The sequence below is a fragment of the Vigna angularis genome, chromosome 1 (genome assembly GCF_016808095.1).
Source record: "Vigna angularis cultivar LongXiaoDou No.4 chromosome 1, ASM1680809v1, whole genome shotgun sequence".
In the NCBI taxonomy this organism is placed as follows: domain Eukaryota; kingdom Viridiplantae; phylum Streptophyta; class Magnoliopsida; order Fabales; family Fabaceae; genus Vigna; species Vigna angularis.
In genome coordinates, this window is record NC_068970.1 from 39,392,471 (window position 1) to 39,464,505 (window position 72,035).

The 72,035-nt window shown below is 35.1% G+C and overlaps 1 protein-coding gene and 3 long non-coding RNA genes across 9 annotated transcripts; all 4 read right to left on the reverse strand.

Annotated features, from left to right (window-relative positions):
- Window positions 1-6,393: 6,393 nt before the first annotated feature.
- On the reverse strand, window positions 6,394-33,323 carry LOC108347529 (uncharacterized). 4 transcript variants are annotated; one of them, XM_052880866.1, is made up of 9 exons: window positions 32,898-33,312; window positions 32,714-32,806; window positions 31,934-32,038; window positions 28,190-28,339; window positions 26,718-26,787; window positions 26,466-26,548; window positions 25,680-25,859; window positions 16,254-16,370; window positions 6,394-6,756 (listed from the first exon to the last, which is right to left on the reverse strand). In XM_052880866.1, the coding sequence occupies exons 1-9, from the start codon at window positions 33,162-33,164 to the stop codon at window positions 6,595-6,597; spliced, it is 1,227 nt and encodes a 408-aa protein (XP_052736826.1). In that variant the 5' UTR covers window positions 33,165-33,312; the 3' UTR covers window positions 6,394-6,594. The 4 variants fall into 4 exon arrangements, with proteins under 4 accessions (XP_052736826.1, XP_017442326.1, XP_017442316.1 ...); XM_017586837.2 differs by having other exon boundaries at window positions 26,466-26,558; window positions 26,689-26,787; XM_017586827.2 differs by having other exon boundaries at window positions 26,466-26,594; window positions 26,689-26,787; window positions 32,898-33,306.
- Window positions 33,324-35,495: 2,172 nt separating this feature from the next.
- Window positions 35,496-38,855, reverse strand: LOC108342029 (uncharacterized). Its single transcript, XR_001833336.2, has 4 exons — window positions 38,002-38,855; window positions 36,062-36,141; window positions 35,900-35,976; window positions 35,496-35,821 (listed from the first exon to the last, which is right to left on the reverse strand). It is a non-coding gene; the product is annotated as an uncharacterized LOC108342029 (long non-coding RNA).
- A 1,219-nt stretch (window positions 38,856-40,074) lies between these two features.
- Window positions 40,075-42,575, reverse strand: LOC108335658 (uncharacterized). Of its 2 annotated transcripts, XR_008246575.1 has the most exons (4): window positions 42,291-42,575; window positions 41,973-42,073; window positions 40,624-40,939; window positions 40,075-40,550 (listed from the first exon to the last, which is right to left on the reverse strand). It is a non-coding gene; the product is annotated as an uncharacterized LOC108335658 (long non-coding RNA). The 2 variants fall into 2 exon arrangements; XR_001832771.2 differs by having other exon boundaries at window positions 40,075-40,939.
- Window positions 42,576-64,790: 22,215 nt separating this feature from the next.
- Window positions 64,791-67,183, reverse strand: LOC128193762 (uncharacterized). Of its 2 annotated transcripts, XR_008245107.1 has the most exons (4): window positions 66,713-67,183; window positions 66,488-66,619; window positions 66,305-66,386; window positions 64,794-65,477 (listed from the first exon to the last, which is right to left on the reverse strand). It is a non-coding gene; the product is annotated as an uncharacterized LOC128193762 (long non-coding RNA). The 2 variants fall into 2 exon arrangements; XR_008245106.1 differs by having other exon boundaries at window positions 64,791-65,477; window positions 66,305-66,619.
- Between the last annotated feature and the right edge of the window lie 4,852 nt (window positions 67,184-72,035).

Below are 72,035 nucleotides of genomic sequence, written 5' to 3' on the forward strand. Positions count from 1 at the left end.
CACTTTGAACAATCCTCAAAGTTCAGAACGCCGCATGTTCTCTTCCTGTAATCACAACAGGGCAAACTCCAATCTTCACAAGATTGATAGAAACTGATCACGAAATAGACACTTCAAGTGTAGATTGATCAGACAATAAGAGCACACAGATTCTTGCTCGTCCAGCAATCACCAAAGATGAACACCACAGTCTTCTTTAATCGACTTACTTCATAATGAAGTCGACGTAAAACTTCTGTTTTGCCACATATTACAAGTTCAACAAAAGTGCATGTAGTTTTCCTTTTCTCAAATATATGTAATGCATTCGCAGATAAGATCTCATGTAAAACACATTGAATTGCAGCAATGACAGAATCATCACAAACATGTTCTCAAATAATCATAAACATGACAGTTATGAACATGTAACACATAAACACATGTGTTATTAATAATGTGTTGTCATCATCAAAAACTGGAAGCTCTGAGATTGTAAGGTTTAGCTAAACCAGTGCTCTTCCTATCAACAATCTTAACAATTTCTAATTACATTGAAAGGAATGGCACTAATGTAAAAGAGTTCAGCCACTTGACCAACAACTTTTTCTTTTTATCATTTTTTCATCATTTGATTTATAGTTGCTTAGAATCCCCCTTACTAGTAGTGACATTTTTTTTTATTTTTAAAACTAAACACCTTATGTCCTCCTTCAACACTTTCACTTTCTTCATGGTCTTCATTAATGATATTTAACTTTTTTCTTTTTAAGAAGCATCCTTTGCTTTACAATTATTTTTATCATCAAATTTTTAATTCATTCCAATATAAAAGCACAAGATTGGAATCCTCCTTTGTTCCAAGAAAATGATGTTTAAATCTTTTATTTCAAACCCATGTTTCTATCAAATATCAAACTGATTTCTCATAATATTTTTACTTCTACTTTTAACAAATGAAGATGCACTTAGATTAGTATCCATTGAACTTGATGCATTTTCTAAACATAAATGCTCTAAGTTTTTTCACTACAAAACATAAAAAAGAAAATGCAACAATCACATACTAAAAATAGTAGTAAGAGGCTTTACTTTATTGTTAAAAAAATCACTTTCTATAAAAAAAAATCACTTACACCACAGTGAAAAAATGCAAGTGGAGAGGTGAGACCAGTGCACAGGAGGCAACACCAAGATACGCAATGGCAAATACAAAGGAGATGCAATGAAAAACACAAAAGAGACATGATCATGAGTAAAATGATCACATAAAGTGATAGGGAATAACATGCCTAGAGAGAACAATTTTAATGACAATTAAGGAATGGAAACTATTAAAATTGGACAAGAGAAAGGATAGGGAAAACTTATGAGATGTAGACACGCTACTTGAAAAGGATTCCAAGATAAGTGCCCATGAGTGGATCGTCACTTGATTTGCTCAAGATAAGATCCTAAAAAAGACTATGAGATAGGTTGTTATCTCAAAGAAGAAATGCAAGAATGCAATTCACTCTTAAAATTCATTCAATTCCAAGGTGTGTACAAAAGGAAGACCCCTAGGCTTCTTATATAACCTTTAGGATGAACTAAGTAGAGAGTTTTAAGGGATGTGGGACTTGGAATGCTTCCCAAGCTGTCCAACAATGTCCCTAGTGTATATTAGTCTCATCTCTTAAATCTTCCATTCCTAAAGGGTTTATAAGCTTCCTAGCAAGTCTAAAATTCAAAAGCTACAAACTATGCATGATTACTTGCACTACAAGCAACAAAAGGAGAAAGCCTATTTATTCTTCTTTTATTTTAAGTCCAAGTTATGTGAAGTCCCACATTACTTGTACTATAAAGAAAAGAAGAGTTTATAAGCTTCTCTACAACTAGAATTAACAGAAAAACAAAAGAGGCAAATGCAAGCCAAGAAAACCTATTCTATTCTTTTTTATGCTTGTTGTCACTTTGAAAACTCTTCATTGTTGCCCCATCTATGATCATATCATCCCCCAGGTTGGAGAGAATTCGACCTCAAATCTTGAAAAACCTGTAACAAAGAGAGATTAATGACTTATTTGTTTCTATAATCCAAAGAAACTCCTCTTGGATCAAATGTTAACTTCCAAAAAGCATAAAGCATTAGGTGAATGAATTGATGTTTTCCACAACATTTATATAGATAAGGAATATATAAAAGAAAAACATTTATTTTTGTCTTGAGTTATGTATAAAAACGAAAAAATTAACTCAAGATGTGGTTTGGAAATGGTGAGTGACGAAGTGGAAATAATGGATGAGAAAGGTGGGATATTTTCACAAAAGAGTTTGGGAAAGGAAGAAAGCTTAATAATTGGAGAAAAATGGAAGGATTGAAAAACTCCCCTGAATTTGTGTGAATCCATTAGATTGATGAGAATAGAAGGTGCCTTTAGTAACACTTGATTTGTGACTAGCACGTTTTTTCCCTCACAATTTCTTCTTTTTCTTGCTTTGCTTTCTCCTCTTTCTCATTTTCTGCTTTTGCTCTCTCCTCTTTTTTATCTTGGAGGACCTCTTTATGAGAGATGAGACAATTAAGCTTGACCTTCTCATTTTCTTCACCTCTTGCTCTTCATGATGAGGTGGACCTCATGTATTTCCTTTGGAGTGAGAGGTTTTAATATGACCTTGCGCCCTTGAAAATTAAAAGACATCCTATTAGTAAGACCATCATGTTGAACATTTCTATCAAATTGTCAAGGTCTTCCTAATAGGATGTGAGTTGCTTCCATGGGTACAACATCACAAAGAACCTTATCTTGGTACTTGCCAATAGAAAAGGAAATATGGACTTGTTTATTGACCAAAATTTCACCCTCCTCACTTAGCCATTGAAGCTTATAGGGCCTGGCATGTGCAATAGTAGGCAACTTGAGTTTGTCCACTACACGAGTGCTAGCCACATTAGTGCAACTTCCCCCATCTATTATCATGGAACAAACCTTGCTAGCTATAAGACATCTAATGTGAAAAATATTTTCTCTTTGAGTGATATCAAAGTCCTTGTGGACTTGTCCCAAAAGACGTCTTATAACTAGTATATCTCATCAAAAGGAACCTTGTACTCATCTTCACTAGAGGAAGAAGAAGAGTGAGAAGTGTGTGAAGGTGAAGAAGGATGAGAGTCATCGGTGACAACCTCTTCTCCTTTAATGCACATTGCCCTCTTGTTTAGGCATGTAGATGCAATGTAACCATGACCTAAGCACTTGAAACACTTGATTTGACTAGATCGCGAAGGTGACTTAGGCTTAGACGAAGGCGTGGGGTTAGTAGAAGGGCGAGATTTATGAATGGTCTCCCTAGAAACATCCTTTTCTTTTTCCCTAGATGATGAGCTCTTGTAAAAAATTTCTTTTGAAGAGCTTGAAAACTTGTTGCGGTAGGACTCTTTTCTTAAAATGTGTTTTTCTACTTTCATAACCTTATGTACCACAACATCTAAGATTTCAATATCTAAGATTTGAACAAGAAAATAGCAAAAAAATTGACACAAACCAGAAGCAAGTCACACCAAAATTCTATGCATACATGAAGAGTAAGATCTAGCAATGAGTAGAATTAATTTGGCAAACTTCAAACCTATATATTCTATAATTTTATGATAAGAGAGGCTTCAAAAAAAGTAATCAAACACACCAAGACAATGGCAAAGTCTCGGCCCAGACCAACACAAAATATCAAATAAATTTGGTTTTGGTCTCAAAATATTTTTTTGAATCATGCAGAATTGGTATTCTAGTCTCGGCCAAGCATTGATTAATGGAGTATATGTGTTTGATTAAAGCTAAAATTTGAGTTGGTTAATGCCTCTACTAATACAGAACATACAAGCAAAGTCTACACACTTAGATCTTAGGGTGATCAAACTCAATTCAGCATACAAGAATCAAGATGCCACAAGACTCTTAGCAAGTGCAATTTCAAGAATTTTTTTCTAGAAAACTCCTAAGGAGGAAACACATATGACTCAATACAAAGCTAAGCAAGCAAGAAAAGACTCAAACAATCCAATTAAGACAAGAATTAGAAGCTAGAAAAGGCAATCAAAAGGAAAGAAGAAGCCTACTTGTTGAAGACTTCCAAGAAGATATTACTTGCGATAGAAGATGTCGGTGGAAGTCTCTGGACAGAAACGTTTAACCCATCTATGCACTGAATTGAAGCCTTTTGATCATCCTTAAGAGTTGTTTGAGGTTGTACGACGTCCGGGAGGGAAGAAACAACCACCAAAACACCAAAACAACAAGCACAAACACAAACAGATTAGAAGTCACTTCAAACAACAAGCACTAGAATGAGCACTGGATAAAAAACACTTAATTGCTCAATGAATTGAAACAAAGTAAGATTGGAAATTTTTGTAGACATATAGACAAAACTTTAAAAAAAAATCACACAATTCGAATAAGAAATGAGCACGAATTGGATCAAACAAGTTGCACTTGTAATCAGCGTTTTTCTAGGCACAGGAAAATGAGTACTAAACAATTATCAACAAATGCGCATATAAAATGATTGAATTAAAGCAAAAGAATGAATGGATATTTTTCCTAACATGTAGGCAAAATTAGGAAAAAAATTGCACTCAATTTGGATGAGAAATGAGCCAGGAGCAAATAAGCTAGCTATGCAATTCACGTTTTTGGCTGGGCACAGGAAAAATGGGTCAGCGCTGGAGAAAATGAAAAAGGATTTTTTTCATCTAACATGCAATTCCTAACAAAGATCAAACCAATGGCTCTAGATACCACTTGAAAAGGATAGGGAAAACTTATGAGATGTAGACACACTTTAAAAGGATTCCAAGATAAGTGTCCATGAGTGATCGCCACTTGATTTGCTCAAGATAAGATCCTCAAAAAGACTGAGTCAGGTTGTTATCTCAAAGAAAAAAAATACAAGAATGCAATTCACTTTTAAAATTCATTCAATTCCAAGGTGTGTGCAGAAAGACTATGAGTCAGGTTGTTATCTCAAAGAAAAAAATACAAGAATGCAATTCACTTTTAAAATTCATTCAATTCCACTTGATTTGCTCAAGATAAGATCCTCAAAAAGACTATGAGTCAAGTTGTTATCTCAAAGAAAAAAATACAAGAATGCAATTCACTTTTAAAATTCATTCAATTCCAAGGTATGTGCAAAAGGGGGACCCCTAGGCTTCTTATATAACCTTTAGGATGAACTAAGTGGAGAGTTTTAAGGGATGTGGGACTTGGAATGTTTCCCAAGCTGTCCAACAATGTCCCTAGTGTATATTAGTCCCACATCTCTTAAATTTTCCATTCCTAAAGGGTTTATAAGCTTCCTAGCAAGTCTAGAATTCAAAAGCTACAAACTATACATGTTTATTTGCACTACAAAAAGAATAAAGACTATTTATTCATCTTTTCTTTTAAGTCCAAACTTATACTATAAAAAAAAAAAGAGTTTATAAGTTTCTCTACAACTAGAATTAACAAAAAACAAAAAAGGCAAATTCAAGCCAAAAAAACATATTCTATTTTTTTTATGCTTGTTATTACTTTGAAAACTCTTCATTGTCACCCATTTATGATCATATCATAAAGAGACACAAGGACGGTGGTAAAGAAAATAACTTCATTTTTCTTTATTTTTTTTTCAATTCCGTAGCCGATTCTATCAATTTTACTTAGGAAAAAAGTTTACTTATAAGCTAACTTGAAAGTTAGGTCTAGGAACATAAACTCATCCCAGTTAAGTAATTAACTCTCAAGTTTGATCATCATAGTCCAACGTACTTCCTCGAATCATGCTTTATTTTTAATATTATTTGTTCCTATTGAATTGAAGTTGTAACAAAACTCTTATAACTAAAACAATGAGTTTGGTTATGATCTATAAATAAATAAAGAAATACTTTAGTTAGAAAGTACCAATAATATAATAAAAGTAAGGAAATATAATTTAATAAAACATATATCAATTTGCACATCAATCACTATACTTATGCTTGAAATTTTCATTAATATGAATTGAATTTTCAAAATACAAATTTTAAATTATGGCTTCGAATTAATAAATTTCACCGTTTGCTTTCAAAAGGAGTCAAAATGACTTCATGACCTGACTTAGAACTAAGCCAGACCTGACTTCCACTTTACATACAGATAAGCCATACTGACAAGTTTATGATCTGACCGAACTCTAGTATTTTCGACCATATAGTCATTAACATTTTTAACATACTGCTTATTTTTGTGTATTCAAATTTAAAAACTGTATAATGCAATGATAACTTCAACATCCAAGGTTTTTTAGCCTAATGTCTTAGGAATGTGTTCATTACAAGAGTAGGCAGAAGTAAATGTCACCAAGCTCGCATGCCGAAGGAAACCGTTAAAAAATTAAAGCGAAATAAAAAACAAAAAACAGTTCATGGTAATATAAGCGTATTTAACCGAACTCAAATTTGACTATCCACAAAAATTACGTACAAATTAGAACTAAAAATAAATAAACAGCACTGCACTGAGGCTCACACTTAAAAGCCATTTATAATCATTCAATTTGAAAGAGAAAGTACAAAAGCAAAATGCAAAGGATAATGGGAGAGAAACATTAGACTGACTGTACACCAAACTTGTTGGCAACATAAAGCAAATGACTAATGTTTGTGGTAGGATAATTTTGCAGTAACTTAAGATTTGAAGTGAAATCACCCGCAAGGAGGCGCTTGCGAACGAGAACAAGCATTGCACAACATACCCGAAGAAGAGTCTCCTGCATAGATGTGTTAATTTTCATAAGTTTAAACTTCATAAAAGAACTATGATAACGTAATTTTTTTTCTTTTTACTGAAACTATAAACTACTTGGAGCCAGATAAAACAGTTTCTAATTTAAAGTAGCCAGCAGCAACCACCGAAAGGAAACCACTTATCACTTATCACTTGAACACGATGAAGCGCAATGCAAAACGGAGGAATTTTATATACTCGAATATTTCATTGTTACAAGTTGTGCAACAACCATATGCCAGGATGAATCTTCATGTATTGCCTTTACCATATGACAAGGCATTTGGACTGATAAAGAACGACACCATTATTAAAAAAAAAAAAAAAAACTCAACTTTGAAGTAAAAGCAGACTAATATCAGTCCATAATAAAATTGTCCCGATTTCCTCATCTGTGGTGGCTCACTTAGAACACGAGAATATTTCAGAATAAACGAGAAAGACTGAATCTTTCGGGATTTGTGATGGCACTTGTGTGCATGATCATAAGAAAAATGGGTATGAGATTTGAACAAAAGGAAAAGACGGCTCCACATTACAGAATTTCTTAGCAAGAATGAGCACAAAGCAAAATACAAATGCACCGTGCAAGATATTTTCGAATATTAAAGCTGTGGAAAATAAGACTGATTTATTATTCTCGATCATAAAAAATACATTCTCATATTTTATATTTGTAATAATCTAATTCTCCTAAAAAGGGAAATAGGAAAACTAGAAAATCTAGGAAAATAAAATAAAATAAAAGATTATGTATCTATTTCCTCTAATTAGGAATATTCTAAAGATATTATCTCAAATTACAACATTCCCCTTCAAGCTGGATCATACAAGATTGTATGAACCAAGATTGGAATAGTCAAACTCAATTGTAGAGAATATCAATAAACCAAATTGGACAGCAATGGACAAAAGCGAACTAGCACCATGAAACTTCAACTTAGACAGCAATGAACGAGGGCGAACTAGCACCATGAAACTTCAACTTGGACAGCAATGGACGAGAAAGATTTCCCTCAAAAAATGGATGATGACTTGCAGCAACAAACAACAACAAACTACAACAACAGATGAAGGGCCTCCAGTGGCGAACAACAACAAACTGCAGGGACTGGATTGCCATCAATAGTGGCGAATAGCAACAAAACTTCAAGAACATGATTTCCATGAGTAACATATGGGAGGCTTTCAAAGGGTAACAGCCACAAACCTGTAGGGACTTAACCACCTTGAACAACAATGAACCTTTAGGGACTTAATTGCCCTAACAATAACGAACCTTTAGGGACTTAACTGCCCTAACAACAACGAACCTTCAAGGAGTTAACTGTCCTAACCTTTAGGGACTTAACTGGCCTAACAACAACGAGCCTTCAAGGACTTTATTGTCCTGAACAGTAACAAACCTTCAGGGACTTAACGGCCTTGAACAGCAACAAACCTGCAGGAACTGAACTACCCTGCAGCGGCTAACAGCAACAAACCTATAGGGACTTAACCACTCTACAGTGACTGACTGTAGAAACGAATGGAGCGGTAGAGAACCCTTTGTAATGGAGAGGAAAGAACTGACGCGATGGCGTCGAAAGAGGACTCCCTATCGAGAGAGCGGGTCATGAAGTATATCCAGCAATTTAGTACAATGGCGAGATGATGGCGTTAAAGTGACATATCAGAAGCAGCAGATTACAGAGATGGAGATCTGGCGACACGACCGGCAACGGCGCGGTGGGATTCCGACACCGGGAGGATGGCGCGTGACGAACACGCACCCGAGACCAGCTGAAGAAAGGCGGTGCGTGTAGAGGCTTCTTGGAGGTCGATTACCAAGGTTGAGTCGCGCTCCTTGAGGCGCACCCAACCCTTATCTTCGCCGGAGAAAATGACGACGGCGGCAGCGACGACTATCGGACTGATTTGGCGCTCGTGGCAGCGCATGAATGAGAAGTAGTCATCGGAACCGGCGCGGTTGGCCGTCGCTCGAAGAGACGATCCAGATCCGCTGGTCACCGGTCAAAACTGCAACGGTGGCCAGCGGCGAACAATGGCCAACGGCGGAGAGCGGCAGTGCACAACAGAATACAGTGAACGAGGATTCTGATTGGAAGTCAGTGAAGATGCCAACTATGGGCATTACTTAAACTACAGGTGCAGCTACTAGTCTAAAAGGGAATCCCATTCTGAGAAAAATTCTGGAAGTATAGCTTATAGCTAGGTCAGATTCAACTCTCTGGAAGTACAGCTTATAGCTAGGTCAGATTGAACTCTGGAAGTATACCTTATAGCTAGGTCAGATTCAACTCTCTGGAAGTATAGCTTATAGCTAGGTCAGATTGAACTCTGGAAGTATAGCTTATAGCTAGGCCAGATTCTGGAAGCACAGTTTTGTGTAGCTGTTATCAGAAGGACAGACGTGTTGGTAATGCTGGAGAAAAAGCTAAAATTCTAAGGTAGAACTTGACTAGGGCAATTGGAGCCCATTAAAAACATATGTTAAAGAAGAGACTTTTAGGAGCAGTGGCCATGGCGGTTGGCCGCCAGCAGACAGCGGAAGCGGATCAGACAAGCTTTGATACCATGTGGAAAATAAGACTAATTTATAATTCTCAATCATAAAAAATACATTCTCATATTCTCTATTTGTAATAATCTAATTCTCCTAAAAAGGGAAATAGGAAAACTAGAAAATCTAGAAAAATAAAATAAAATAAAAGATTATGTATCTATTTCCTCTAATTAGGATGATTCTAAAGATATTATCTCAAATTACAACAAAAGCTTTTTGTGGTTCTGTGGGCGTTGATGGTAATGTTAACCGATTATCCCATATACATATTTTGAGTATCCTTTCTAGCATCCATAATTAGATTATGCTTTGACATTATCTAAGATTAAACGGTTATGCTCATGCATAATCTATTATGATTATGGCTTAATTGGTCAAACAGTATAATTGATTTTTTTATTTTAAAATATATATATATATATATATATATATATATATATATATATTAACAATTTTACTCTTATTAAAAGCAATATATTTCTTATTTAAAATAATTACATAAATAGTACCCAATCGAAAATGATAATTTTAAATAGACATTTATTTTTCTTTTTCCAACCAAACAACCTATCAATTATATTTCGCTTAAATATACTATTATTCCTCCAACATGGAAAGAGCCTCTTTAAATATTTAAATATATAAATAAATTACAGTCTCGTATTATTTCTTTTGGTCCTCTAATTAAATCTTTTTCTATTTTTAGTATTTCAGTCTAGCGAAATACTATTTTTAGTACCTGACAGTAGTAACATTTACGATGTAACAAACATTGGTTTCAATATTTGTCACGTTAATTTAAATTGTGACAATTTTTTCTTTTTTGAAAGTTTATCAAATGTTTAAATAAGTTTAGTTCTCCAAATTGAGACATTGATTCTTTTGCTCATCCAAATAAAGTTTTTCATTTCTTAGTCTTTTGATTTTGCAAAATACATTTAGTCTTAGGTCAAATGACATTAGTAATGTTCTCTTTATGAGAACACTATTAGAATTTTCGGTTAAAATATGCAAACATTTCGCAACACCAACCTTTTTCACTTCACCCTTGCATTCTAAAATCTCAGGTAAAGGTGCAATAACCTCAACCCCGATAAAACCCCATTGTGCTAGCTCACGACACTCTATTATACCCTTCATTGTCAAGATGTCATCAGAAGTTGAAGTGGTGCCGCTGATGACAAGTGTAAAATGGAGGTCCTTTAGAGGGTACTTTGAATGAGTTGTCACTTCTTGACGAAGACCTCCATGGCGAAGTCAAGAGACCAGCAACCAAGGCTATGGCCAAAAGGATTCAAGAAGACTGGGCTTCTTCAGACCTTAGTAAGCCCAGGCTACTCTCATTATGGGTGATCCCAAGTGTATAATAAAATGTATAGAATAGGTATAAGAAAACTTGTAACCTGGCCAAGTAGACTAGGGTTTTTGGGGCTTGTAGTATTGGAATGTAGAGTAAGGTTTGTAAATAGTTACAAGAGACTTGATATCGTCTAAATTGGGCTCGTCCAAGTCCAATACATGGAGCTTGCCTCGCATTTGACATATGGTATGTGCTAAAACATGCAAAGCATGACCCCGTGAGCTAGATCCATGGGAGACGCCAAATCTAAAGGGAGCACATGGGAAATTCAATTTGAATTTTTGAATCCCCCTCTCGTTTTGAAATTTCAGCCAAGACTCCTATAATATAGGAGCACACACCTCCTGTAAAGTCACCACTTGCGAATGAGTAGAGTTATTATGCTAAAACTGCATCTCCCTAGTTCTTGATTCACTTTAGGAATTCCTTCCTAATTTTGGCTACTCAGAAGGCATCATCTTCCTTTTGAGTTCCTTTTGAGTTTGATATGATTCTTCTCCCTCCCGATACAAGATCGCTGAAACACTCACTTTTACTTTCGTATCAAGCTTGTATAGTGCGAATTGTTCTCGGAATCGCATGAACCACGATTCTAGTTTGAGTCATACATTTCACCCTGTATCACTACGTTTCAGCCCAAAATTTTGAACAATTGATCTAAATTTTCCAAACCAAGTATGTGGAGATTGCTTTAAGTCATAAAGAGAGTGACACATCTTACAAACCAAGTCAAACTTCCCCCTGAGCAATAAATTCCTCCATGTAGACCTCTTCAAGATCTCCATGGAGAAAAGCATTTTTAATATCCAGTTGATGAAGTGGCTCATGATAGTTTCCATGCAAAGAAAAGACCACAATAGTCATTTTGGCCATGGGAGAAAATGTATCACTATAGTCAAGGCCATAGATTTGTGTTTCCTTTGGCAACTAAGAATCGATCAACTTCATCATCAGGGGCAACTTTAATAGCATAAACTAATCAACATCCAACTATCTTTTTCACCGATGGAAGGGGAACCAACTCCCATGTGTTATTCTAGTCAAGAGCTTGGATTTCTGCAATCATGACTTGTCCCCATCCAGGATAATCAACAATAGGAAGAAGACAATTTGTGATAGCTAAGAAAATTATAAATTGGATCCAGATTACGAGTAGAATGAATACCTTTTCAGATAGCAATGGGTCAAGCCAAATCTTCGTTATTAGGAGCCATGGTATTGAGTGATGATTCAGAAGAATATGAAGAAGAGGATTCACCTTGGAGCATGGGACTACTCACTCGTCTTGGCAATGGAACCAAAGATGGTTCAAGAGGAGTTTGAATAAGGCTAGTGTTAGAATTATGAGTTGTGTATGAGTTGTATGTGAGTTGTGTATGAGTTGTATGTGAGTTGTGTATGAGTTGTGTGTGAGTGGGTATGAGTTGTATATGAGTGTGTTCCAACTAATCTTAGCTGGTTAGAAGTGTAGTCAGCATCTTTTTCTCCTATAAATGTAATTCCAATTGAAGAGGTGCATCAAGCCCTCTAGAAATATATTCTCTGTTTTTAGTTTCAAGTGCTAGGATTGTCAAGAGAATAAGGAATACCATACTAAGGTATTGGGAGGACATGTTTGAAAGAAACATCTTGGACAGACGAAGAGAAGAAAGGAGTATGTTCAAAGAAGGTGACATTAGCAGACATGTAATACTTCTTGGTTTCAAGAGAATAACAACAAGACCCCTTTTTAGTAGAGAATATCCTAAGAAGACAGATTTAATAGCAAAAGCAGAGAGTTTATCCAATCCTGGAGATAAATCATGAACAAAACATACACAACTAAACACATGGAGGAACATGAAAGAGATTATCATTTTGATAAATAATGGAATAAGGAACCTTATTGTTGAGAGAAGAGGATAACATTCTATTAATAAGAAAACAAGTTGTTACGATAGCATCTTCCCGAGTGATGGACTAGTAATTGGCACCAAGCAATAAAGTACGAACCGTCTCAACCAAGTGCCTATTTTTTCTCAATACAATACCATTTTGTTGAGGAGTGTGAGGAAAAGTACATTGATGTAAACCGCCAAGTGAACTTAAAATTCTAGAAAAATTAGAGAATTACTCTTTGGCATTGTCACCAAGGTTATCAAATTTGAGATTTCACGTAAACTCGTGAAAGTCGAATAAACTCGACTCGTAAACTCATCTCGTAAACTTATAAGAGTTTACTTCAGATGAAAAAAAATTATATAAATAATATCTTAATTCAAATAAGTCTACAAAATTATATAACTTTAAATAAATAAAATCTATAGTTATATTGTTCATAAAATAAATATTATATAACATAAATACTTGAATTATTATCATTAATTTTGATGCATTTCATTAAATATATAACTTTCAAGCTCGCAGAATCGCTCCAAACTTGCGATTCTACACGGTCCTACCGATTTCATAGTCGATTCTACCGAGTTTATGCAGAAAACGAATTTACTTCCGAGTTAACTCGGAAGCCATGTTTGGGAACATAAACTCGTATGAGTTAACTCGAGAGTTTGATAAGCATGATTGTCACTACGTAAATTTTTAATTATTGGTCTAAATTGATTTTTTATTTCATTCAAAAAAGAAGTAAAGATAGGCAACCGTCCAAAGCGATCCATGTGCACCTAGAATATTCATCAATGAAAGTAACAAAATACCTAAAGCCAAAAGATGAGACACGACTTGGTCGCTAAATTTCAGAATGAATAATAGAAAAAACCGAATTACACCTTGATTCAATCTTTTTGGAAAAGAAGATCTAACATGTTTACCTAACTAGCATGACTACCATTTTAATGTCAGAAGACTATTAAGTTCATTGACGATTTTTTTTTTTAAATTTTGACAACTGTGGATGTCCCATACGATCATGTGAAACATTAACAGATGGAGAAGCAAAACAAGACACATGTGGACTAGTTCCATAATAGTACAGACCTCTAGATTCCAATCCTCAGTCGCCTTGTATGACGTTCATGTATAACAACGGAATTGGAATTGTTAGAATGATTAGATGTGTTGTAAAGTTAACGTGTGTGAGTTGTGTATTAGCTGTGTGTGAGTTGTGTATTAGGTGGATGAGTGGTGTGTGAGGTGTGTCCCATTGTTATAATCCTATAAATATAGGATGAAGGAGAAGGGTGTATCAAGCCAATTCATTCAATCTAATATCAGATCTATTTCTCTTCTCTTCTTAATTCTCAACCAGAATCAAAGGAGCAAAAAGGACTGATTTTTTATTTAAGGAAGGAAAAAGTGAAACTTGACCAATTCCTTGGGAGGAGATTTTAGAGCCATTGCCTAAGGTTATGAAATCTGGATATTTTGGAAATGAAAGGGATGAGAACAAGGAGGTATTATTACTAGCAATGTGGTCAAAAGCACATGACTCAAGTATCCATACACTTTGACCTTCCATGGATTATGAGATGGAAGTTGTTGAGAAACCGTGATTTATATAATTGTGCCAAACTATTAGATTTCAATCTCAAATATTCTTGGTACTCTTCATTAGAGAAATTTGGTTTAACCATTTCAACATTAGAGACAATGATAGTCTTGTCAAGAAAACCATGCAAAGGGAAAGAGATAACATGATGGCAAACGCCCTAGCCATGGCCAGTATATACAAGAAGAGTGGACCTAGTCTCTGTTGAGTGGGCCCAAGCTCTTATCTTTTGGGCCAACTTTATTTATAAATATTAGAATAGATATTTTGGGCCTTGTTTAATGGGTCAAGTAGTATATGATTTTATTTGGGCCTTGTATAGTTTGGGCCTAAAAGGAGATGGGCCTTGATTTGGGTCTTGAAAAGAGGCGCCTAAATTAAGGCTTTTCTACCGTAGGATGTGCTAGCATGGAGAGCAGGCTAGGATTAAAGCTCTCCATTTTCATCCCCATGTGTGGAAAGTTGGACTTGCTTGGCCAATCACAAAAGAAGCATGCTCTCTTTTGGCTCCATTTTTCTAGAGTTTGAATTCAACTTTGGCTCTCCTTTTGGAGACCACTCTAGGGTTAGCTTGGCCTATCAAAAAAGGCCTCTACCATTGTAACTTTCAGCTTGAATATGAGTATTGAATTGCTTCCAAAATTGTCGCACATACACTAGTTTGAGCTCACTTTAGAGTAGTCTTTCCCTAGTCTACTCTAGCTTCCTTCCCTAGGAGTTGGTCTCACCTCTCTTTAGGAAACCTCACCATAGCCGAACCAAACTCTTCATATCTTCATCCTTCTCAATATTTCCGCTTCCACCACACCATGCCTCGACCATCTCTCATCGTGGATGCAAGCTTGCTTGGAGGAAGGCCATCACAGCATGTCCAAACATTTCTATTGGCAAAAAAGAACAAAACAACTAAGGTAGATGAGAAACCTAGGGTGACCTTGAACTAAGATAACTTTTGCCCCACCTAAATGAAGTTCCAACGGCCTAAACCGAGACAGGGAGTTCTAGCGAGACCTGTGATGGCACCACGATGGACTTAATACCTCTCTTTGATATCAAAGAATTTATCCATAAGGAAGGGATGTCAAGGATTGAGTTTATAAAGAAACTACATGAGAAGATTAAAAATCAAATTCAACGCAAAACTAAGAAATACATAAAAATACAACTATAAGGGGAAAAAAACAATTATCTTTGAGGAAGGGGATTATGTTGGCTTCACCTTCAAAAAGAGATTTCCTAACCACAAGAAATCCAAACTCAACCCTGAGGAGATGGTCCTGTCCAATCCCTCAAAAGAATCAATGATAATGCTTATAGTTTAGATCTGTCTTATGACTATGGAGTTAATCTAACTTTTAATGTTTGTGATCTTGTGTCTTCAGCAAAATGGGACAAATGATGAGACAAAACCTCAAAATTTGAAGACAAATCTTTTTCATGAAGGAGGAGACGAATGAAACAGTATACCCGATTTGGAAGACTAAACATATTTAAATCTTTAATAAATATTCAACAAACCATGCTACTAAATTAAATCCACATGACACGCTACAAAATTAAAACCACGTGACAAATGCTTACTAGATCATCATTTGTCACATTATTAATGTCATTTAATCTAAAAGACTAAAATAACATTTTTTTGCAAAATCTAAGGACTTCACGAAAAATTTTAATCGGATAACCAAAAGAATGGATGACCACAATTTGAAGAACTAAAAACATATTTAAACCATTTTATATTTGTTATTTCTATTCACCAAAACAATTTTTTTCCTCTTAATTTCTCACCATTTTTTTTCCTTTTCTTCTCATCTACCTACTTCCTCGCCCTCTATTTCTCTCTTCTCTTCCCATCCGAATATTGCACTGATCTTTACTTATGCAGAGAAAACTTTTTCCTCCTTTTTTGTCATTTAAAAATAGCTTTATATACTTTTTTTTATAAAAAGTAACTTGACAAAATCAAATGCAACCTCACCTGTCTTGTCATTGTTGTCAAATAAGAGGCAGTGGACCATAATTCTAAATTCCTGATAACAGTACAAAATTAAATATGAATTGTACCTGAGGACCATCAGGATCACTTAAAAGAGTGTCCCAAATGTGAAGGCTGTCAGCAAAATTGAATTCCTGAGTCAGGAGGAGAGTAATCCATCTAAATGCATAGAATTGAGGATTGACCTGACACCCAAACTATAAAGTGAGCCATTTCTGTTAAAAGAACATACTCAACAAGCATGCATGCAAAACGGTATTACGAGTGAAATGCACTATCACTTAACTAGTTGAGAAACAAGAAAGAGTATAAAGAGTGAAACATGAAACAATATATTATTTAAATTGTATTTTCAACTTCAACTTGTACTTTTATCTAGTCGTTTGTTTTTTTAATAAAATATGTTAAATTTGAGTATATGTATGCATTTGTTTTTGTAAAAAATAAATTGAGCACAAAATTATTTCTTTTATATAATATTATTTATATTATTTCCTTTGGGAATGTTTTTCTCTTCTACACAATGCCAAGTAGTTAAGAAATTACATTTTTATAATTTAATAGTTTTTCAAAAAGTAAAAAAAAAATTGAAGATTTTTTGCTTAAATCTTCTGCTTTGTCATTTTCGAACAATTTTGCAAACCAATGTTGTTAAAATCGCAAGTAAAATCCTACGAGTTTGGACCACCAAGCGAGGTGATGCGGAGGGCAAATCGTAAACAAAGTGAATCGTGGGCCCTGTAGATCCTTTTGGTCCTATGTTTGATCCAACCCATGAGAAGACCAACGCTCTTACTTTTTTCTACTAGTGTTACGTTCACATGCAGGGTGCCACCCCCGCAATCTTCGAAGCTAATTGCCTTCGTAGTCATCGGTGCTAATTGCCTTCATAGTCATCGGTGCTCGCCACCCTCACAGTTGTGTAGTCGCCAACGCTAGCCGCCCTCGTAGTCATCAATGCTAGTAGTCAAGGATGCTTAGCCTCTGTTTCTCTACTTTTTATTTTGCTTTCCACCTTTGTTCCTTTTAGGGTTCCTTTTTCTTGATCTGGTTGCCATGGTTGTTCTGCTGGTAGCTTGAGTTTTGAAAGAAAAATATGGCATCCCCGCTTATTGGTTCTCTTTATAGAGGACTTATGTATTAAATTTTAGTATTTTAGTATTTAAAATTATTATCATTATTATTATTATTTTGTATGAATTATTTTTATTATTTATATACTACTTTTAATAATAGACCAATTTATGAATATAATGTTTGTTTATGAATATAATTTTCTTTTAACTTATAACTCTAACGAGTCAAGTTACCATCCTCGAGTTACGATCTTTTCTTGTCTTTCCGATCTCTTACTGTCCTCGAGTTTAACAACACTAATGCAAACCTCTTCTTGGATCAATTTCATCCATAAGTGTTGCTAAAAGAAGTTCAACTAAATTATCTTGGTTCAACACTACTTTTCAATCACTACACGATGATGCAACAATAATGTTTTAGTTCAACATGCTCAAACACACATTTTAACATCCATTCATTTAGAGTTTGTTGATGTCAAATACATGAGCTAGTAGATTTAGTAGAGTTCATACAATGCAGCTTTTATTATTGTCATGCCCAAATTCCATGTCAAATTGTAATTGGAGTTTAACTTTATTAACATGCCTATTTCAGACTCTAAATCGGAGTTGACTTTCATTACAACATTAGATGTTGCATGTTACTTCTAATGGGCTTGAGATTGAATTCCATGCATTTCTCTAGCTATCGTACATTTGATTGATGAAGAGACTGTTGTAGGCCTTGGTTTTCCACTAATGAAAAGGTTACTTTTAACAACAATGTATAAAGATACATTTTTAATGCTTACTTAAATATGATAGTTGTTTATGATAGATGATATCGCCTTGCATAAAGGAAAAACACACCTACCAATATAGTTTACCTATTATGGTAAATGTTTAATTGCTTATCCTCAAAGGAGGTCATTAATAATGCACTATTAAAAATTTATTCCATTGGATCTACTTTGTTAATTATGTTTGTTACAATAGTTTGTCTTGGTAGTATAACTTAATTAGTTTAGACAGGCTAAGTAGTTTATCCTAAAAAGGTCGCTTTGCATAGCATTAATTACCAAGATAAAGCCTTTCCTTGTACCTCTTGGTATTCTTGATGTAATTTTCTTTTATAAATAACAAAGATCAATTAAGAGATCATCCATCTCTTAAGCTCTTTCTATCATATATTGTGTCTTAAGTTGGTAGCAAAGTAAGTTTATCCCACTCTACAAGTTTTGTTGTTGTTCATAGTTGTCGACCATCATCCTCTTTTATCGTTGTCTCTCCCTAGTCAACGTTTTGTCACAAAGAATATCGAATATGGTTCACCTCATTGAGATACAGTGAATACATTGCCCTTCGTTGCCATCTACTACTAAACTCTTTGACATCCAGCCTAAAACGTAAAGGTCAACCACCACCTTCCTGTCACCACAACAACTCTACATCTTCTCCACAGCACTCGTCAAACCTCTTTTTTCTTGTTTCAACCCATGTTTCTCTAGTTTCAACTTTGGTTGAGAGGCTCCTTCTCATGGTCAGGCCTCGTCTTCTATCTCATACTCTTCTTCCACCATTATTTGCTATCTTTTACAATTGGCAATAGATGTGGAGTGTAGATTGTAGTTTCCAACTATTGGTACTCATTGTATTTTGAGAAGAGAATCAAGTTGTTGGTTGCGGGTAGTTATTGGTTTGCTCCTATGAGTGTTGGTGTTAGATATTGGTTTGTCATCAATGTCCTAACTTGTTGATTGTTTAATGTGGACCCCATATGTTGTTGTAGTTAGAATATATATGCCTTCCTTTACTCAAAGTGGATACAAACATCCTTAATGCTCCTTTTATAAGAGAATTGGCCACACTTAAAGTAAATGTTTCTACTTACATAGTTTTCCAAAAAAGGAAACAAATATCTTTTAATCTAATAAGGTTGAAACACAATTTCTTAGAGAAGAATAATAAGAATCTCAAGTTGAAGTTCAACAGCCAAGCACAGTCTTTATCCAGTCTAGTTTGTCAAAATCTTGCTTTTCTAAAACTTTGGAATGTCAAAGTCCGTGGATATTTGACTTAAGTGCTTCCAATCACATTTATGGTAATGCTTCCTTACTTTTTTCCCTTTCTCATCCTAAAATTTCACTTGTTATTACTTTAGTCAATGGATCCAGAGTTAGTTCTCAAGGAGTTGGTTCCTTTTGTCCCTAATTGTCCTATTAACCTAATTCCCATAAGTTAATTAACTAAGTTATTAAATTGTTCTATAACCTTTGATGCAAATTCTTTTGTTGTACAAGAACGTAGTACAAGTTGACTAATTGGTGAAGGACAAAAATCTATAGGACTCTATTCTCATGACACTAGATCATCAATGTCTTATTTAGCATCACAATCCTTTGGGTTTCACTATTCTGTCACTTTTATTGATGAATGTTGTGGTTAGGTTTACTTAATGAAAGATCTATATGAACTTTTGAAAATTTGTGTCTTTCCTTTGATGAAAGTAAAAACCAATATGGCTAAGTGATCAAGATCACAAGGAGTGATAATGCCAAAGAATATTTTTTTCTTGCTTTTCCACACTTTTAAATTCACATGGCATTTTACACTAGTCCTTGTCCTCATACACCTTGGAAAACGATATAACAGAGAGAAAGAATAGATACTTAATTGAAATTGCTTGTACCTTGTTCCCTAGTGCCAATGTACCTATCCATCAATCGGGTGATGCCATTCTTACTTCCTATTATCTTAATAATAGAATGTCATCTTCATTGGACAATAAGTTCCATATTCCACTGTGCTTACAAATAAACCTTTGTTTCACATTTCTCCTCCTGTCTTTGGATGTGTGTGTTTTGTACATGATGTATCTTTAGGTTTGTACAAACTATGAGCCATGTTATCAAATGTGTCCTAGAATATTCTTGTTTCCAAAAAACGTATCAATGTTATTATCCTAACACTAAAAAATATTACATACCTACAAGTGTCACCTTTCTTGAAAAAACTCTTTCCTGTCTTCTACGCATAAGATGTTAACTTTGTCCAATAGGTCTTGCCTATGCCTTTAGTGCCCTTTGTGTACCCTATTTCTAACATTGTTCCAACTTCTACCAACGACAGATTCATATGATTAGTTCAATACCACATGGTGATTCCTCTTCACCAACTCCTTCACCATTATCATTCCATACTATTCTAATGAAGATTGCAATTGGCCTATTGCCATTATAAAAGGTACTCACTCTACACGCAATCCCCATCCTATTTACAATTTCCTATGCTATCAAATTTTGTTCGCTTCCTATTTTGTTTAATATCCTTTGTATCTTTCATTACCATTCCTAAAAGTGTGAAAGATGCATTTCATCATTTTGGATGTGAACAAGCCATGATTGTTGAAATGCAGGCTCTCAAACATAATGGTACATGGAATTTAGTTAATCTTCCACCCAAACAGAAGGTTGTTGGTTGTTAGGTTTAAGCCATTGAAGTTGGGCCAAATGGTAAATTTGGTCACCACATAGATAGATCGGTGGCCAAAGGATATACTTTGATATATGGCCTTTATTATGGTAATACTTTTTCTCCCCATGGGAAAAATGACTATTGTGTGCCTCTTTGCCATGTCAATTACACCTCATTGGCCTCTCCATCAATTAGATATCAAAAATTATTTCCTTCATGGTGATCTAGAAGAGGACATTTACATGGATCACCTCCTAGATTTGTTGCTTGGGGGTGTTTGGCTTGACTTGTAAGTTACATTGGTGTCTCTATAGTCTTGAGCAATCTCCTCATGCTTGGTTTCGAAAATCCAATACTTGAGAATTAAACTGTAAAATAATTCTTGAGGGCTTAATTGATCCCTCTCATAATCTTCTATTTATAAAAATAAATTGATACAAGAATACATGATAAATAGGGTAACTCTAGACACTATAATCATGATAAATAGAGTAACTCTAGACACAATATAATCATGATAAATAGGGTAACTCTAGACATAATATAATCATGATAAATAGGGTAACTCTAGACACAATATAGTCATGATAAATAGGGTAACTCTAGACACAATATAGTCATGATAAATAGGGTAACTCTAGACACAATATAATCATGATAATTACGATAAATATTCTAACACTCTCCCTCAAGCTGGAGCATACAAATTGTATGTACCAAGCTTGGAATAAATAAACTCACTCCAACAAAATGAACATGTCCCGAATGTCGAGACAATAGACATGGTAACTTTGGCTTCGAATAAGATGCACATATGCTTTAGACCATCAAGAGATAATGTCTATAAACCAAATTGAACTCACAAACTAGTGTAACCAAAGAGACTCCTCATAAACTTATGGAGAATAATATTGGACAGCCATGAAACTTCAACTAGCACCATGAACCTTCAAGTAGGATGACTTTCACAAAGTTGATTTCCATCAAAAGTAGATGACGAGCGATAGACAGCGACAAATTGCAAAGACTGGATTTCCATCAAGTATGGATGGGACTTGCAGTAGCTAAACGCGACAAACTACAAGGACTAAATTGTCATCACTGACTGATGGGGCCTGTAGTGGCTGAAACAAACTGCAGTGACAAAACTTCCATCACTGATTAATGGGGTCTGCAATACTACAGAGACTAAACTGCCATCATTGACTGATGGGGCCTACAGTGGTTGAAACATATTGTAGGGACTAAACTGCCATTATTGACTGATGGAGGCCTGCAGTGGTTGAAAGCGACAAACTACAGGGACTAAATTGCCATCATTGATTGATGGGGCATGTAGTGGCTGAAACATACTCCCCCTCACAGCGACCGACGAAAATGATGACACGTCGATGACAAATCGTGAAGGTGGAAGATCATAATGGTCTCCATAATTCATCCAAGCATCCAAAAACAAATCCGACAAGGGGCTGGTGAAATTGTTTGACTAAGATTATTAATCTTGCCAGAAATAGATTTCCCCTCATGTCATGAGCAACCTTCAACCCATGACTTTAGTGTTGAAATTCCTTGGTATTAACCGTTGATAACACTGACTCTCCTTAAATACTTGTAAATAAATGACACAAGTCATCAAGCACATCACAGTTGCTACAATATGCAAAACTAAACAAATATTATGAAAGGTGGCTAAGGAAGAATGCTGAAACAGAGGTATAATGCTAAAACAGAGAGTTTTTTTTTATTTGGTCGAACGAGACGAACGACAGTGGCACGGTGTGATTTCGACACCGGGAAGGTGGCGTGTGATAAACACACGCCGGAAGCTTATCGGAGAGACATGACAGCGCGTGTGAATGAGAATGAGGCAACGACTAGGGATGGATTGTGCTCCTCAAGGCTCACAAAACCCTTAACTTTGCTAGAGAAAATGTGATGACGGCGGAGGCGAACGTCGAACAAATGTGGCGCGCGTGGCGGCGCCTGGATGAGAACTAGCCCTCTCGCTCAAGGAGACGATCTAGATCCACTAGTTGCCGGACTAAACTGTGGCGGCAAATGATAACGGAAGACAGTAGATGGTGGTCGGTAGCAGACAACGGCGGACGGTGGTCGACAGCGGACAACGACGGATAGTGGTTGGCAGCAAACAATGGCAGACAGTAGGAAACAACGGACAGTGGCGGACAGCGACGGATAGTGGGAAACAACGAACAGTGGCGAACGGCGTCAGGGAAAAAGGTTGATGGTGACAAACTTTCTCCTCACGGTGGAAAACAGTGCTAGGTGGACGACAAATGGCACCAGACAACGACAAACGGTGCCAGACAACTGCAAACGACGCCTGGACAGCAGCAAACGACGCCGGACCGCGTGAAACGGCGTTGTACAGTGACAAACAGTGCCAGACAGTTGCGGACAAAGGTTTGGAGACTAGACAGAAATCATAACGGGGCTGCTCATTGAGGTATTTCAGAAAAGATGAAATTTTTAAGGCCACCGACGGCAACAAATATAGAGTAGGAAGAGACTCAAAGAACCTACTCTGATACCAACTTGAAAATTAAACTGTAAAATAATTATTGAGGGCTTAATTGATCCCTCTCATAATCTTCTATTTATAAAAATAAATTAATACAAGAATACATGATAAATAGGGTAACTCTAGACACAATATAATCATGATAAATAGGGTAACTCTAGACACAATATAATCATGATAAATAGGGTAACTCTAGACACAATATAATCATGATAAATAGGGTAACTGTTAGGTTCCTTTCTAAGAACCTTTCTCAAATATACTAAAGGGCACTCAACACACCCACACCCAAGAGAAAGAATAACTCCTAACAGTAACTCTAGACACAATATAATCATGATAATTACGGTAAATATTCTAACACCAATCACACTATTCAAACTTTAGGAATGAAACGCAATAAGGTCATTCAATTTTTAATTGTCATACCTCACTTGAAAAATGTGTTTACTTAATTGTGTATGTTGATGACACAGTTATTACAAGGAATGATACTACTAGAATTTCACAACTAAAAGAACACTTACGCAATCACTTTAGTACCAAAGACCTTGGATGTCTTAGATACTTTCTAGGCATTGAAGTAGATCAATCAAAGAATGGGATTGTAGTTTTTCAAAGGAAATATGATTTAGATATCATGGAAGAAATAGACATGACTGAATGTAGATCTACGGATCCAAATAAAAAATTATTGACAGATGAAAGTGAACCTCTCTCTGACCAAGAGAGATATAGAAGACTAGTTGGGAAATTTGTTTCTCACTATTACTAGGCCTGGTTTATCCTTTTGCAATAGGTGTTGTTAGTTAGTTTATACAATCCTTGTATTGATCATTGGAATGTTATCATTCACATCTTAAGATACCTCAAAAAGGCTCCAGGACATGGTCTACTATACGAAGATAAAAATGATACCCAAAATTTTAGATATTATGATGTTGATTGCGAAATATCTCCTATGGATAGATGCCCAACTACAAGGTATTGTATTTTCATTGGATGCAACAATATTTCTTGGAAAATCAAGAAACAAAGTGCAGTTGCCCACTCTAGTGTTCAAGTTGAATATAGCACAGTGGTGTTTCTCACTGTTGAACTTGTGTGGGTGAAACAATGTCTTCAAGAATTAATATTCTATGAGACCCAACAAATGAAGATTATTGTGATAATCAAGCAACTCTCCACATCTACTTTAATCCTATATTATACGAGAGGACCAAAAACATAGAGCTTGACTATCATTTTACTTGCCAGAAGATGTTGTCCAAAGAAGTTTGTACTAAGTTTGTTAGATCTAATAATCAACTAGTAGATGTGTTAACAAAATCCCTAAGAGGACCTCAGATTCAATTTGTATGTTCTAAACTTGGCACATACAATCTATATAGTCCAACTTGAGGAGGAGTATTAGAATAATTTATCTTGGTAATATAACTTAACTTGATTAGATAGGCTGAGTAATTTTTTCTAAAAGGTTGTTTTGCTTATTAGCATTAATTACCTCTTGGTATTCTAGAGGTAATTTTCTTCTATAAATAACATAGATCAGCTAAGAGATAATCAATCTCTCCAGCTCTTTTTATCGTATTTTCAGACTTAAGTAAGCTAATTGCACTTTTTTATTTCAGGTTTTGTAGACTCCTTATCATAGAAACAATGTTGCACACAAAATGTAAACAATTATGTTGTAAGTCAAGCAATTGTTCTTGTTATATGTTTCATATTGTAGGGTTTCATCAAACTAATCAAGTCATGAAACAATTTGACCTTTGTCGATCTATTCTAAATGACCCATTAAACTTACATTGGCTTCACAAAGAAGACATGACAAAAATAAATAGATATTGACCACAGTTTCATGATAAATGAACAACAAATGATCACCATAATCATTTGATTCAAGGAGACGAGTTCCACATAATAGTCAGTTGCATAACACTACACAATACAAGCAATGGTGCATTGAACACACTATCGACTACACATCACCTCACAACAACCAATTACAGCCAATGATGTAAGTACACATTCTTATACATCTTACCCATGTAAGTATGTTCTTAAAATTTTACCCAATTGAGTAAAATCCAGTGATAATTGCACCACTATCTTAAACTTCCCTAGTGAAAACAAACCAATAATACCAGCCAAAATAAAATTACTAACATAGCATAGGACTACACAAAGTTAGAATAGGAATTACAGCCAATGATGTAAGTCAAGAAGGTCATATCATTTAAGGGAGCAGAAAGGATCCACATTTTCTTGTTTATTCTTATTAAACAAATTTAATATTAGCATAATAATATTGCTATCATGCACTACACAAATAAATAATTATTAAAACTAATTATAGTATCAAGAATTAAACTAAAAGGGAACTTGTGAGAAGATAGATTATATAGTAGAAACTGTCTTACTTTGGAGGTGACCTCAAGATGACGCCACAGCTCTTCATCATGTTCTCTCAAAAGCTGGGATAATCTTGTAATGGTTGAACGGATTCCCACAACACTATTGTCAAGTTGTTGAACAAAGTTATCTCGTAAACCACTCAAGAGCTCAACAAAACAGAAGAATGCGTCTGCTTCAGCAAAGGCCTGCAAATTATTGATAGGGAACTCTTGAGCAGAGTTAATGAATAATACATTAAATCATGACGGTAATATGAATCTACAACAGTACTCCACCTTATTAGCACGAAAGCAAATTGTTTACAACAAAATCAACAATCCCTCAGTCATTTAATTATCACGAATCCTTTCTATTTCTTTTATGTAATCAGGGCAATGCTGTACTACATTTGATAAAATTTCATGTCTTAGTGCCTCTAAGTTAGCAACGTTTCTAAACTGGTCACACCTGAATTTTGATTTGCCATAGTTGTCCCCATTCTAGCTGCCCCTTCTTTTCATTCAGACTTTCATAGGGTGTTTAGTCAGATAAGAATAAGGAAAAACATGTGGCTTTCATGTAAGCAGTTCATCAAATGAAATTTGCAAATCAAAAAAGAAAAAAGAAATTTATATCAATTCGTCTTTAGAAAACAAAAATACAATTTGATGAATGTACTACATCACCTTCAAGGGCGGTGTATGGATTACAAACATGCAATAACCGAGATTGAAGGGTTTGATAATGCAATTCAGTGACAGATCATATAATGAAAAACTAGAAGATTAAAAGAGTTTTTCATATATACTTACTGCATTTTCCTCATCTGGGTCATTTTTGAAGACGTAGAAGAGAGGAGCCAATAACTCATTCATCCCTTGCACATATCTTACACCTGGGTTTAACTTCGCAAAAATAATTAATACATTCTTCAAAGCCTCCTGAAAATGCCCCCCAAAAACAGTACAAGGGTTCACAAAAAAAAAAAATTGAATTTCAAGTTTGAATGAATTTCAAGACAAATAAAGTTAAAACCTGATTAGATTTAGCAAATTGGGAATCACCACAGAAAAAATGCATATCAGGATGAGTGCGCTTTACATCTCGGTCAATTTGATTTATGATCTCTGTATCCTGTAAAATGCAAAGCGTAAAGATTTGCTTCACAACAGCCTTGGCACAAAGTATTACAATGCATTAGCATGAAACTCATAACTGTGCATCAGTAAATGGGCAACCGAAGTTCATTAATGATTCAATATTGACAGAAGCAAGATCATTGGTTGTGTGGTAACAAATCTGCTCACACAATTTCACAAGGACATGTCAATATTGGAACAAAGAGACCATAGTTTGATTTAAGGGTGGCAAAACGATATACCCATCCCGTTTATGCCCAGTCCAACAATGGCCTGCCAAAATTGAGTCGAACTTGGCTAGCATGCCAATTGAAAACGTTGAATTTACTATCCGGCTTGACCCACTGTCGAGCTAGTGGGTTGGCTCATCTGCTATTTTTCTTTATTGTCATTAGAAGTTTAATATCACATGGGAACGGGCAGAAATTTTTATATTTTACATGAAAACGGGTTGATGACAGTTTGCCAGGTTGATTCCAGGCTAAAAGGGTTGTGCCAGCCTTCCGTTCGGACTGCTTCAGATTTTGGCCGAGTTGTATGAGATCTCAGTCGGCCTGTTAGGTTGTGTTAATATGAAGTGTCTCGGTGCAGGTTCCAATTTTTTTTAATTAAGCCGGATTGGCAGGCTGGCCCGACTGACCTGCAGAGCTGGATTGTCGGACTGCCAGGCTTGGTGGACCGGGTTGGTTTGGGCTCCTGGGGTGAAAATGTTATCCCGACCCGCCTTTTTTGGCCAGGCTTCTGCCAGCCTTGGCCCTTTTTGCCATCCGTAAGTGTAATACTGTTAACTTTAGAGAAGCATCTCACAATAGACAATGTCATTGTCATTACAGATCAGGAAAATGTGATCAATCCATCTTTCTCTTGTAAAGGAAGCTTCATGAAGAATAGTTTCAGTTGTCACTTTTCACCCATGCATGTAAAGCTAAAAGTGTCAAGCACAGATGCATCATGAGACAATATTGATGGAATATTTGCAGCAATATCAAAATGCATAATACTTACATAGCTTTTGTTTGTTGCAACAGTACTATGCCATGCATTTTCATTAATGACAGTGAAGTTTTTTGTGACTCTCTCCCATTGTGACTCTTGGTCTAAATGTAACTTCTTATAGTTTAAGAGTCACTTGTCTATCTATAAAATATATCTGTGCGTTCTGTTGAAATGGGAAAGAGAAAACACAGAACTATTCAACCCCAAAAAGTGATCTCCTTCCTTGTTCTATTTTTCACCAAAAATTCTGACTTACGTATAATCCACCATATGATACAATTCGTTAAGTGTTCTGAGACTTTCACAACACTTCTAGAATACCACCACCAACAGTTTTAAGCTAAGAGGTATATGATGATTTTCACTTTAAATTGTAAGTAGTATAGCAGTTTGCATTATACCTGGAAAAATTGATTCCATACACTGGTCTTCCCAAGACTCAAAGGATGTTCCCCATGAGTGATTTCTGATCTAGAGAGCAACACCCTTCCACAGTCAGCATCATCAGTATCACAAATTGTTGGATTGTACATCTTCCTTGTGATTTCTGACTAGCTAGCCACCAAAACATTCAGAGAGCCAAATAGATAAAGCAAGTAGAATAGAATATACACTAACAATCAATCACTAATTCTGCAATAATGGCACTTGGACACACATGCACACTATCAATATAACAAAGGGAGAACCAATTAAATTACAATAAAATTCAAAAACTTAATGTGACTGTTATAATTATAGAAGCAAGGAGATCCTATATCATCAACAATATCTAGATTATTCTATATGCATTATAAGAACGTTTTTATTTATACCCATATCATATATTTATTATTAGAGGATATCAAATCTCTCCTATTTATTCTCGTGATTCCTTTTTCTCGCCACAGATAAAGCATCCATGTTGTCTAAAAAACACAGTTTCAATTTCATGTCTCTCTTTCCTAAAGTTTAACTTAGTATATCTAGAGCATTTCTCAAAACTATGTTGGCCAAGTAGACCATTGTCTGCAGAATTTTCTTTTGCAAAGCTTTCTCCCAGGTTCATGTTCACTGTTTTGTCATCGCCTCTCTTACAGGTTTTCTGGCAAATCTTCTAACAATCACCAGGAATGCATCTATTTCATTGTGTACATGGAAAACATTGTTGTTATCACAAATAGTGATAATGAGGATATTGTAAAAATGAACAGAATATCTTACTCAAAAGTTCTAGACAAAAAGCTGACACCTATGATTATTTCCTTGGCATAGAGATTGCACAATTCAAGGATGGTGTGGTCATATCTTAGAAAAACCATACACTCTCAACATTCTAGATTAAACAAAGATGTTAAATGTTAAGCATGTGGACACACCAATAGATCCAAGTTTCAAACTTGTACCCAACCGGGGAGAACGGTATTCTAATACTGGGAGATACAGAGGTTTAGTTGCTAAGTTAAATTACCTCATTGTGACTCCTCTTGACATTATATTTGCAATAAGTGTGGTATACCATTTTTAAACTCTCCTTATCAACCATTTTTAAACTCTCCTTATCAACACCATTTGGATGTAGTATACAAATCTTAAAGTATATTAAGAAGGCTCTTGGCAAAGACCACATTTATGAAGATAAAGAAAATACCAAAATTTTGGATATACTGACGCTGACTAGACAGGGTCACTGGCAATTAACGTTCAATTTCAAGGTTTTGTATGCTTGTTGGAGGTAATTTAATACCTTCCAAAGTAAGAAACAAAGTACAGTGACAAGATCAAACTGCATCAGTGACAAGATCAAACTGCATTACACATTGTCCATAATCATTACATATTAGTCAGATGAGAGTACCAAACATATTGAGGTGAACCGTCATTTCATTAGAGAAAAACATAGTTTAGAAGACATCACCTCTAGATTTTTCAACTCTAGTAATAAGTGACCTAAAACTTATATGCTTCTTGAGGAGGAGTATTATAATTATAGAAAAAAGGAGTAGATCCTATATATCAAGATATATATATATATATATATATAAATATATATGTTGAAATGCAATGTATTTTAGTTGTAGGCACTTTAGGAGCTTTCTGTTATTGTTCTTTTCTGATTTTCGGTTGATTTATTGTTCCTATCTCTTGTATAAGTATGATTAGTGATGTATTAGGATATGATGAAGACATAATAAAATTTTAGTTTCTCTCTCTAATTTCTTCAGTTGGTATCAAGAGCCCGTCACTGGGGCTCTCATCTTCTATCCACGCAGCTGCCATTCGCTGTCACCACTACCGTCCGCCGCCACCGATGTCTCATTTTCTCTGGCGAAGTTAGGGGTTTTGTGCGCCTCAAGGAGTGCTACCAACCCTGGTGGTCGCTGTCTCAGTCTCCTCCGCACGCGCCATCACTTGCCTCCTCTCTCGGTCAGATCTCAAGCGTGCGCTCTTCACCCACCGCCCTTTCCTTGCCAGAAGATCACCGCGCAACCGACGCTTGTTTCGCCTCACTCTCCTACGCGTGTTTTGGCCCTTGCTTCGTTGTTTAAGGGGTTGTAGTTGATACCTAGGATTTTCTCCCTCATGTCGTTTGTCTCTGTTTTGGGATTCTAAGTCTTGTTTCTTCTCACATATCTGGAATGGACACCTCTACTTGAATTAACTCCTCTCTATCTGCTACCCCTATCGTCACGTTTGCAAAACTCAATTGGAGAAATTATTTATCATGGTCTTCTGTTGTGGAATTATGGTTTCTTGGTCAAGAATACCATAATCACCTTGAACAAGATATTTCTATGGTTCCAGATAAAGAAAAATCTCAATGGCAGAAACTGGATTTTCAATTATGTGCAATTTTGTGGCAATCAGTTGAGCAAGAGGTTCTAGATATCTTGAGACCCTATAAGACATGTTCCTCTTTTTGCAAAAGTGCACAAGATATTTTTGCTAATGATGTACAACGTCTTTTCGATGCAACCCAAAGAATAGCTTCTCTCAAACAAGTCAATCATGACATGGTTTCCCATATAGCAAAAGCTTGGGCTGCGGTAGAAGAGTTAAAGAACTTCTTTGTAGTTGATTCATTAGAAGGGATCAACAAAAAGCTAGACAAGTTTTATATGGTTCTAATTCTGAGAAGTTTACACTCAGATTATGATCATGTACATGATCAAGTTTTAGTTGGTGATCAAATCCCATCGATGGCTGGCTTGGTTACTCGACTTATTGGAACATCGGCTATGATAGTGCCACAAGGAAGAGGAGTGCCACAAGGAAGAGGAGGAGGCAGAAGTAACCAAGGAGGACGTGGTGGTCGTAGTATATGTCCTTAATGCACATATTGTAAGAAAATAGGCCATACCCGAAAGAAATGTTATGTTCTACATGGATATCCAGACAGAGTTGTTCATATTTCTAAATCTGGTGATCTAGAATCCAGAATTTCAAATGAAGAGTACAAAGAATTTTTGAGATACAAGTCTGGAAAATCTTCTAATCCTGGCCAATCCTCCTCCATGACCAGTGTGCCTACTGCCACTATATCTCAATCTATGATAGTCCATGGATTCTTATCTCAGAGATATGTTATCCTAATTAAGTTTTTTGGGTCTCTTGCCACCCGTTATCGAGTTCCCTCAATTCCAGCACTGATGTCCAATACTCAACGTGAGAAGGTGTGTTAAACAACCCACATCAATTAGAGATTAAGCTAAATTATAGTATATAAGTAGTAGCAAGCTTCACGTTACAAACTAATTTTGTGAGGTTGAGTTAAACTTAAATTTCACTTTCTTAAGAATATATTTATTGATCGAGGATATCAAATCCCCTCTATTTAGTATATTGATTCATTTTTCTCAAAATAAATAAAGCATCCATGTCGTATTAAAAAATATATAGTTTCAATTCAATGTCACTCTCTAATATAGTTTACCAATGACAATAGAGTCCTTAAAATTGTCACTCTTCTATAAGACATAGTTTGACAACAGAATAAATGTGATAATATGCAAAGAAAAGTTACTTAGTCCTACAACATTAGTTCAACAACTAAGTCATATTTTTAGCTTCAACCCTCATTTTTAAAGAAAACAAGGTTATAGTTAAAGCAAATCAACTAGATCATAACATAAAGGCATCAGATCTCCCCTAACAAACTAACTTACAGGATTCATCAAAATTTCCTCTTTGAATTGCTTGTACTGGGACCTCTTCTTTGCTAATTCAGATGACCAAAGCCCTCTATCCGGCGGAAGATATCCAAGCAAAAGCTGTACATGTCAACAAGCATAAATTACAACAATGTTTTATAATCTCACATCCAATTCACACATACAAAAAGCACACGAACCAAAACATTACTCTTTAGCACACTTGACCTATATTTGGTTGGAATGAAATGGGAATCAGTAGGTCGCATATTTCCTTAGTTAACTAAAATACACGTCCCTAGTGGAGAAATCATTGTTGCATTTTTCCTAAATAAATCTAATTAACCTAAAAATCTCAATATTTTTTACATTATTTATCTTTTTCCTTTTTCTCTTAAATTAAAAGACAATCCAAGACTCACTCCACTCCTACTCATATCAAACAAACACTTAAACTAGATTTAACAAGTATCAATCTCATCACACACAAGACACGACAGATAACTAATTAAAATGCACTGACACTCTCTCAACTAAGATTCGGTAAGGGTGTCCGATGGCAAATTAAATATGGTAAGCTTGCTCCGTTTATGTAAATACTATTTTAAAGGTCATATTTGAAATTAGTTCTCATGGTCTGATAAACTAAAGTTCTTTACAGTATTAGTTCATGGACAATAACTACTTTTGAGGAAAAAAAACAAACTAAAATAATAAGATGAAGAAAATTAAATATATATATATATATATATATATAGAGAGAGAGAGAGAGAGAGAATGGGAAAGAGACCTAACCTTCCATACAGTAGAGCGTATCCCAGCAGCATCAGGAATACCTTGACACGCGCGACTCCGCAACTCGCTCATATCCACCACCTTCTTCGACAACTGAACCAAATCAAACCATCACAGAATCAATACTCAAGTTAAACACATTAATCAACGAAAGTTCATTGTCATTTTACAAAAGCGAGCGAACCTCGGCCAGCAATTGAGCCTGGCGAGTGACGTCGTAGCCTGAGGGAAAGACGTCGCCGTGTTCTTCGATTGGCGAATCTTCGATTATCTGCGTCAGTGGAGGATCTTGGACGACGGGAGGCGGAGGAGGTTCGGAAGGGATGGTGGCGGCGTGGCGCAGAGGACGCGAAGGCTGTTGGAAGGGGCTGGCCGCGGTGGATGGGGGAGAGGATGACTGCGATGAGGACCAGAGAGAGCTGTTAAGCCAATCGGGGACCTTTTTCACCATTTTGGTAAGGGATTAGGGTTTGTCAATGATGATGTTGGGAGATGAACAAGCATGCGCATTGCATTGCAGCGGGAGATTGATCACATGGATGAACTCTCCAATTATGCTCTTTTGTTTACTTTCAATCTTAATTTAATCACTAAATTTAACTACTTCATAAATCTTAACAAAAATTATAAAATTGTAATAATTTGTAAAAATAATTTAGTCAGTAATACATGGTGGAAATTAACTATTAAATTAGTTTGGGTTTATTTTAATTGTCTTAATTAAAAATGAATTTGTCATCCTAAAATATGTAGGGGACATCAATAATGACAAACTATCTTGCATGAATTTAATTTTTATTAAAATAAAAAAAATATAAGTAAATTTTAGGTGGAATCAAAATTGTGAAAGAAAATATGAAATAAAAAATAATGTAAAAATAATTAATATTTTTATTCTACTATGACAAAATATATTATGAACTTTTAAGTCCAAAAAAAAAACTAATGACATTTTTAACATATATTAAAATTATATTTGATAATCTTGTTTCATAAGAGTTAACAGAAAAAAATAAATCATTAATTATTTCTCTTAGTTAAATTTAGGTTTAAACTCTCGGATGGTCCTCATATTTTTATGGGAATCTCAGTTGAGTCTTCATATTTGAAACTGTCTCAATTGGATCATAATATTTGTAAAAATGAGTCAATTTTATCATATCCGTTAAGTTGTCTCATACGACGTTAAGTTGAGCTGACGTGTTGCACAGAAAATGTGTTGATGTGTATTATATGTTGATGTGGATTTTTTTATTTAAATAAATAATGATTGACGTGGCACAATGTTTATTGTTTACTTTAATTGAATTAGGGATTTCATTTCTTCAGTGTAAGAATTAGGGATTTCATTTGCTCAGTGTGAGACGAAGACGAAGAGGAACTGCAATCTTGGACAAGACGAAGATAATCGAACTGATAGTTGACGCGAGTTAAGGTTAGTTAGTTTCGTGTTTGGTTTTCTGTTTGGACGTATAAATTGTTCATGGGTTTTTGGTTTTACGAACATGTGTGTCTTCGTTTATGGATGAGTTTTTGTGTTGTTGTGTATGACTATTTATAATGATTTGTGGTCCCCATTATGCATGTTCAATTGTGTTTGTGTAGACAATGTGGTCCCGATTTATTTTTTTCGAATTATTTACAAGTAGTAGTCCCCTGTCGTCTGTGAGTGTTTCCTTAGTGTGGATGTTACTTTGTTTCCCTATCCCATGTTTGTGTGAGTGTTTGGTTAGTGAGTGAGTGTAATAATAATCATTCCCTCCATAATGTACAGGAATTAAAAGCAACTTGTTGATATGGATGGTGAACCTATTAAAGTTATGGTCCACCATACTGGACATTTTGTTAGTGATGATAAGGATGGGAAGTTAAAATTTGATGAAGAGAGAGTAGAATGGTCTTGTGATCCAGACATATGGAGCTATTTTGGCATAGTAGCTTCAGTGAAAGACTTAGGTCATATTAACGTGAAATAACTTTGGTATAGTAAAGGAGGTCAGTCTGTGGACCCCGATAGGTTAGAATTATTAACTCATGATAATGGTGTCATGCATATGTTGAACATTGCAAGGTTAAATGATGAAGTTCATCTCTATGTGGTTCATAATACCATGGAACTAGAAATAATAAAAATGATTGATGCTCATGTTCATGTAAAGGTGATGATGCAAAAGAAATGGTGGAAGGTGAGGTTGTTGGTGATGGTGAAGTTAAAAGAGAAATGGTGGAGGGTCAGGTTGTTGGTGACACTATTCCAAAAAAGACTTTTTATACTTGTTAAAAAAGACTTTTTACACTGGTTGTCAAGCAGGTATACAAATAGGAGATATAGAAAGTTTATGCTTTTTATACTTGTTTTAAAGTATGCACAAAAAGTCATTTTCGTATCGCTTTTCGCAAAACAGGTATAAAAATATGACTTTTTATACCTGATGTTATGAGAATAGGTACAAAAAACATTTTTTTAAAATACTTCTATACCTGTTGATGCTAGAACAGGTATAAAAGATGTCGTTTCTTTTTATAAAATTTAATTTGTACGTGTGATAATCCATATCTAGACCGGAACCCATAATATAGTTCGAATAATCAATAACAACCAAAATAATCAATATTATTTCTATTATTAACACATTAAAATAGTTTGTCAATGTAATATTTACTTAACAAAATTTCTAAATATATTTATATAACATAATTACACAAAAATAATTCTTCAACTCAAAATATGATATTTAAACATCTAATCATCTACAAACAGTTAAAAGAAATGTAACTCACTCCTCCCAAATATTCTTTATGATATATTGTTCCATTGGAGACGTGTCATCAAATATGTACTCAATCAATAATTTGAGTCAAGTTTTAAAAGAAATATTTAAGCCAGCAACAGAGATCCAGTATGGTCGAACTCCACTACAAAATACATAATTACATCAAGACATTTTAAAACGGGTATAACTTTACTAGTACATAAAAGGTTACATAAGACCATCGACAACTGAAGATGAATACCATTGTTGGTGTGTCCGAATCATATAGAGCAAAATTCCTAAAGTTCTTCAATTTTCGTAGATCCCAAAGCTTAACACCATCATGAGCAGCACTCTGCCGAATTTAAGAGTAGAATAAGAATACTTACAAACAATCATATCATATTTTTACAGTTAACAATTTCTCACCTACCGCAAGAAGTATCCATTCTCAAAAAAAGAAATGGCAGTTACTTGACGAGCATGTCCATCGAACCTAGCAACATTTGCCTACAACCAATGAAAGAAGGTATCAACACAAATAACAGTAAATACTAAAATTTAAATTCAAACAAAGTAAAAGAAAAATGTTTACCTGACTTTTTACATCCCAAATCTTAACAAGAGATTCGGTGGTGCTAGTTCCAAGGATTAGACCATCAGGATGGAAAGCGGCTGATGTGTAATTTATGAATAAAATTTATTGTTATCATTACCAGACAAACTATATGGATAAGATAATTCTTATAAAGGATGAGTAAGAATATGAACAAAATGTAAATATAAGTTTTCTGGTTTGGTTTAAAAATTTTATGAAATTTTAGAAATAACTTTTTTTTGAGAACTTGGCAGAGATTATTGGCTCAAATAATTCGGTATTTAGTTTAAGAGGTTAATATATAGTTCAATACCTTAATCTGGTATCAAGTATTGAATTGTGTGCTAAACTCTGAAGTAATATTAAGTTTATATATAATTAGTTTTCACTTGTGAAAAAGATAGTATTTTTCACTTTGACACATATTTATGTTTTTAATGCTTCAAAACATTTCAAATATGTAAAGTAAAATTATTTTTTTTAATTCTTTTATTTATATATATATATATATATATATATATATATATATATATATATATATATATATATATATATAAATATATATAACGCGATAGTAGGATCTATTTAGTTGAATGACTTACTTTTAATTTTGACATTCTAGTTTATTTTACATTAATTATTTGCATTAATGTTGGTCAAGTAAAAAGAGGGTTTAATAGCTTATTGAGTGTTGCTCCCTCCACCACCACCGAATACTCCATATACTTCCCCATGACAAATTTGCCCTTATTTACTGTACAGTAAATTTTGGCCAACAACATTAACCTACTTCATTAATTACAATGGTCCCACTTTTATAACGATGCACCCCACAAAAGTTGCACACGGAAATGCCTCATCCCTTTCTTTCTTCTTCCTCTATTTCATTGTTCTGAGAGTGTGTAGTGCTCGTGTGAAGTGGTAGGCTTTGCTTGGCGGGAGATTGCAAGTGATGCAAGGAACCAATGGTGGCAGAGGTCCTTTAAGCTATCCTTCAACTGTATAGTCCCATACCTACACAGTCTCCAGATCTCTCTCATTCCGGTGTATGTCCGATTCGTCCATGTACCCCTTCCACCCGAAGCTGCCAGGAGCCGCTCCTTGTCTGTGCCCCCTGCACCATGCTTCTTGCACCGGCGTCACTCCCCGCCCTCGTCTCCGTGCCCGGGTGTCACATGCCCACCAGCTTCCGCTTGGTTCGTCCTCGAACCACACCGTACTGGGAGAGGCTAGGCTCTGATACCATCTGTAACGCCCCGGCAACTCACAGGGACCATTGACTGCCCCCACAGATCACCACCAGGCTTTCCAGTGTGCTTTGTCCTCACTCGCACACTTTCTGGGAAAACTTCCCGGAAGGTCACCCATCCCAGAATTGCTCCAAGCTAAGCACGCTTAACCATGGAGTTCTTATGAGTCAGGCTACCGAAAAGCAAATGCATTTTGGTGATATGAGTAGTCAAATCAATTCCTTTAAGCTATCCTTCAACTGTATAGTCCCATACCTACACAGTCTCCAGATCTCTCTCATTCCGGTGTATGTCCGATTCGTCCATGTACCCCTTCCACCCGAAGCTGCCAGGAGCCGCTCCTTGTCTGTGCCCCCTGCACCATGCTTCTTGCACCGGCGTCACTCCCCGCCCTCGTCTCCGTGCCCGGGTGTCACAGTCATTGTTTGTGGTAGTGGTTGCCGGAGGCAGCAGAGGAAAGCTTCGTCCCAGGTGTGCGAAGTTATTGTAATTCTTCAACGGATGTGATAATCCGTCGACGGATATCGACATCCGTTTCAGGGCCAAACGGATATGCGACATCCGTTCATGGCCTGCGTAGTTATTTCTTCTTCTACACACAAAAACAAGAACCACCACCAAACACAACAGCACGACAATAATCAGCAAAAATTCATAAATCTATCTATGATTAAACAACAAACTAACCTCTCGTAGACCTACACAAGAAGGAAGCACCAAATGACCACCGCACACTGTCGCACCTCCGCAACGCTGATGGACCACCGCACACAATGTCGCAACGCCGCACCACGAACAACCACCGCACCACCAACAAGAGAACGAGAGAAAGTGGGACTTAGGGGATTCGAAGAAACGGATGTGGGTTGGAAGCAAACGGATCTGAGGGTGTGGGAAGGTGGGAAGAAGACGGATGTGGAATTTGGGGGGTGGAGAAAAAGTGAAAATGGGTAAGGAATTAGGTTTTAGAAAGAGAAAGAAAAAGTAAATAAATAAGGTAAAAAGGGTACTTTTGACATTACAAAAAAAATTTAAATTTTAGGGAGGTGCAGGAAGTATTCGGTGGGGGTGGAGGGAGTAACACCCTAGCTTATTTTGTCCTTAGTTTTGTGAAATTTTGTCAATTAAGTCATTCCTTTTAAAAATGTGTCAAATTGATTCTCACTTAATAAATTTTGTGTTAACGTCGTCTCTTCCGTTAGACACGCACAAACAACGTTAACTTTTTTCTCTTTCTACTCTGTTCTCTTGTGTAACACAGTAGACCTTTCTCTTTCATTTGTCAAGTGTTTTCTTTTCATACTTTTGCAATACCAAAAAAAGTTGTAATTCAAGACATTCCTTTTAAATCATGTAGAAAAACATTCCTTCACATTTTTATTACTTTTCAACCTACCTTCATACTATGTCTTGTCATTAAATGCATGATTAAAATTGTTCAACTAAAATTAAAAACTTTGAAATATTATACTTGAGTTTCCTCTTTCATTATTCCACTTAGTTATTAAATAAAAATAACAATATTTATTATTATTATAAATTTTAAGAAATATGAAAAAGTATAGCTAAAATTAAAATGATTTATCTTAACGAAATAGTACTTTATTGGTGTATGTCGATTTAATTTGAGATCATATAACTAAATAAAAAAACAAAATGAATTTAGGATAGTATAATTAAAAAAAAATCTTTTAGCTTTGATCAATTAGTTTTCGTCGTATATAACAAAGGAACTAAAAGGTAGAAAAAGATAACAAATTATAATTATAATATTGATATAGATTGTGTAGTATGATTACATTTTTAGTTCAGAATATATTTTTCATATTTATATTATTTATGAAAACTATATTTCGTTTTTAATTAAATTAATTATATATTTGTTTTGTTTCTATATGTAAATATTATTATTGATATACGAAGAAATTTTATATTATTTTATAAAATTAATAGAGATGAATTTGGAAGACGAGAGAAAAATTACAGAAAGAAAAGTGAGAGTGAAGGTATTTGATTAAAAAAATACAAGAATTGAGAAAAAAATTTATAATTTTTTTTAAACAATTTGATAACATAAAAAATTTATAAAACTTTGTAAGCAATTTTTATATGAAAAAATCCTACAAAATAAACATAAAATTGTCAAATATTTAATATGAAAAAGAATATTTAATATCATAGCTGGGTGATCCCAAATAACAAGTAAAAATAATCTTAGTTAATAACCAATTTCATTACAATAAACTTTAATATCATTAATTTCATTATGATAAATACTTATGTAATAGTATGTTAAAAGATATTTAAACTTAACTCAATATTATATAAATGAGTTATAAAATAAAATTTGCGATTATTTAGATTATCAAATAATTTTATTCTTAACGGATATAAAATTTCCAACTGAGGAATAAGATATGAGAAGTTTTGAAGAGTGAAAGAAATAAAACTGAGTTTTGAAGAGTGAAAGAAATAAAACTGAGAAGTGCGGGGTAAGTGATAGTGGTGCAATGAAAAGGTTTTGGGATTTGCAAAAATATGAAAAGATAGCACTGACAAAAGAAAAAGAAAGGTCTGCTGTGTTGTGTTACAGAAGAACAGAGGAGAGAAAGAAAAAAGTTAACGTTGTTTGTACGTATTTAACGAAAGGGACGACGTTAATATAAAATTTACTAAATAAGGATCAATTTAACACACTTTTAAAATGAAGGACTTAATTGACAAAATTCAACCAAACTAGGGACAAAATAAGCTATTAAACCTAAAAAGAATATTCATTATGAGAACAAATAATGTAGCAATGCATGGATGGAACATTCTTGTGATGTTATATGATGTCAGAACTTGGGTAGAGAGGGTTATCAAGGCCCATTTGGAACAACTTATTTGGACTTTTCTTATCACAAGTCGACTAGACTAAGTGTTCTTGACAGCATATGATATGTCCATTTGACTTTTTTCTTTCACCTTATTATTTCAACAATCTAGCCATAATAACTTATGAGAACAACCAACAAGCTTATATAAAAATAGTGTAACCCTATTACCCTTTTGATGAAAAAAAAACAACCCATATGCAAGTGCTTACACTATTATTTGAATATATTCATCCAAAAAGACCCCAAATAAAACACTTCCAACTTCCAAGCAATCAATAGTAGAGGATCGCCCTTTACCTTATCTACTGAACCAGTTAAGAATGATTCACCCTGAGCTACAAACTTTACACTGGTCACCTACCAAAAGCACCCACAATCAGCAAAAAAATTAAAGAAAAGATAACTCCAACAATTCCAACTGAAATAAAACCTTTTTGGAGTGACCAATTAGTGTAGATAATATCTGTCCTGAAGGTCGGTCAAAAATAACAGCATTTGGAACACTGGATGAAGGTTTGCAAGCTGGGGTGGCATGACTATCTCATAGGCAACTGATCCTATACGTCTCAAAATCTGATAAGGGTCAAGGTACCTAGGAGATAACTTCCTGTCACAAATAACTCTTCCCACACGCAGTAGTAGGAGTCACTCGGAGGAAGACATGATCCCCAACTTCAAACTCCAAGGGTCTACGTCTCTAACCAGTGTAGGACATTTGTATCAATACCTCCAGTTGCAATTAAGTCCTGTCAACAGAGAATAGGGTGATCCTGGATTACCTCCCATTAGTTTTCAAGGGAAAAAAAATCAAAATTTATAAACATTCATATCTTTATCATCAAATAGTCTCGGATCTTTGGGACCAAGAAAACATGCTTCTGCTTGTCTTTCTCCTTAACTAAGAATATTTATATTGATGCTCTGTTTCTTTTTCAAGAAAAAGCTGAAGAGAGGAACAACGGTACTTTTCATCATCCAAAAGACGAATCTATTGTAACAACTACTCGGTACAATTTTGGTATGAGGATAAAACTGGAACACCAATCCAAAATTATCTTTCTAATTATCGGTTTTCTGCCTAATTTATTCATACATATTTTAATTAAGGATCAATACTTCAATTATACCTATCTTTATTCATTTTATAAACTCTTATATTCCTATGGCTCAACTTCAACTGGTACCATATCTTCAACTCAACAATAAATACCTCACAAATCCCGGAATCAGAACCAACACAACCTTCCTAGGCTTCTCATGCAAGCCATTGCCAATGGAGCATTCCAATTACACTAACACCAAAAGTATTATTTTTTTTTGTTCACAAACTCACTTTAACCCTTCCCATGTCAGAATTCATGTAAAAGCACAAAAAGAAAAAATTACAAAGACAGAATGACCCACAACATGGAATCCCAATTCCTCATATTCCAAGAAATTGAAAAACTATGAAGAGACTGAGAATTTACATATCGACTTTCAGAATTTCAAAATTAACTGAACAAGATTCCACAAAGTAACACATTGAATGAAAAAAACATGTTGACGAAATCACTCAACGAAAACTAAGAAACTGGATTTAAAACTAAGTCGTAAAGAATATGCAAAACTCCCCACTAAACAATAAACACAACATGCCGTAAAAAATTGCAACCAGATCCTATTTTCCAACAAGAAATTTAATAGTTAGTGCGCAACTCGGTTCCAAAGCTTAAGCCATTAAATGCTTGCCATAAGAAGCACATTGATTCAACTCTAAAAAAACCCAATCAATGATACCTTATGCAACCTCCTCCCACAATGACACAATTCCATCGACAGAAATACATGCGACTGCATCACCGTACCCAAACAATCTTCACGATGTTTCCTTCGAGAACCTTTAGAAACCACAGAGAGAACAATAAGGAATGACCATGTTAAAGTGAACAATTATCCTACAAGGTCTGTTTGTAAATAACAATAATATATAACAACGTATACACATAAAACTCACGATTTATTAATTCATTAGCGTTTCAGTAAAACTTAATATAGTCCGAATTACAGATTTAATAAGAATAAAAGGAAAAATAGAAAAGAACATAGAAGACAAACCCTAGATTTGAAAGTAGAGCGGAGGGAGGAAGAAGAAGATGGATCGCGAGAATCGAAGATTGAAAGTGTGCCATCAGCGGAAGCAGCGATCGAACGAGAGCTATGGCAGGAGAATGAATGAAGGAGAATGAAGGAGAATGAAGGAGAAGGAAGGAGGGAGAACAAGAGAGGGAGATTGGAAAAGAAATTTGACAATAGAAGAGAAGAACCAAAAAGAAATTGCGTAGAGGATGAAGAGAAAGTACTGCGAAACGGAAAAGAAATGTAAAGTAATCCATAACTCTTCTAAAGTTAACCTGTGTGAAAGAAAATTTTTATACCTATTTTCATTCTATACGATATAAAACTATTTGTATTTTATTAAGATATTGCCATTACATTACTTTTTATACCTATTTTTATTAATGGTGTAAAAAAGTTTATCATATTTATAAAATTGTCACCACGTCACTTTCTATACCTAGTAGATTTTATCAGGTATAAAATATTGTTATAAAAAGTATATTTTTCACTAGTGTGATGATTAAGTTGAAAGAGAAATGGTGGAAGGTCACATTGTTGGTGATGGTCAAGTTGAAAGAGAAATGGTGGAGGGTGAGGTTATTGGTCATGGGGAAGTTGAAAGAGAAATAGGATATGGTGAGGGTGAAGACCAAGGTCATGATGTACGGATGCTGAGGTCCATGATGTAGAGGAGGCTGAGGTACATGATTTTGAGCTTGAGGATTTATAAGGAGAGGATGATGATGTAGACGAGAGTGAGGATGAGGACGTACATGAGGCTGAGGATGTAGATATAGATGATGCTTGCAACACCCCGATTTTTGAGATGTCACGATGTAAAAAAATTTTAAAATTTTTCTATAAAAAATTTATTTCGGACAACCAAACTTTATTCGATTACAATGCGGAAGAAAAACATAATAATAAACGTTGTTTGTTCAAAATGAGAATCTCAAATAATCTCTTTTACAATAAAAATATGAAGTCTGAAAACTTTTAAATGGAATAACCAATCATTCCCGAAATCAAATATCCCAACTCTCACGTCAGCTACTTTGATCCAGTTTTATCTGCAATGCCATCTACTCTCGTACAAGTACGATCATCGTAGGTGAAAATCACAACCACAACATTTCAGGGAGAGAAACCAGAAATATCATAACATACAACAAAAAATTCACTTTAACCACAAAGTAACATAACACATGAACATATTCCATCACAATATTATCATCACAATCAAGCCATTCATGAACCAATGTCGTTTTCTTATACTGCGTCGTCATAACCTGTTATCATTAACAGGAAACCTGTTCTCACTAACAGGACAATTCGAGTCGTCTTCCATCGCAACTTCCGACCTATCTCCCCGATTTCTCAAGGACTAACGAGTAAAAACACTGGCACTACGCGCACTATACTCAGCACGAGCCGAAGCCTTTTGGGCGAGACATCCACCTCCCCGCGCAGAAGGAAGTGACACTCGAATCACTATCTCTAAACGAGAGTCCAATACATTCTTAACGTAGCGCAGTACGAAAAAATCACACATGATTGACTACAGTACAAGGAAATAACATTGTTTCATGCTCATACCACACTTCCATACATATTCCTAAAATGTATTAATCACACCTTTCACCAAAACATACATTCATTGCTCTAGGTTTAAATAAATAATAAAATTTATAACCTTATCTCACTATATTTCATACATAAATTCAATAATATGCAATGTTCATCAATAATAAAATTTATAACGCAATTCTCATTACATTTCATGCATAGTCTCAATACTATACATTAACTCACCAATCACAAATCTCGTATCTCAGTCTTAATACGTAGTCTCATTACACATAGTAACCAACCAACCTCTTAATATAAAAATGTCTAAAATAACTGTTTATCTCCAATTCAAACAGGTTAATACACAATTTTCAACATATTAGATAATACACAAAATTTTAAGGTTTAAACCATCATTTGGCCCTCGTATTTGTGTGCCAATCTCAAGTGGGTCATTGTTTTTTTTTCGGTCTCAATCAAGTCCATAAACTTGTAAAAATGAGTCAATTGAGTCCAAATATTTAAAAAATTGATTCAATTAAGCCCTCTCCGTTAAGTTTGCACATACGACGTTTAACAGATGTTGAGCTGTAATTTTTTTTCATGACGTGGTATTGTGTATTAAATTGAATTAGTGATCTGTTGTCCAATAATAATTCCACGTAGATGTGTAAAAAAAATTTCTTCTCAAGACTAAACCAAGAAACAGAGATTGTGAAAAAGGAGTTGAAACCCTAATCGCCCCACCGGCCGCGACCTCTTCTCCTCTGGTACCCGCTGACCTCGACTACCAGAAAGATTTCTCGGCTGGATCTCGCCGGCGAAGTGTTCCACGTGCCCCTCACTAATCCCTCCCTTTCTTCCTCCGGTCTCCTCCGTGTCCCCGAGCCCCTTGTCTTCGTCGACGCCACTACCACCCTCTCCACCGAATTCTCCTTCTCCATCTCCGGCAATGGTGACAACGTCCTATTTGTCCTCACCGCCGCTTCCGCCAACGGTTCGGATACCGTCGCTGTTGAGTTCGTCAGGTTCAAGGATGAAAATGTAGGAGATCCCAACTCGAGCGACGTTGGCATCGATGTCGGAAGCCACTTGTCCCTGGCTGTTGCGAATGCTTCCTATGTGGGTCTGGTTCTCAATAATGGGAAAAGTTGAATGCTTGGGTTGATTATGAAGGTGGCCTAAGGTGATTGAAGTTAGGTTAAGCAAATGGGGTGAACAAAAGCCTTCTGATCGTGAGGAAGAAGAAGAAGATGGGGAAGGGAATGAAGATGATGATGCACATGCGTCAGACATATCTCCTGGTAGAGAAGATGGGCACGAACAGAGTGTTGGCAACTTCCACACTTAGAATCAAAAAGCTCTCATTTGGTCAAATGGGATTTTGTCGGTATCCCCTAAGGTTAGGCCTGGCATACGTGAGTGTAAGCTGAGAAATAAAATGCAATCGTTTGAAGAATAAAACCTTCATGAAAATTTGTTGTTCCGATGGCTCTACAATGGTTGATCAGTGGTCCTGTTGTGTGTTGGTATGAGCCAAAGGGTGACAAATAGATTCTTCTAGCCCTTTCAAGATGAAATATTGATTTTGATCTTCAAAGCATCTTATATCTTGATTCTCTTATGTATTTGCCATTGCTAGAGATCTTGATGCTTTTGTATGCATTACAGCCAATGAGAAAAGAAAGAACTTGCAGTGATACTGTTGTGTAGCTAGGTTCAAGGAACTATGACTTGTATAAGAGTTGCAGGGTCGCTCTGTATGGTTTTTTAAAATTTGAGGATTGATTGAAATTCATTATCAATAACACATTAACATCTATTGAAAATTTCCTAGTCATTTTAGTTTTATGGTTGAAGTCCCTCTGTCCAAATTCATCAAACCCAAAGTAGTATTTTTGTTTCGTAGTCTTGTGTAGATATGTAATTTACCTTATGTTTTCTTCTTGGGCAACGACGGTTTCCGCGACAGAAGTGGCGAGGGTGAAGTGTGTGGAGGTTGGAGGAGGGCGGTGGGATTGGTGCAAGGTTTTGGACCCATCAATGAAAGTACATAATCAAAAGCTCCAATCCATTACAAATAACAAATTAAATAAAAAATCTCACGTCATATAAGATGTATACATATGTGTGCACCATGTCATCATAGTTAGACGGTGTCAATGATAACTTGATAACTTAACGGAGAGGACTTAATAGGTTCATTTTTACAAGTTTATGGACCCGATTGAGACCGAAAAAAAAACGATGACCCACTTGAGATTAGCACACAAATACGAGGACCAAACGAGGGTTTAAACCAAATTTTAATTATTAAATAAAGTTAACATCTAAACATGAATATTTTAGTAAATACGCAAAACTACAAGTGTATAGCATGAAAAGAAAAAAACATAATTATCCATTAAGTTATAGAGAATATTTATAGAAAAATAAAACAAAGGATCACACGTAGTTAATCATGCCCAATAATTAAATGGCATAACTATAAAATATTAGTATATGAATAAAACTGTGCATGAAAAATGAAATATCCCTTTACGTAAAAAAAAATATAACATAGTTATAATAGACTTAAAATATTTCTCCATATTATGTAAAAATATTATATCTAACATAAGTTTTTTTTTTTGAAAACCAACTTCCAATCTCACGTAACTAACATAAATATAAAACAAAGTTTCTCTCTCTTTCTTTCCACCACTTAAAGCCGCGGGCCCCACAAATGCATCAAATTATAAAAAAAAAAACAATGCACACTCCCATTTTGCCTTGCATCCACAACAACGTGAATCATTCTAGCCCAACTTTAATGACCCAAAATTGCAAAACAAAACACCCAATAGCAATCATGCAAGACTAACCTAACTCCTCTTCCCCTTCTCTTTCCACAACCCCACCCTAATTTATTTTTCTCATTCTCTTTCTTATATAATAATCCCGTAACTTACCTATGCAACAGCAACCTCACTCTCTTCTCATTATAAAACTCACATTTATACTCATCCTTATAACCCCTTCTCCAACAGCGCCCCTTTCCCCTTATTCCTGCTGTTCACTCAACCCTATTTTCATGTTGATGAATCAGTAGATGTATCGAATCGCACAAGTAATATAAAATGGTAAAACCAAGTATCGTATCCCAAAAGACTTTTGGTACTAGACAGTCGTGTGATAACTTGATTAATTAAGACTTAAAGAAAACGAGATCATCGATTTCAGATGGAAAGACAGAAAATTAAATATGAATGCAATTTGATCAATAACAGAATAGCACAGTGATGAATGTATGTTGTTTTTAATATGAGATGAGTATGTTGTTGGGGTTAGATTTCACCACTTCCCTCTCATGTAGGTAAGAATTATTCTTTATGCATTAATGTTAACATCACTTACTAAATCACTTAAACTCGATCCCTCGGCGAAATAAGTCTGTCCTCAATCACTAGTTCATGCAATTCCTATCATTCCTAGTAATTAAATGTGAAGATCAAGAGCTTTAAGACGACCAAGACTCATACCCTCATCCCTGAGAGATATTACTCTTGGGAGTAATTCAACAAGAACCTGAATTGTAAGGAACCTCCCGACACTCATGCAATTCATACATCATGCTATGAATGAGTTAAACAAAGCATGTAATAAGCACAGATGAATTACTCTAACAATTAATGAAAAAACATATGTTATTAAGAATCAATTCAAATACATGAGAGTTAACAAGGTTACATCATCCCCCAACAACAAATAGAGTTTAGTTCACCATAGACATGGTGAAACTAAATGAACAATGAAGAAGAATGAGATAGAAAAACCTTAAAAGTAGAAGATGGAAGCTCCCGCATCCAAATCTGCCTCTAGAGGATGAAAGAGTGTGCTGCCCCAAAGATACAAAACCTAGGACGTATGGGTCCTTTAAATAGAACGAAGACAGAACAGAAACAAGGCCCAGGCTCGTGTCACTAACGCTCAAGCGCCCCACTTAGGGCGCCCGGACGGTAAGTGATGGTTCCCTGCGCTTAAGCCTCCAAAAGGGCGCCCAAGCTTCGTACTTCTGGCGCTCAAGCGCCCTAAAAAGGGCGCCCAAACGGTGAGCGACACTCTTTTGTGCTTAAGCCTCCAAAAAGGGCGCCCAAGCTTCGAGCATTCCTCCCTTCTAGTGCTTTTTCAAGCCTTTCTAAGCTTCATCTCCTTGACACTTCATCTCTGCTTTCCATATTATCTCATTTCCTCCAAAATAGGGGGATTTAGTCATAAAACCATCAAATTCAACCTCAACTCTCTTATTCACACAACTTAACAGAAAAACATGATTCCAAGTAAGTTTCTAAGCAGAAAATGATGCATTTAGTTTCAAAATTACATCATAGATAACAGTATTTTCAACTGCTATCACAACCCCAAACTTAGAACTTTGCTTGTCCTCAAGCAAAACAGAATGTAACTCAGTTTTTCAAAACAGTCACTACAATGACTCCACATTTTTCAAAAACTTCTTATTCCAGGACAAGAGATCACTTTTATCAACTCAGCATACAAATGTCAGTCAAGATGTGTAGATGCCTTAATTCAATCAAAATCAATGTGATGCTCATATACTTCAACAAATGCTATCGTTAAGAATGATCAATCAACCAAGCAAAGATGTAATCATAAATTCAAAGAATTACTCCTCACCAAGGAAAATGTTTCACTCAACCACTCAAAAGTGTATCACTCAAGCACTCAAAAATGTATCACTCAACTCAAAGGTGTATAGTGAGGTGTTGATGTCTTTTTTACTCTACTATCACAATGTCACACAAATTAACTTTGCCTTTCATTTAACCACAATCAAACATACTCACAAGCAAGTTGTCATCACAAGGGCTTTTCATGGCTTGTAACTTGGCTGGGCTAAGAAGGAAATTGGTTTTTCTTGCCAGCAAAATCCTTGAGTTAAGAGAGACATTTATGATTTCATCATTCAAGCACAAACTCTCTTTCTTTTCCCTAGCTTTGCCTTGCATTGAGCTTTTCTTTTCTTTTTCTTTTTCTTTTGCTTTACATGTACTCACTGCTTAGCTCAATGTTTTTTTTTTCTTTTCAATTTTTCCAATAACCCAAAACTTGAATCTTTATCAATACCTCACAAATGTTCTCAACTTAACTCAAGGTAAAGATTTTCACAAAGGGTTTTCAAAACATGCATAAGGCTCAAGGTTCAAAGGGTAAACAAATTGTTTTCTTTTCAGTGGACAAAAATCATGTGAAGGCCAAATGAATAAGGGATAACAAAAGATGACCTTGATCATATGAAAACTGCAAGCAAGTAATTCAATCACAAAAAAATTGGGCAAAATCATTCATGCTTCCAAAGTAATAACAATTATTCACAACAACTCTGAATCCCAAAACTCACAAAGGTAAACTCTCAAGTTCCAGAATTCAGAAAAACACCCTGCTCAGTATCTCAATCAAATTTAACCTCAAGCACCTGTTTCATACAGTGTGAGCCATCAACTGTATATTAGCACATCATGCATCATCTCAACATCAATCAACACATTAGAGCATCATAAAGCAATACTTATCACAAAACACAACATAGTTGAACCAAAGCAGTGTAGTTCATTCAAGCAGAGTACAATAACAAAACAAATTATCAAAAGGAAAACAATGAAACAAAAACAAAATAAAGTTTAACAATCAAAGTAATAAAAACAGTAAAATAACAGAAATCCTGTTTTAGAACAAAAGTGGCCTCCATCAGTAGATGCCAAGTACAACTCATCACTCATCATCATCAGAGTCCTCTTCCTCCTCAGCTTCCTCATCCTCATCATCCTCATCCATGGCTGAAGCTTCAATTGCTTCAGCTCTACCACCCTCATGTGCTGGGTCAGCGGGCCATGCCACTCGGGCTGCAAAGTCCTCCTGAGAGATGAACTGTTACTCAGGAAAGACGGACGTTAGTGTCCTCAACAGCTCCTGCTCGCCCCTGTATACACCAGCCAGTCTAGCATCCAGTAGAGACAAGTACGTGTCCCGCATCTGAAAAGGAGCGGCCTCATGATCTGGTTCCTGGCTAGTGGTGGTACTCTCTTGTGTGCCTTGGGCTGCTGTGGTGGTGGTACTGGTTGGCCTGGTTCATCCACTGCACAGTAATGTATAAAGTAGGTTGCGTCCAACTCCTTTCGTGGATGCTCTAGTGGTGGTCTGGACACATCAACACCTGTAATCTCACAAAGATGGGTGATCAAGGAGGGGTGTCCCAAGGGTGCCTTGTTGCTTGCACCACGGGCACAACTTTGGATTTCATCAACTATAACCTGCCCAATGTTGATGTTGAGACCCCTGAGAACACAATAAAGGAAGATGGCTCTCTGGATAGTGATGTCTTACACATGGGAGCATGGCTGGATGTTGGCATGAGTGAAATCCATCCAGTACTTTGCCAGAGGCGTCAGATGGGGTCTTATGATGTGGATGGGTGCCATAGTCTTGTTTCTCTGAAAATGCACTCCGGACACTCATAAAGTCCGCTCCACATCATCATAGTCCACTCCTTCCATCACGGACATTGCGTACTGCGTTGCTTCCCCTCCTAATCTATACCTAGAAAATTGTTAATGGTGTCAGCATCAAAAGCAACATTCTTACCCCTTACGTAGCTAAAGTACGTCTCTTGCTCTCCCCCCAATGCTTTTGCATTTGTATAGAATTCTTTAATGATGACAATGTTGGCGGGAGAGGGGTAGGTTGCCAAGTGGCCCTAGTCTCTATTGTTCAGCTCCCTTTCAAATTGAGGAGCCAAGGATGGTATGTTGGCTACCTTTCGCTCCATCAGTAGTCTTCTTCCCTCCACAGTTGGGAAGTATCTCTCATGAGCTACAGATCTAAACTTAATAGAGTAGAACTGCTCTTTCTCCTTCCTTTTGGTTCCTTTGTCTTTGTTACCCAGAGTTTTGACCCTTTTTCCTGATGATGAGGCCATTCCTGCACATAAAGATTCACAAAACAAACACAAAATTCGTCAAGCATTAGTCCTTAAATATAAAGAAAATCTTCTCATTCAGGCTGAGGGAAAAATAGAGAGCCCTCAGCGCCATCTACACAGAACCAAACAGCCAAGAGAAAAAACAAAAAACAAGAAAACAACCACTGCCGCGTCGCGCTTGGGCACCCTTCAAGGGGTGCTTGAGCGGCGAGCGGTGCTATCAAGCATGACTTTGCTGCATTTTTCACTTTCCGATTCCAGTTCTACTCAGTCCAAACCACCATTAGCACAATTTAGTCGGTCCAAACAGTGGCAAATCATGCATAGATAGTACCAATCATAAAAAATCAAGCTTTTTCATCAACATTCATCAACCATCAAACTTTTAAGAGCTTAAAACACTAGATGGAATGACTTACTTGGTTGTAGAGAAAGGATTAGTGGATAATGCTCAAACAAATGGAAGAAATCTGAGCTTCTAGCAGCCACACACTCCAAAACCCCAAACTTGAATGGTTGAATGGTGCAAAATGGGTGAGAACTAAGGTTCTTGGTGAAGGAATGAGAGGAAAATTGAGGAGAGAAGTTAGGAGGAGTGTTTAGGGAGGCTAGAGTGGAGAAAATCTAAGAAAGGGGGCTTGGGCGAAACCCTAGGGTATAAAAAATTGAAGTGGGCCGAAATCCCGCTTAAGCCCCTTTAAAAGACCTAATTTGCAGATCGCGCTGCTCGGGCGCCCCTCATGGGGCGCTTGAGCGGCGTGCGACACTTTTCTCCCTTTGCTTTTTGGCTTGTTTTGGGTATTCCTGACCATGGGTTCTCAGATTCAACTTAGAATTTTCAAGTTTCTTTTCCCTAACTCACACAACAACACTCAAATCAAACAATTAATCTCTCTCTACCCCTCAAACATTTAGTTGTTAGAGACTATGCACACTAGAATCAAGATAACACAAAATAAACAGAAACATAACTCAAATGAATAAAATCCAAACTGAAGAAACTATAAACAAAAATAAAAGTTTTTAAAACACTGGGTTGCCTCCCAGTAAACGCTTCTTTAACGTCACTAGCTTGACCCAATAAGCTCATGTCACATCTTTGATCTTGGTGTCATCTTTTCCTTCTCCACACCAACTGATATTCAGTAACTTCTTGTTCACCTTTTTGATTCTCCTTGAAATTGGAGATTCAATCGCTATCAGTCCATCAATTCTAAGTTCTTTCACAACCCACAACTTTTTGTTGAATCTCATTGAGATGCCTGGTCTAAGTTCTTCATGTTTCTCTAGGGAGTCTTGATTAACACTTTTTCATTTGATGTCTTTTTCTTCTTCCTTTACCTGTGACAGAAAACACTTTTTACCTTTCTTGCCTAGTTTGGCAGCTTTGGTACTAATCTCTGGTGCATCTCCACATGCAGCTTTGAGACTAGTCTTCTTCACCTGGATTTGTTGCTCAGCATTGAAGACATTGAAAATCACCTCCTCTTCTTGATCTTTAAGAGCTATAGTTCCATTATCAACATTGATGATCACCTTGGCCGTTTTCATGAATGACCTTCCAAGAATAATAGGGATCTCCAAATCTTCCTCCATCTCCATTACTACAAAGTCTAGCAGGAATCTGAGGTTGTCAGTTTGAACCATCACATCTTCCACCAAACCATAGGGCTTTTTGGTGGATCCATCCGCCATAAACAAAGTCATCCTTGCAGGATTGACTTCAAGACCACCAATCTTTTCAAGAATAGATAAGGGCATCAAATTGATACTAGACCCTAAATTAATTAGGGCTTTCCCTATTTTATGGCTCCTGATAGTGCAAGGAATGGTGAAACTTCCTGGATCTTTAACCTTAGGAGGAAATGCTTTTTGCAAGATCACACTGCACTCTCCCTGTACCTCAATTGTTTCCTTCTCTAGATATTTCTTTCTTTTGAGGTGTTTCTTCAAAAACATAGCATATTCAGGAATCTACTGCAATGCTTCAGTCACAAGAATTCTAATCCCCAAATTTCCGCAGATTTCTTCAAAGCACCCTAATTGCATCTCTTTTTCTTTTCTGGAACACTCCTCAAGGTGATTAAGATTTTTCTCAATTTTTTTCTTTTTTTCTCTCAACCTCTTCTTTTTCTTTTCTCTCTTCTTTTACAATCTTTTCTTTTTCTTCTCTCTGTCTTTTAACTTAACTTTTTCTTTTCTCTCCTCTTCTTTCTCTTTCTCCCTCTCGTCTTTTACACTCACAATAGCCTTGCATTCTTCCTTGGGGTTAACTTCAGTATTAGCTCTGAAACTTTTGATAGGTATCTCTTCCAACTTCTTGGTTATCTGACCAACCTGTAGCTCCAAATTTCTAATAGCAGTTTCAGTGCTTTTCTAAATGGCGAGAGTTGCCTGCATGAAGTGTTGAAGAGTCTCCTCAAGCTTTGTAGTTTTGTCAGCTAGAGAGGGTTGTTGTTGCCACTGTTGTTGTTACTGTTGTGGTGGTCTATTGAATTTTCCACCAGTTTGCCCAAATTGACCTTGTCCCATGCTTGGATGAGATTTCCACCCTTGATTGTAATTGTTGGGACGAAATTGGTTACCTATGTAGTTAAATTCTTCATTGAGATTCTCGAGCACTACACATTGACCATTAATATGATCACCACTACATAGTTCACAAAGTTGTTGTTGAACCTATAATACATTCTGACACTCCTTTGGTGGCTGAGAAAGCTTCTTTGTTAAGACCTCCAATTGTTGAGTAATAATATTGTTTTGAGCAAGCAAGGCATCAGAAGACTGTAACTGTAGAACTTCCTTAGGTTGTGATGGGGTTCCTCTTTCACCGTGCATCTCATTGTTATTAGTAGCCATGTTGTCAATTAATTCATAGGCTTCCTCTAAAGTCTTGCATTTGATATTGCCTCCAGTTGAGGCATCCAACATCAATTTAGTTTGTGAGCCGTGTCATCTAGAAGTAGTCGGGTCATCTAGGGGTAGTTTATGCACTTAGAGGGAAATTAAAGCATTAAGTGCTTTAGGAGTATAAACATTATGAAATATTTTTCTTGTCTCTTTTATACAATTTTGACACATTATTTTTTATAAATGCTATGATAAATTCATTACTTTGATACATATATTATTTGATACATGAATTCATGTTAGCTCTAATATGCCTGCTCTAATAATATGATGCATTGCATATGTGCAAATGATTATAACTTATGGAAGTCATATGTAATTCATAGCATACCGGTTTAAAATTCCTCTAATCAACCTCTTGCTCTGATACTTATGTTATGTCAACAATAACTTACTCTAATAGATTGATTATTATTGTTAAAAGGGAAAAATAATAAATGGGAGAAAGTCGCTCTAATTATTATTGCTCTAAAACTTATGTGGTGTTTTCATTAACAGTCGCACTCAACGAAGAATAAATTGTTATGCCAAAACTAAATTGCTCTAATAATCTCACAATCATTGATATCATTAATAGTCTTCTAAGAATCCTTTTTTATCTTTATCAAATAAGGAGGAGTAAGTCGAATGCTAAACAAAGAAAATAACAGAGAAAGTTGTATGTTAAACACTAAAAATTGTTTAAGGGCAAGAAATATTAAAGGAGAGAAAGAGAGAGAAATCAAGGAGGGAAAGATGATGCTAAACACTAATAAAAATAGTATGCTAAACACTAGAGAAAGTGAAACGTTAAATAGAGAAAGTCATATGATAAACAATTCTTTTATGTTAAACACTAAACATTGTTTAGGACACCAAAGTCAATGGGAGTATACCTTTGTTATTTATTGATTTTATCACTCTAATACAATAAACCCCTTATGTTTGTCAAACAATTTTAACACTATGATGCCATGTATCCTTGATGTTTGTCAAACAATTTTATCATTATCACTCTAATGCAATAAACCCTCGATGTTTGTCAAACAAGTTCATTAAATATGATACAACATACCCTTCTTGTTTTGACGCTCTGATAAAATCTTCACAAATATATTTCGTTTAGCATTTGTATTTGTCAACAATAAAAAAAAATGGAGATTGTTAAGACAAGATTGTCTAGAGAGACTAGACTATCTAGCAACTCATGTTTTGAAAGTTAACATACAATACTTAACGAAATATTCTTTTTAGAATGAAACATCTAATGGATTGTATTTGCTAAAGAATACATTAAATGAAGTATTTATCAATGCGACTGTGTATCCAAAGTGTTGAGCGAAATAATCATTTGCAATATTTTTATAAATGTAGTCTTTTGAAGTAAATATTGTCTAATATACATTATTGACAAACAACGCCTGATATAATGGAAACATTTAAGTAAACCATGAACTTAACGTTGAAGCTCAAAATTTAATATCCAAATAGTGTTGAGCTAGTAAGCATATAAATAAAATGAATCGTATAGGATATTAGTATAACACACTAACCGCTATCAAATAATATATGAATATCTGATATCACAACTGCATCTAATGCATAAACTTAAAACGTGCAAATATTATAGAGCTCCTAATAGAACGTCTAATAATCATAGCGTCTGAACAAAAAGACAAAGTGCCTGAACACAAGTAAAGGTAAATGTCTTTACAAGTTACTCAAAACAGACTAGCATCAAACAATTATATCGAGCATCACGCCTAAGCACTTAAATCGTCTAACACATCAAATGGCTAGATCATCTAATGGTTTGGATGCATGTACGTCCAAGTACTTTTTATCTGTTGTGTTGTGCTTTCCTTTTCTGTATAGATTATCAACTTTATTTAAATACCTCCTCAGAATGAAAATAACATTCAGAGACATGAAGATATTCAAAGAAAGTTTCATACATGTCTTTTTCCTATGTCATATGCACACAACATAGTTGCTCTACAAGAAAGCAATATAGCTTTTGACTCGATCATAAAGGCTGCATACTTAGAAGAAAGTCGAAGCTTTGACTAACGATCATCTCTTGAAGAAAACTATATGAAGAGGACTTGTTGAAGAGATAAAAAGGATTGCTAACATTGAATCTTTATGTTGTTATTCTCTTTTAAAAGCTTACATCGCCTCATTCTTTTCTTTGTACAAGAAAAAGTCATTTCATGTTATAAGATTTCATTATATTGAAAAAATCTTCTCTTTGAGAGTTTTTTGAATATATACTTATAAACCAAAACACTTGTTGTGTTTATATTCAAAAGTGAATTCAAACACATGTATTGTTTAAATGTTCTAGACAGTTTGTCTAGTATGGATACTGATAACAATTGAAAAACTGTTATTTTTATACTTAAAATTGACTTCAATTACAACCTTTATGACTTAAAAATTAGCTTGAACTCATGATTTTGTTGAATTGTTGGAAATAATAGAGTTGGACAGGTTTTATGTTTGATTTTCTTGTTTTTGCAGATTTTTAGATGAAATTGATGAAAGCAGTAAAAAGGGATAAAGATGGAATCAGAAAAGGACACAAAAAAGTGCAAAAGAGGAGAAAACGCAAATACCGCTCAGCGTCAATTACCGCTTAGCGGCACTCTCAAAGACTCGTTGGCACCGCTGAGGGGAGAAAAGCCGCTGAGGGGAAGAAGTGGTCACACGTGACTATCGCTGAGCGGTATTTACCGTTGAGCGGCATTTACCGCTGAGCGGCATTTATCGCTGAGCGGCATTTACCGCTGAGCGGCACTTTTATGGGCTTGGGCCTAATTTTCTGTATTTTTTAGAATAGTATATAAGCTTTAGGACGTCCTAGGGTTTGTATCTTTGGCTGGGACGAAGCATAAAGACACTTTTCACCCCTTGGGGGTAGAATTGGAGATGGTGACGACTCTCCTCTTCTCTTTCTCGGGTTTTTCTATCTCTTACATTCTTTCATTCCATTGTTCATCTAGTTCTTCCATGACGATGGAGAACTAAACTTTTATTGTTGTTGGGGAATTAATGTAAATCCTTTGAAACTCTCTTGTATGGAATTTTTTCTTCAAAATCATCTATATGATACATGCTTTCTTTCATTAATAGTTAGGGTTTTTCCTCTTTACTCAAAGTATTCATTGTTTAACTCATTCGATGTCATGATTATTGGTTTTGTCGATATGGGAACGTACGAGAAAATCTAGATCTGGGGAATCTCTCCCAACAGTATATTACAAACCTAGACATAGAAGTATGATGGTTGGTTACCTTTAAGCTTCTGTTCACTATAATGCATGATTAATTACTAGGGAGACAAGACATTGTAAACTAGTAATTATGATTAGGCTTTCTTCGCCGAGGAATCGGGTTTAAAGTAATTTAGAAAGTGGCATTAACATTAATGAAAAGAATGATGAGTTCCTGAATACAAGAGAGTGGATATGGATGAAATTGATAAACCCCAACAACATATTGATCCATATATTTCAATTCAGGTGTTTTGTTTCTTCTTGCCCATTGATCATCACATGCATACATATTTACTTTTCAGTCTTTTGCTTTTGAAACTTACAATAATTTTCTCTCGAGTCTTAATTAATCAATAAATCACATAACTGTCTAGGCCGTGAGTCTCTTGGGAAACGATACTTGGTCTTACCAGGATTATTACTTGATACGATTCGGTTACACTTGTGCTAGTCAGGTCGACTAGCGTCGGAACCAAGAGTGATTGATAATACTCAGTGTATACCAAGAATGGTTTGTACTCATTATAATCTTTATAAAGGATTATTGGAACCCCTTATGAGGTCTTAAAGGAGACTGAACATAAGTTAGGTTGAACGAACTAGTATAAAAATACTTACATTATTGCCTTTCTTGTTTAAAATGCTTTCCTAAACACTTTATTGAAAATACATTTGTCTAACAACTATTGCATACCTTCTAACCTCTACAATAGTCGTTAAATGTTGATTTACGAAAAAGTTTAAAACATTATTCAAACCCCCCTTTTTAGTGTTTTCCTACACTTCAATTTTAACATTTTTCTTTTTTAACACTTTTTCCTGACTAATTTTTTCCTTCCAACCACTTGGTCAAGCCATTACACCGTGAATTTTCATCAGACACATTTCAACCAATTAAAAACAATGACTAGAAGTTGATGTTGAGAAAGAAACCAAAAGGAATAAAAAATAGATGAATCAAACTTCAACAAAACACAATGGAAAAGTATAACTCTCTAGTTTTGCACTTTTAATTTTGTTTAGAAGTCTAGGACAACATATTTTTGTCTTTAATTTTGTAGAATTAGATTAGTTTTAGGTTTTTCCTTAAATTCTTAGGTTTTATAAAATTTTAGTTAAAAATAGGTTTTTATAAGTATTTTTAGTTTTTTTTGTTAATAATTAGAAAACTTATATTTTTTCTAAAAAATATTTAATAAAAATATTTTTTTTTAATTGTTAGATTTCTTTTTCTTTTCTTTAATTTGGTATTGATTTTTTTGTTCCTTTGATGTAGAGAGGAAATAGAATGGGCTGTGCTGCAATGGGCTGACTGTTTTAAATTGGGCTGCTATTGCCAATACACTGGTCCGCTGCTGGAATGCAGTGATACATTGGGTGGCTGCTGCAATTTAATTGGGATTAAGTGATGAAGTGCATTTGGTCGGTTCTACTGATTCTTGTTGGGCCGCTGGTGAAATTGGCTGGACTTGGGCATCACTTTAGTGAAACGGTGCATTCTAGCTGCAACTTTTGGGGGTCTTGGTTTGCACAACTCATTTGAGAGAAACACTCTCTTGAGCACTTCATTTGGCAGCAAAAGCACAAGCACCCTTTTGAGCTAAGCTAGGGTTTGTGAGAAATAGAGAAGGGCTGGAGCGCGTCTTGACCGGTGGAGATGATCAAATGGAGAAGATGACCAGAGATGACCGGTGGAAATGGAAAGATGATCGGATGGCTAGAAATGTATGCGAAAGCTTGAAATGGTAAGAAGAGTGATGGTGTTTACTTTTGGCTAAGGTGATTTCCTATAGAGAGGTGAAGTTAAGTCCTAAGGAAGGAAGCCTAAAGTAGTCTAGAAGAGGAGACTAATCTAAAGAGAACTTCAAGTCGAGTGAATGGCTCAAGTTTGGCAACATTTCTTTATTAAACTCAAAGTTAAAATTACATGAAGTATAAGCTTTTATATAGGCAAAGAATCCCTAGAGTGGTCTCCAAAAGAAAAGAGCCAAAATTCAAATTCAAACACTAAAAAGTTGGAGGCAAATGAGTCAAGCTTCTAGTGTGACTTGCTTATGTGGCAAGGTCATGCTTCTTATACATAGAGGCACTAACCACATATCATGGAGAGCATCCCAAGCAGTCTAGGGTTGCTTGTGGCCCAAGCTAGCCCATGTAACCCTAGTTCATGTCTCACACGCAAAGCCAAACCCTTTAGGCTCAAAGTAGGTTACTAGGCCTAAGCCCAAAACAAGACCCAAATATATGCCCAAGGAAAAACTATACAACTCGGCCTAAATACAAGGTCCAAAAGAAACTTATTCTACCAAGGTAATTGTGTAAGAGGCTCAAGACAAACACAAAGAAAGTGAATCGAGGCAGTTACACACGTATAATGATGGTTGGAAGGTTGAGTAGAGCTTGAACCTAAGGTCCAAATGCTACCTGTGTGGGCATCTTGAGCATATTGTTGTGATTGCATTAAGAATATTTCAAGGGGAATAACTCTCATTATGGTGGTTAAGGGGCAAAGTGAATAGGTGTTGAAGGAGTTATCCTGACTTGAAGTAAACTCCTAGTTCCAACTAGAGAAAGGTGGTTATGGCGTGAAAGTCACAAGAGGTCTTTGTGGTAGTAGCCTCAACTTGAAAAAGTGTGAAACCAATATGTTAAATGATTAACCTTATCACAAGGTAATGGCTTATCCTCAACCCTGCCATCCACAAAATAAAAGATACAGAAGAGCTAGAATATGGGTCAAGAGCTTAGAAGAGGTTTACGCTCCTCTGAGCCTCCAATAGCCTTATTAGGTTGAAGATAAACTTTGAAGAGGTCTAACTCTAGTAATTAATAAAATTTATAGATTAGATTTCTTTAGGACTTTTATTTGAGCCTAGTAGAGTAGGATTTCATTTGGGCCATATATTTGGGCCTTACGAATCATACTTGTGTTTGGGTTGTGATCATGGAGAGATCACCTAAGGTTTCCATTAGGCTTTGATTGGCCCAATCAAAACCTTAGGCTGATCATCCAAGCTAGGAGGGCACACATTATACATATTTTGCACATGTTGCAAAAGCATGTAAAGTGTGAGTGCCACTTGGAACTTTATCCACAATGTGTGGCCCTTCTTTAAGAGCACATGGGATGAATTCTCCCTTCCTTTTTTGTCTTGAATTTGGAGACCTCCAGTGCTATAAATTGGGGTCTCCAGCCTATTCTAAATGACTCATGATTTTAGAAAATGACCTTTGTCGAGATCTTTCCAGAGACTTCTTTCTCTTTTGAGTTACATAAGGTAGAGCTTCCCCTAGGGATTCCTCTAGCCTCCTTCCTCTAGAATTCGCCTAACCTTTCTAAAGAGACCTTATCCCTCCCATTGCTACATTATTGCACCAAACCATTTCATCTCATTTTCTTTCACTACTTCCTTTCATCCAAGGCACCCTCCATCAATCCTTAAAGCTAGGAGTAATCATGTGGTAACAAAAGCATGGTCAATCCAAGGGCTTCAAGATACAAGTCTTTGTTTCTTTCAATTTAATCTATGTTGTTCACTAATTCCTTGATTTTCTTAAATTTTTACCGATTAAGAGTGTATTCAAATGTTTTAAAGTGTCGTTAAAACCTTTGTTATTCTTAAACCTCTCGATTTGTGTGTTTTAAGGATTCCATACTTGTAATTTGTGTGTGATTTTGCTTTTAACTGAGTCTTCTTACATTTTGTTCGAAAAGTGTTTTTATATTTTGAGTCAATTTTAATTTAGAAGTCATATACATGTTGTCTTGAGTCTTGTGGGTCCTTAGCTTGGCATATTTTCTTGGTTTAACTATTGAAATATGTATTTGCATGATCTCTTTAATTTGAACATATTGAATTTACATTTGAGATGTTCAAGTCAATTGTCACCAATTAATTGTGCCTTTGAGTGCTATTTTCTTTTCATAATTGAGTTTATACTTGATACTCACCACTGTAAAAACGGCCTTTGACGTCTCTTATTTTGGACATTAAACGTCTAACCTAGCCCCAATGTCTTATTCGGAGATGTTAATTTGACGTCAGATTCCACATAGGACGTCAAATGACGTCAATTTCCACGTGGACAGACGTCAAATTTGACTTTGACTGCTAGATTACTGACATTGACTCGCACTGAGCGCGTCATTGTCTCACTGAGCGCGCGCTATTGTCTCACTGAGCGCTAAATTCATGGTTGGCCACTAGAAGCATTTAGACGTCAGATTGTGCATTACCACACGTCAATTGATGTCTATTTTGACACTAAGTGACGTCCAATGTATTTTATTTTTTAAATAAATTTGTTTTTACAATAAAATCACACCTGAAATACAGAAAATGATCCCAACACATCATAAAATTATATATACTGTGTGTTTTTCAAGTGATTATAATACTAAACAATCTAAAAAGCAATCCAAAACTTAAACTATCAAAAGTAAGTTAATTAATGTACTCAACAATAATAAAATTGTTCATAAAGGGATGACCATGAGTCTTAAGTCTATCTTTGCAGAAGATAAGTTGCCTATTTTTGTCGTATCTTCTTAATTGTGTCCTTTGATATAGGTGATGTATTCTTGAGGCATGGTAAAATTTAGTCAAATTCGTTATGTTTTCATACAAATGTTCAAAGCTAAATTTTATTTGTAATGTATGGAAGATAACTATCATTACCTCAAATCAGTCATCTGTAATTCCTGCTCGAATAATGGTTTGAGTCCAAGACTTGACATAGTAGTCACATTCCCATGAACCTATCTGATTGTTACACTAAAATGAGAAACTAAATAGTCACACATGTAGATCATACAATAATATAGAAAATGAATAAAAATTATAAATGAGTTACAACCTTTAGATACAGGATTTGAACTAGCTGATCTTTGGGTTTACCCATAACTCTATTTACATTAAAAACATTAATATAACTATATTCATCATAAAAAAACCATTTCAACATGGATTTGTAACGTTTGAAAAATAAAAATAGAAACACTTACTCTTGTAGCATGAATTTAATGTCATTTTTCATTATCTTGTGTAGGGAACAAAAGCGTAGAATTTTTCATTGTCTTGAAATCATGACCACAGTTGCCAATGAGACCTATCATGAATCATAAATAGTTAGTGGACTAATTAGGTAAACTTTAATCAAATTTTACATTTTGAAACATATAACCATCAATGTATGGCGCAAGGTATATGTCTCTATTTGACTCAATCATCCGTGTTTGCAAATAATTTTGTTTAGTATTAAGTGTGTTACCAGAAGGTTGAATGGTCTGAGGTTCAACAAATTAGTACATAGAAGATCGACCTTGGTCCATGATGATTGTGTCCATGTACCTATAAAAGGGAAAATTAAGTTGTTATAAACTAACAATCTAAATATAATTAGTATGGAAGATAATGAAATATCTTACATGGACCATAGTTGAAGGATTGAAATATTCAACATCTTGTTTCCCCCTATGATCTCTAGTGCATCATTTAGATTTATATATACTAGCACATGACACTAGAGGACAAATACTCTTAAATCCTAGTACAATTCTACTAGTCTTTTTGACAACCTTGTTAATTTTGCGATGAGCTTTATTAGAGGATCATCCTCATCATCTCATGTATCACAGACTGATGCATGGGCTGCTTCTCAAGATGTATGAATTGAAATAAAAATTTTCAAAGTAATCAATCAATATTTACAAATTTAACATAAAAATACTAATAATAGAAATATAATACATGTGGTGTGGCATGATCAAAGCTTTAGACCAAACTATAAATCTGTGTTCATATTTATTTTTGTAGTAAAATTAGGGGTTAATTTTTTTTTTCTGAGTTGTGTTCTCTTTAGTTTTGGTCTGATTATGTTTGTAAATATTTAGCTCATAGGTAGTGTAAATAGCCATTTTGTTTCAGTTTGTAAATAATTCCTTATAGTTTGTAAATACTTAGTTTTTGATGCTTTTAGATTCTGTTTTAGATTGTAAGATTAGCTTTTATTTTTAGAATTCATAGTTGCTTGTTGGATTTTGTTTTATTCTTGCTTTTTGTTTCATATATTATATTAGATTCTTTTCATTTCAAATTATGTTTTACCTTCTTTAAGTCTTGTTTTAAGCATTAGTAGGTGTCTTAGTTTTCATATTCTGCTTTTGCTTCTATAAATAGGAATTGCTTTAGGTTAATTTCTTTCAATTCTTTCTGTAAATAGAACTAAGTTTATGTTTCTTTTATTTCTTTGACCTCTGTTTCCTTGCTTTAGCATTTGGTTGTTTTTAAAATTCTTTTCATTGTTTAGGTTCTGCTTTAGTCTTTACTTAAAATTCCCTTTAGGTTCTTCTTTCTTATACATTTCTATTTTGCTTGGTTTAGGTTTTGTTTAAGTTCACTGTTTTAGGAATCTTTTGCTTCTTTAGTTTAGATTCATTCCTTGTTCCTTTTTGGTTGTTTTACTTTGTTTTAGTTTGGGTAGGTTTTGTTTAGGTTGCGTATTGTTTTGTTTCAGTCTGTGTATATTGTATATAGCTTAGGTAATTCTGTTTAGGCATTTCTAGGTGCTTTTAGGTTCTATTTAACACTTTTCTTCATTCGTGTTGATTTCACTCATTTCTTAGCTTTATTTCTTTCGATTAGAGTTGTCTAAGTAGATTTAGCATTAATTTTTGGAGCTCTAGTTCATTTCAATTAAGCAATTTTTTTATAGGATGAGTAGCAAGTCAATTTTAACACTTTTTAACCCTTGAGAGATATTGGGCCATTTTCTTTTCTTTCTTGTGTGATAACATGCATGTTTAGCTTTCATTCTGATTTTGCATTGATTCTTTGTGATGTGCTTACTCTTGGTATACTTTAAATATGATCTAGGCATCCTTCATTTTCAACCATATTAAATTTAGCTTACCCATTACGTTTCTTTCCATTGTACCTTATTTTGAGCTTTAGCCTCTTTTCTTTATTTTCCATATATTTCAAGCCTTTTCCCCAACCAATCATTCCTTAGAGACTTGTGAGATTTAGGGAGAAGTCTAGAACTTGGTGAGTGCATGAAAAAGAGTGAGGCCTAAGATGAAAAAGAAAAGAAAAAATGATAAAGAAATCTAGTTGTGTTGAAAAGCGTGAAGAAGTCTGGAAAAAGAAAAAAAAATTAGACAAAATTGCAAGTAAAAGAAAACCAAAAGAAAAGGAAAAATTAGTTGGCCAAAAACTTGAGAAATAATGCACTGAGTTCTAGGTTTCTCCCTCTTTCTTCATACTTCTCTATTTCATTCCAGTTTCCATTTCTTTTCTAATCAGCACAAAGCAAACACAAACATATCTAATAAGAGCACAAGTTGAACCAGAATATCAAATATGTACAAGAATAGAATTGAAAAAGAACACAAATTGAACTAGAATTGTACATAACATCACTATAAAACTAAGCACACTCCAGGTGCGTACTCGAATAAACCATGACATAAAAACCTAAAATAAAAAACGAAACCTTTAAACGGATGTTGACATACGTTGAAGGATGTCACCTCCGTTTAAAGGTTTCGTTTTTTTTAGGGTTTGTTTTATTAGTTTAGTAGATATTTTAATAATTTAATTTAAATGTTTTGATTATTATTTTTGAATATATTTTTAATGTATTTTAATAATGTATATTTATATTAGTTTATATTTAAATTTTTAATTTTGGATGTGATATATAATTAGTTTTTAAACGTAATGATTTTGTAAAACTGAAGAAAAAGGAATGGAAGCGCGGGAGGTGGGGAGGTGAAACGGAAATGGGGAAAGGGGAAGAGAGTTCCGTGGGTGGGTGCTAGGAAAGTAAAATTAGGGTTTCAAATTATTTAAAATAGGGTAAAAGTAAAAATCTTTTTAACTTAAGGATATAATTGTATTTAAAATAATGTGGGGAGGTGGAAGAAGTATACGGTGGTGGTGGAGGGAGCAACACCCCCCAACTTGTAAAAACTAGCCTAATTCTACCCAATTAAAAACTAAAAGAAGCTAAGAAAGACTTCTAAACACAGAAAAATATGCAAATATAGAGAGTTATCAAGCTCCCGCATCCCCAAATTTGCCTCAAAAGGGGCAAAACCTGTGTTTCTGTGCTCAAGCCATTAAGAGATACCAACCCTAGGTCATGCATGTCCTTAAATAGATAAAAAATAAAGTCCAAGCCCAATAATATTGCCACTCAGCAGTCGTACCTAGGGCAACTGGGCGAAACTGCGAGAGAACTAGCGCTCAGCGCCCTTGGAAGGGCGCCCAGACGTGCTGCGGTGCTGAGTGGCGCTGAGGGCCTCAGAAAAGGGCAACCGGGCGCCCTACGCTGGCCCTCAACGCCCCTGAAAGGGCAACCAGGCACCATGCGCCTTCTTCGACCTTCTTCTCTGGTGCTTTTGTTGTCCCTCTTAAGTTTCGACTCCTTGATACTTTTGCTCCTCTTCCAAAACATACGAATAACCTACAAATTTAAGGGAATTTAGTGATAAAATCATTAAGTACAACCTCTATTCACTTATTCACAAAATTAAACTAAAAACAAGAGTTCAAGCAAGCTTCTAAGTCAAAGAGAGTTGATTTAATATCGAAATTGCATCACATATAACTGTATTATTCAACCGTTATCACTTCTCTCCAGGCTCTCTCTCTCATCACACTTGTAAATATTTTTAAAATATGAAAGACATGAAGAGTTATGACAACTCCTAGGATTGACTATTATAATCAAGGTTTAATACCCTATTTTGTCCCTAATTTCGTTCGAAAATGTCAAATTAGTCCATCCTTTAAAAAGTGCGTCAATTACGTCCTCACTCAATAAAATTTGTATCAATGAAATCCCTTCTATTAAATTAGTCCATCCTTTAAAGTGTTTTTTCTATTTTTCTGTGCAATGCAAGTTTTTGTCAGGTTTTTTTTTCTCTTCTACTTTTCTTCTACTCTAAATACTCTCTCCTCCCATAAGCAAACATGTGTTTTTTTATATATATACATCAGTTTCTTAAAACAATCACTTTTTAACATAAGCACAAACATATTTAATAAAGTAAGCTATAAATGTACTAGTAATATGAATTGTATATATGACTATAACATTGCGATTATTGCCCATAAAATTTGATGTGATTAAAAACACAGATGACTTGATTCTGTTTCATCTGCATAATACAGGTACCTTCAGTTCAAACAAGGTAATATTTTTTTCTTCTATCTTAAATCTGAATTAAAAGCACTACTATTATTATTGTGATAATTGAAAGAATGCTTACGGAAAACTCAAACCATTACCTCCATAACTTGAATTTTGAAGCACTTGCAAGTTCTCCAAAATTTGTTCGTCTTTAGTTGGTAGCTGAAACCATCGTTAACGCTTGTAAAAAGCAAAAGGGTATTTGTTAAAGATCCGAGTATTGATGAAGGACAAGATCTTCAGCAAACAAAGTTGAAGAAGTTGGTTATAATGAAACTTACGTCTTCTGATAAGTGTTTCTGTGCCTTTCTGCAATGACAATAGTGGGAATTTTTTTACTATTTTTTGTCTCTGATAGTATTTTGTTTTTATTTCCTATTTTGGTGGGAACAAAATGAGGTGCAAGCCACGACCTGCAATAAATAAATAGCAATTAACAGAAGATAAAGTTTTTAATTGGAAATCTCGAGACAAGTTCTTTGACAAATGCAAGCGCTAAGACCAACTTTCAATCTTCTCCATGTGGCTTAAGATCTACGGTGGCGTTTTCCATTTCGGCCTTTGCTCTTCCAATCCACACCGTTGGGTTTGGGTTCTCTCGAGGGAGGTATGACACTAGAGGCACGTATTTTGGTTTCGCCGCTAAAATCAAACCCCAATTCTTAATTAACATTCTTTCCTTCCCTCTGTTTTTATTTCCTCCCAAACCAAACAAGACTCAGACAAAATTAATTAAAGATACGTTACTTCAAGAAAATAAAATTAGGTGGAGGAGTTGATTCAAAGTGGAAGTGTGGGAGAGGAGGGAGGTGAGTTGTGTGGATAAGACGAAGAGAGTGGTGGAGGAGGGAATGGTATTTGAATGGCTTAGGAGGTGGCAGAGATGGATATTTGTATGGCTTATTGTGTGATGGTGGCGGTGGCAGTGGAGAGTGGCAAACTGGGTAAGGCTTCTTTGGCACTGGAGGTGGGATAAAAGTGTGACATAAATCTTTATTCATAATATATATATATATATATATATATATATATATATATATATATATATATATATATATATATATATATATATATATATATATATATTATTTGGATGTAATTGGAACTGACTTTTTACTAATCCAGAAATTTGGGAAGAAGTTTTGGAAGCCCTAAAGTGCCTCACCATTCTAAAAGTATTAGTTAACAAAGTGCCTCACCATTCTAGAAGTATTAGTTAACAAAGGTGGTCCTATTTTAAATATTGTATAATTGGTAGAAGAGAAAGAAGAAGAACACTAGAAGAGAGAAAAAACCTGCTAAAACCTGCGTTGCATAGAAAAAATAAAAGAGAGAGAAAAATATTTAACGCCGTTAGTATGGATTTAACGGAAGGGATTTCATTGACGCAAATTTTATTAAGTAAGGACTTAATTGACACACTTTTTAAAGGATAGACTAATTTGACATTTTCGAGCAAAACTGGGGACAAAATAGGATATTAAACCTATAATCAATGTGAGTTGTTGAGTCTCCTTGTGTTGGGATTGGATGTAGCACTCTGAACTTCTATAATGGTAGTTTTTTGTTTCTTTGTTGTTTCTTATATAAGTGTTCTTTCATATGTTAGTGGTTCAATTTGTTTTTCATGTGTAATGAACTGATCACTCATCCATTGCGTATATAACTCGAGTTAGGCAAAAACTAATTTGTCTTACAAATCCAATTAAATAATCTAATGTTATCAAGTGGAAGAGATGCATCTATATGATTTAGCTAGTTAAAGAATGTTTTTAGGTCCTAGGCTGTAGGCATGGGTCAAGGATTACATTAATGTACGTGCATGAGTAATGAATTAAACTTTTTAAATTAATGAAACAGTTACTGAGCTTAAGTAAAAAGTTGTAAAACTTAATCCCAACACGTTTTGTCTTATTGAGTTCTTAAATATTGATTATGAGTTATGTATCATTATCTATTTTATAACCAACCTGTTTAAATACTAATCCAACTTGCAATCTAGTTTTTGATAAAGAATGATCAAATATGTGTGGATACGACACTTGGTATTATAATTGAACTAGTGCACTTGCTAATGCGATTGCCCTCATCATGTAAGGAGTCATCACACATGTCATGAGCATACTAATAGATCCTAAGTGTACCAACCTTACTTATGGCTCTATGATGGCATACCCTTTAGCCATGGTCAAGCATTTACAAGAAGATTCGAAGTTATCTATGAAGATGGTTTAAACTCTACCTTTTGGACCACCTTTGGAGCCATCATAGAGCATAACTTGAAGTAATATAGGTTTAATTTAGGCCATGTATTTCGGCCAAATAGTGTATGTTTGTTTAAGGCTTATATTAAGGCCTCATTAGTGTAGGATTTTCTTTTAAGTTAGACATCCAAACCATATGGAAAGTATATGTCATGTGTCATGCTTCCATTGGAGAGGATTTAGCTTTAGTAGTGGCTACATGACACTCTAGAAATGGATAGGATTTGGCTATAGGAGTGGCCACATGTCCTCCCCTCATTGGAGAGGATTTGTGGACACTTTTCCACTTCTTAGAGGTGAAGTATTTGAAAAACAATAGAAGAGGGGTTGAATATTGTTAATGGAAAACATATTTTCGCAACCCTTATGATATAGCACATTGTAGAGCTTTATGATTTATTTTTAAATGCTAAGATGCTCCACCTAATAAACGATTATAACAAGAAATTCTTTTGTCGTGCTATTCAGAATGTATACTACGGAGTTTATAAGAACTTCCTTTGTTAAATAGTAATGGTTTAGCTTGGAAGGTTCTTGCGTTTAGAAATAAAAACACAATTGTAGGTTTTGTAAGAGAAGCGTTTAGGCAAGAGAAGAAGTAATTGCACAAATATTTTTATACTGGTTCACTCCAACTAAGCTACGTTAGTCTCCTCCGTAGAGGGTTTCACTATAATCTTCACAAGATTACACTAAGTATTTGCACCATTCCTGATTTCCATAGTCGGCGAATAACCACCTATTACCGTAGACTTTGATGAGTATTATCCTCATTCCTAGTCTCCACAGTTAGCGAATAACCACCTGTTACCCTAGACTTGGATGAGTATTCTCACCACTCCTAGTCTCCATAGTTAGGAAATAACCACCTATTACCCTATACTTGAAAGAGTATTCGCACCACTCTTGGTACTGAGCACCCTTGCCTAGATTTCCTTAACTTAATCGAGTTTAACAAGTGTTTTAATTATCTTCAGAATTGCAATCAAAGATTTCTTACAAGTCGTTCAGACTATTACTCTCACAGAGATGATGTAATTACACTACAATGCAGTCTAAATACTTGCAGATGTTTCTCTCTTTTCTCTTTCTTTCTTTCTTTCAATCGTAAGCAATATAACAATGAAGCTCGAGAGTGTTTCTTTTTTTCTCTTCTCTTCTTTTCTTTTTCTGCTTAGATGTATTCTTTTTCTTGAGCTCTTTCCTTTCTTTTCTTTTTGAATGCTTCTTAGGATGAATATTTCGTTGTATGCTATCCTCTTTATTCTTCATTTGAAAGCTCTTGTATTTATAGGTTTTTTGGATAAATGTTCGTTAAACTAAGCTTTTGGCCTTGATTCTTGTGTTTTCTCTTTCTTCGTGTACAACAGTCGTTGGATAATGTCAACTTGTTAGAGCATACATGCTTTTTTAGTCCTTTGCTTGAAGTAAGTTGTACGTTCTTTTAGACATAGCTTTAAGTGAAGAAGATTTAATGAATATCTCTTTTGTCTTTAACGTCCACTTCTGATATTTTGATTTAAAGTTTATGGATGCGTGTAAAATAGCTCATTTGCAAGGAATAGAGTAGATTGTGCATGCAACATATATGTTTTTTCTTATCAGTTTTGTTGTTTCTGAATGTTGAGCATTTAATGTCATTTAATGTTTGGTCAGAACAACAAAGTATTTTTTGATTTCCTACCGTTGAGGTAGCCTTTGACAATTAAGCTTTTCTTCTAAAGATACTAAGCATTGATTAAAGACTTCATCGTCTAACGAAGTAACATTTTAGCTCATGATATCGTTTAGGTAGAGTAAACGCTTCTTGTGATTTTATCTTTTCAGACAGACATCATTTAGCCTAGTTTAAGTTTTCTCTTGGGTGTTTTAAGTTTTATTCCTTTAGTGTGTTTTATCAATGACACCATCTTGACATGTTTTGTTTTCTCGAGAGTTAAACTAAATATCTTTTAGGTATGATAAGCTTTAGGCATTTAGCTTCAACTATCTTACATATGCTTTTGACTTGATAATCGTTTAGTATTGTGTCAGGGTGTTTGACTTAGTTGTTTTTTTGTTTCTTAAAGTCCTAAGTGTTTTCCTAAGGTTTTCTATGTTGGGGATTTTGGTTCTAAGTCTTTGTGTTTTGATCCTATGTTGTTTTTAGATTATTATTTCGTTTAATGTTATTTGATTAAACTTCAAAACATGAGAGCGTTTAGGCGCATAGATGATTTTGTCTTAACAATCTCCCTTTTTTTATGTTTAACAAATACACATCTAAACGATGTATAATCTTACTTAGTTCAACACAGAGTTTTAAGTTTTGTGTGTTTTGGTTCGTTGTGTGTTTTACATCTTTTATTGTTTTTATCTTTTGCATGTGGGTTAGTTGACACAGTTGAAAAAAATTCATAAATGAAGACATAAAATTAAACAATAGAACAAATACAATAAACAACAAACATAAAGTGAACAACAACCAACAAATTTTATATTTAAACACAAAACATTTTACATGAATATAAATATGAACTCCTAAGATGAACTCTAAGAATTTAGAGACTCCCCTTATTATATGTTATCCTAACTTTTGGTGTACTCCCCCTGAGTACATACTCCTAGATGTTGACGTGTACTCTCTTTATCTTTCTCTCCCCCTTATTTTGTAAACATCAGAAAGGGAAAAAAAAATGAAAGAAGAGACATCATAGCCCGACAATGGGATAGGGAGAAGAAAAGGGTTTCATTGGTTTAGAGTGTTGAGGGTTTTGGAAGATCAAAGTTTTGAGAAGGCATGACAGCGAGAGAGAAGGAATTAGGGTTTGAGAGAATGTGTTGAGAAAGAGAGAGGTGAGATCGAGTTAAATGGACGATTAATCTCGTCCATTTAGTGTGGTTAGTACCGAAGGGTTCATAAAAGATATTTTGCATCTCTTGAATACTGAGAAGGTTTCGAGAAGAGTGTTAGTCAAGAACGAATAAGAGTGAGAAGAGTGGTGCAATTAGAGGTTTTGTCGTTTCGAGGAACAGAGAGAAAAGAGGATTGATGATAGGAGTAATGGCTTGATTAACACACACAAGATATTTGGCATGTAGGAGAGAAAAAGAGTTTTAGTTTAGGAAATCCTACACAACTTCCAGAGACAGACTCAATAATTAGACATAACCTAATGAATGGATGCATGTGTCTAATAAATCTTTGTCTTAGACAATGCAGATGATGACGTCATATTTATTTTGCGATATCAGACACGTGAACAGTCATATAGATATTTAAGAAAGGAAAAATGAGAAACATATTTTTTTAATTATCTAGAAGGGAACTATCACACAAATACTCGTACTTTTATATTTAGAAAACACTTTTTTTTTTTAAAAAAAATTTATAATTCTTTTGTATATTTTATTATTTATTATAAAAAAAAAGGTTACTTTTATTATTATTTTTTAAAACGTATACATGATCATATACAAAATTAATAAAAAAACATGCACATTATAAAGTAATATTTAACCTTCCTCTTATTCTTTATTTATATATATATATATAGTATTGATTTTTTTATAATTATTAGATAAT

Excerpts from the sequence above, each read along its gene's own strand:
- LOC108347529 (XM_017586827.2), bottom strand. The coding sequence starts at position 33,164 with ATGGTGAAAAAGGTCCCCGATTGGCTTAACAGCTCTCTCTGGTCCTCA. Across the intron at positions 25,860-26,465 it reads ACCCAGATGAGGAAAATGCA|GCCTTTGCTGAAGCAGACGC; the intron begins GTAAGTATATAT and ends AATAATTTGCAG. Across the intron at positions 16,371-25,679 it reads ATCTTGAGGTCACCTCCAAA|GTCAATCCTCAATTCTATGC; the intron begins GTAAGACAGTTT and ends TTTGGGTGTCAG.